The 72089-nt window shown below is 39.3% G+C and overlaps 1 protein-coding gene across 6 annotated transcripts; it reads left to right on the top strand.

Moving 5' to 3' along the window:
* The first annotated feature begins 22391 nt into the window (after positions 1–22391).
* Positions 22392–62444, top strand: TIMD4 (T cell immunoglobulin and mucin domain containing 4). 6 transcript variants are annotated; one of them, XM_058721258.1, is made up of 9 exons: positions 22392–22563; positions 22927–23020; positions 34441–34779; positions 37337–37564; positions 38925–39008; positions 40349–40432; positions 57318–57364; positions 58804–58897; positions 61128–62444. In XM_058721258.1, the coding sequence occupies exons 3-9, from the start codon at positions 34533–34535 to the stop codon at positions 61268–61270; spliced, it is 927 nt and encodes a 308-aa protein (XP_058577241.1). In that variant the 5' UTR covers positions 22392–22563; positions 22927–23020; positions 34441–34532; the 3' UTR covers positions 61271–62444. The 6 variants fall into 6 exon arrangements, with proteins under 6 accessions (XP_058577241.1, XP_058577250.1, XP_058577224.1 ...); XM_058721241.1 differs by lacking the exons at positions 22392–22563; positions 22927–23020 and adding exons at positions 30135–30240; positions 60178–60217; XM_058721267.1 differs by lacking the exon at positions 22927–23020.
* The last annotated feature ends 9645 nt before the right edge of the window (positions 62445–72089 follow it).

Below are 72089 nucleotides of genomic sequence, written 5' to 3'. Positions count from 1 at the left end.
TCCCCTTTGGCCTGTGAGGAAATGCTCTAAGGTAAACTTCTCTGTTTTTGTACTGTGGATTGCTGAGATGGGGTTTGCTCTATCTAGCAGTTCCTGCACCTGCTTGAACCTAAAAAATACTTGGATAAGGACTGATTCACACATTTCTCAATAGACTTTATTTTTTTTTAGAGCAGTTTTAGGCTTACAGAAAAGCTGAGCAGAAAGTATGGAGAGTTCCCATATAATCACCCTCCTCTCTCCTAAACAATGCATTCTCCTCCACCATTAACAGCTCTCCCAAACGTGGTACGTTTGGTGTCACTGGTGAACCACCACTGACATATCACTATCAACTGAAGTCCATAGTTTACATTAGGGTTCATACTTTGCATCGTGAATCCTAAGGATTTGGGAAAATGTATAAGGATGTGTATCCACCATTATAGTATCATACAGAATAGTTTTACTGCCCTAAAAATCCCTTATGCTCCACCTTATTCTTCCCTCACTCCCCCCAGACCTGGGATAACCACTATCCTTTTTATTGTCTCCATAGTCTCACCTTTTCCGGTATGTTATCTGATCAGAATTATATAGTATGTGGCCTTTTCAGATTGACTTCTTTCACTAAGCAGTATGAGTTTAGGGTCCCTCTATTTCTTTTTGTGGAATGATAGCTCACTGTTTTGATGTACTACAGTTTGTTTACTCATTGACTAATTGAAGGACATCTTGGTTGCTTCCAAGTTTGGGCAATTATGAATAAAGCTGCTATAAATACCCAAGGGCAGGTTAAGGACAATGTTTGCTTGGTAAAGAGTAGGTTTAATTTTGTAAGAAACTGTTAAACTGTCTCCCAAAGTGGCTATAGCATTTTGTATTCCCATCAGCGATGAATGAGAGTTCCTGTTGTTCCACACCCTTTCCAGCGGTGGGTGTTGAACTTCAGCCATTCTAGTAGGTGTGTATGCCGTTGTTGTTTTCATCAGCATTCTCTAATAACATATGCTGTTGAACATGTTTTTATGTTTATTTGCTATCTAGATAGCTTCTTTGGTGAAGTATCTATTCAGATATTTTGACCATTTTTAAATCAGGTTGTTCATTTTCTTACGGTTGAGTTTTAAGAGTTATTTGCATATTTTGCACTTTGGTCTTTCATCAGATATGTCTTTTGCAAATGTTTTTTTCACAATCTATGGCTTGTCTTCTCATTCTCTTGACAGTATCTTTTGCAGAGCAGAAACACTTAATTTTAATGAAGTCCAGCTCATCATGGTTTTTCTTTCATGGATCATGTCTTTGGTCTTGTTTCTAAAAAGTTCATTGCCATACCTAAGGTCAGCCAGATTTTTTCCTATGTTATCTTCTAGGAGTTTTATAGTTTGGCACTTTATGTTTTGGGGTATGATCAATTTTGAGTTAATTTTTGTGAAGGGCATAAGGTCTGAACCTAGGTTTGGATTTTTGCATGTGGATATCTAGTTGTTCTAGCAACATGTGTTGAAAAAACAATTCTTCCTCCATTGAATTGTCTTTGCTCCTTTGTCAAAGAGCTGGTGACTATATCAGTGTTGTTCCCTTTCTTGGCTCTCTATTTTGCCCATTTATTTATTTTTCTATCCTCTGGTTAATAGAACACTGTCTTGAATACTGTAGCTTTATAATAAAACTTGAGATTGGGTAGTGTCAATCCTCTGACTTTGTTCTTCAGTATTATGTTGACTATTCTGGATCTTTTGCCTCTCTCTAGACACTTTAGAATCAGTTTGTCAATCTCCACACAATAACTTTCTGGGATTTTGATTGGGATTGCATTGAGCCTATGGATCAGGTTGGGAGGAACTGACATTTTAACAATATTGAGTCTTCAGATCCATGAACATGAAATATCTGTTCATTTATTTAATTCTTTGATTTTTTTCATTAATTTTGTAGATTTCCTCATATATATCTTACACAAATTTTGTTATATTTATACCTAAGTATTTCAGTTTTGAGTACTAATATAGATGGTTTTACATAGAAAAGCAATAGACTTTGGATATTAACCTTGTATCTTGCAACCTTGCTGTAATGGATTATTCTAGGATTTTTTTTAGTCAATTCTTTTGGATTTCCAATGTAGACAATCTTGTCACATGTGAACAAAAGAGTTTTACTTCTTCCTTCCCCATCGATATATCTTTTATTTCTTTTTCTTGTCTTTTGCATTGGCTAGGACTTCCAGTATCATGTTGAAAGGGCATACCTTTTTTGTTCCTGATCTTAGTGGAAAAGCATCTTGTTTGGGCTTTGGACAAGGACCAGGATCATGAGACCTTTTAAAGATGTCTTGGTATATGTTCATTCCAAACTCATCTATATCTTCAATCTTCTGCTTTCTACTGGAATCTTCCCCTCTGCCTGTGAGTATGACAAACAAAAGCCAGTAACAATTTTCCCTTGACCCTTTAAACTCTGGCTGCTCTCCTTTCTCTTTCCTTAACTTCTGAGCCAAACGTCTCTGTTCCAAATATCCATTTCCCTGACTCTTATTTACTCCTTAAACTAATGCAATCTGGTTTCCAGCTCCACTCCTCCAATGAAGCCATTAAGCAATAATAGTTCGATGCAAATGTGGTGACTATTTCTTAATCTTTATCATACTTGACCTTTTTGTAGCATTTGACCCCACTAACTAAACCATACTTTTTACAAACTTTCTCTTCCTTTTGCTCTCAGGGAGTGGTGCAGTTTATCCTGATTTTCTCCCTATTCTGCGTTTGTTCTTAGAATCTGTGGCTGGATCCTCTTTATCTCTCTCCTTGAGTGTTAATGTGTCCCAGGACTCCATCTACCACTTGCTCCTTTTTTGACATCTTCTCCGCTTTCACTGGAGATCCCCAAGTTTCTGTTATAGTCAGATCTCTCTCTTTAGCTTCAGACAGAGTTGTGATAATTACATTATCAATGTTTATTGAAGTGTAGTGTTGAGCAGATTACACACAATTTAGTAGTAGAAAATCCCATTCCATAGATGGAGAAATTGAGTTCAGAGACTGACAATTGGAAAGTTCTAGAAACAGATGTGATTCCATCCATTTTGATTCTAGAGTTGTGCTGTTAAGTTAGCTACTAACCATATATGGTTGTTTTAAATTTACATTAATTAAAATTAAATTGAAAATTCAGCTTCTTGGGGCACCTGGCTGGCTCAGTTGGTAGAATATGTGACTCTTGATCTTGGGGTCATGAGTTCAAGCCCCACAATGGGTGTAGAGCCTACCTAAAAAAATTCAGTTTCTTAGTCACACTAGCCACATTTCAATTGCTCAATTGCCACACATGGCTAGTGGCTTCCCTACTGGAAAGCACAGTATAAAACATTCCATCATCACTGAATGTTCTATTGAATATTGCTGCTCTAGAGACTTCCTCTAATCACATCTGGAAAAGTATTTGCCTCAGTCCCCTTTCTCATTCTGCAATGACGGGGTAATCATTATTCACAGCTACCTGTGTAACCTTCCACAACTTTCTCTAAACAAATTCATATAAAAACACCCATATAATACACATTTTGTTTTATGTTATTTTTTTTAATGAGATCAAATTATACTTATTGTTCTGTAACTTGCTTTGTTACCTAGCAATAGATCTTGAACCTACTTCCACATCAGACTTTTAAGAAACTGCCAAACTATTTTCCAGAGCAGATATGCCATTTAAATTCTCATAGGTTATGGTGGTATCTCATTATGGTTTTAATTTGCATTTTACTATTGACTAATGAGATGTCTATAGTATCTCATTTAGTATTGACTAAAGATGTCGAACATCTTTTCATGGCTTATTTGCCACCTGTATATCCTCTTTTTAAAAGAATATTTATTTATTTTTGAGAGAGAGAGAAAGAGCATGAATGAGGGAGGGAAAGAGAGAGAGGAACAAAGGATCTGAAGTGGGATCTGGATTGACAGCAGCCAGCTGGATCCAGGGCTTGAACTCACTAACTGTGAGATCATGACCTGAGCCAAAGTCAAAGTTCAAAAGACTGAGCCACCCAGATGCCCCAACCTGTATATTCTCTTAAGTGAAATTTTCATTCATGTCTTTTGCTCATTTTGTGATTGGAATTTTTTATTTTGTTTACTGTTGAGGTTTAAGAATTTTTCACATATTCTACATACTAGTCCTTGTGGTTTGCAATATATGTGGTTTGCAAATATATTCTTCCAGTCTGTAATTAACTTCTTTTCCTCTTAACAGGTTCTTTCATGGAGAAAATGTTTAAAAATTTGATGTGGTCCAATTTATCAGTTCTCCTTATGTGAAGCACGTTTTAGTGTCTAGTCTGAAAATGCTTTGCTGACCGTAGATCCAGAAGAGTTTCTCCTATAATTTTTCCTGAACACTTAATAGTTATATGTTTTACATTTAAATTCATAATCCGTTTTAAGGGTTAATTTTTATATAAAGTTTGAGGTTAGGTCGAGGTTTGTTTGTTTGTTTATTTATTTATTTATTTATTTTGCCCATGGATGTTCAATTGTTCCAACACCATTGTTGAAAAGGGCATCTTTTGGGGTGCCTGGATGGCTCAGTTGGTTAAGCGGCCGACTTCGGCGCAGGTTGTGATCTCGCGCTCCGTGAGTTCAAGCCCTGCGTCGGGCTCTGTGCTGACAGCTCAGAGCCTGGAGCCTGTTTCAGATTCTGTGCCTCCCTCTCTCTGACCCTCCCCTGTTCATGCTCTGTCTCTCTCTGTCTCAAAAATAAATAAATGTTAAAAAAAATTTTTTAAAAAAAGAAAAGGGCATCTTTTCTCCATTGAATTACATTTGTACCCCTGTCAAAAAAATTATTGGTCATATTTGTGTGAGTTTGTTTCTGGGTTTTCTCTTTTTTTTAACTGAGGTATAATTGATATATATTAATGACATTATATTAGTTTCAAGTATATACCATAATGGGTTGATGTATGCATATATTGCAAAATGATCATCACAATAAATCTAGTTAACATCTGTCATCATACATAGTTACAAAACTTTCAAGGTTCTTTTAGCAGCTTTCAAATATGCAACATAGTATTATTGAGCCACACCAACAATTGATGTGGTCATATGAGTTTTCAGTGGATTACATTGATCAATTTTTTTAATGTTGAATCAGTCCTGTGCCCTTGAAATAAACCCCATTTGGTCATAGTGCATAATTCTATTTATATGTTGCTGATTTCTATTTTCTAATATTTTGTTAAAGATTTGTGTATTGTATTCTTGAGGGATATTGGTGTGTATTTTTCTTTTTTGTATGTCTTTGTCTGGTTTTGGTATCAGGTTAATACTAGCTTCATGAAATGAATTGGAAATGTTTCCTCCTCTTCCATTTTTTTTTTTTTTTTTTGTTGTTGTTGAGAATATTGTGTAGAATTGATATTAATTCTTCTTTAAATATTTGGTAAAATTTTCCAATGAAACTATTGGGCCTGGAGATTTCTTTTGGGGAAACTTCTTTAAGTTATGAATTAAATTTGCTTTAATATTTATTTATAGGGCTATTCAAATGATCTGTTTGGTATTGGGTGACTTGTAAAATTTGTGTTTCTTGAGGAATTGGTTCATTTTATCTAAGTTGTCAGATTTATCTGGGTAGACTTGTTCTTAGTAGTTCCTTACACTAAGGTAGGGCCATCAGTTGTATCCCCAGTTTCATTTGTGATATTGGTAATTTGTGTCTTCTTACTGTTTTTTCCTTCCTTCCTTCCTCCCTTCCTCCCTTCCTTCCTTTCTTCCTTCCTCCCTTCCTTGATCTGTATTGCTTGAAGTTTGTCAGTGTCATTGTTCTTTCAAAGAACCAGATTTTTGTTTCACTAATTTCCATTAATGTTTTTCTGTTTTAGATTTAATCAATTTTTGCTTCTATATTTGTTATTTTCTCCCTTCTTTTGGCTTGAGTTTATTTTTCTCATCTTTGTGCATGTTCTGGGGTAGGAGCTTAGATTACTGATTTGAAATTTTCCCCCTTTCCTAATGTATGCTTTAGTACTATAAAATTTCCTCTCCCCATTGATTTAGCTGTGTCCCACAAGTTCCAACATGATTTTTATTCGGCTCAATGTATGTATGTATGTATGTATGTATGTATGTATGTATTTTTACTTCTTTGAGAGATCCTCTTTGATACATTGTTTGTTTGCTTTTTAATATAATTTATTGTCAAATTGGCTAATTTATACAGTGTGTAAAGTGTGCTCTTGGTTTTTGGGGTAGATACCTGTGGTTTATCACTTACATGGTTTATTTAGAAGTGTGTTGTTTAGTTCCCAAGTATTTAGAGATTTTCCTGGTATCTTTCTGTTACTGATTTCTAGTTTGATTTCACAGTAGACAGAGAACTTACTCTATATGATTTCTTTTTTTATTTTTTATTTTTATTTATTTATTTTTTTAATATGAAATTTATTGTCAAATTGGTTTCCGTACAACACCCAGTGCTCATCCCAAAAGGTGCCCTCCTCAATACCCATCACCCACCCTCCCTTCCCTCCCACCCCCCATCAACCCTCAGAATGTTCTCAGTTTTTAAGAGTCTCTTATGGTTTGGCTCCCTCCCTAACTTTTTTTTTTTCCTTTCCCCTCCCCCATGGTCTTCTGTTAAGTTTTTCAGGATCCACGTAAGAGTAGAAACATATGGTATCTGTCTTTCTCTATATGACTTATTTCACTTAGCATAACACTCTCCAGTTCCATCCACATTGCTACAAAAGGCCATATTTCATTCTTTCTCATTGCCACGTAGTATTCCATTGTGTATATAAACCACAATTTCTTTTTATTTATTTATTTATTTATTTATTTATTTATTTTTTAATATATGAAATTTACTGTCAAATTGGTTTCCATACAACACCCAGTGCTCATCCCAAAAGGTGCCCTCCTCAATACCCATCACCCACCCTGCCCTCCCTCCCACCCCCCATCAACCCTCAGTTTGTTCTCAGTTTTTAACAGTCTCTTATGCTTTGGCTCTCTCCCACTCTAACCTCTTTTTTTTTTTTTTTCCCTTCCCCTCCCCCATGGGTTTCTGTTACGTTTCTCAGGATCCACATAAGAGTGAAACCATATGGTATCTGTCTTTCTCTGTATGGCTTATTTCACTTAGCATCACACTCTCCAGTTCCATCCACGTTGCTACAAAAGGCCATATTTCATTTTTTCTCATTGCCACGTAGTATTCCATTGTAAACCACAATTTCTTTATCCATTCCTCAGTTGATGGACATTTAGGCTCTTTCCATAATTTGGCTATTGTTGAGAGTGCTGCTATAAACATTGGGGTACAAGTGCCCCTATGCATCAGTACTCCTGTATCCCTTGGGTAAAATCCTAGCAGTGCTCTTGCTGGGTCATAGGCTAGATCTATTTTTAATTTTTTGAGGAACCTCCACACTGTCTTCCAGAGCGGGTGCATCAGTTTGCATTCCCACCAACAGTACAAGAGGGTTCCCATTTCTCCACATCCTCGCCAGCATCTATAGATGGCGGCGTAGGAAGACGCTGGGCTTACCATGTCCTGCTGATCACTTAGATTCCACCCACATCTGCCTATATGATTTCAACTTTTAAAAATTTGTTGAAGTTTGTTTAATGACCCAGGATGTTGCCTATCTTTGTATATTTTCTGTGATAACTTGAAGAGAATGTATATTCCACTATTGATGGGTATTTGTAAATGTTGATTAGATCTTGTTGGCTATTGTGTTATGAAGTTCTATATCCTTGCTGATTTTATGCCCAGTTATTCTTTCAGTTATTCAGAGAGGGGTCTTAAAGTATCCAGCTATAATTGTGAATTTTTCTATTTCTTTTAGCTCTGTCAGTTTTTGCTTCACATATTTTACAGCTGTTTGGTGCATATACATTTAGGATTGCTATGTCTTGCTGGATGGTCGTCCTTTCCTGCTTCTGGTAATATGTTTTGGTCTGAAGTATACTTTACATGATGGTATTATAACTGTTCATGCTTTGTTGGATTAATGTTCAGATTAGTGTTTGCCTCGTAGTATCTATATTAGTTTGCCAGAACTGCCATGACAAAATACTACAGATTGTGTGGCTTAAATATATATATATATAATATATATATATAATATAATATATTATGAATATAATATGCTATATTATAATATATATATAATATATATTATAATATATATTATATATAATAATATTATTATAATATAATATATTCATATATTCATAATATATATATTATATTATATATATATTATATAAATATATAATATATTATGAATATAATATGCTATATTATAATATATATTATATATTATATTATATTATATATATTGTCAAATATTGTCAAATAAATATATTGTATGTATGTATGTATTTTTACTTCTTTGAGAGATCCTCTTTGATACATGGTTTGTTAGTTTGCTTTTTAATATAGTTTATTGTCAAATTGGCTAATTTATACAGTGTGTAAAGTGTGCTCTTTAAATTATATTAATTTATTAATATTAAATTTATTAAAAAATATATTGTCAAATAAATATAAAGTATTTATATATATTATATATTATTATATATAACATATATAATATATATATTATAATATATATAATATATAATATATATAATATATATTATAATATATAATATTATATATATATTATATATTATAGATATATAATATTATATATATAATGTTTATATAATATATATATATAATATATATAATATATATATATTCTCTCACAATTCTAGAGGGAGGAATCTGAGATCAAGGTGCCAGCAGGCTTGGTTTTCTCTGATGTATCTTTGGCTTGCAGATGGCTGCTAAGTCTCATTATGTCTTCACTTTGTAATCCCTTTAAGTATTTTTGTGTCCTGTTTCCTCTTCTTATAGGGACACTAGTCATATTGGATTAGGGTCAACCCCTACTTTAAACTTAATTACCCCTTTAAAAGACGAAATACTGTTACAGTCTGCAGTGCTGGAAGTTAGGGCTTCAACATGAATTTGGGGGCAATACAATTCAGCCCATAGCAGTATATTTTTCTATCCTTTTATTTTCAACTTGCTTATTGGTGTATATTTGAAGAATAAATAGCATATAAACTGACAATGCCTTTTAATCCACTCTTCTAATCTCTCCTTTTTTAACTGAGGTATTTAGACCATTTTCACTTAATGTAACTCTTGATACATTTTAAGACCTAGGTTTCCCATTTATAGATTTTTTTATATACTTTTATTTTATATACTTTATTTATATACTTTTTTTTTCTTGCCTTCTTGTGGGTTACTTGGCTGTTTTTTAGGATTCCACTTTGATTTATCTGTCATGTTTTTGAACGTGTCTCTTTGTATAGATTTTTAGTGGTTTCTCTATTTATTGCATAATACATGCATAACTTGCCACAGTCTACTAGTGTCAATATATTATCAGTTTGGATGAAGTATAGAAACTTAATCTCCCTTTACCTCCTCCCACTTATAATTGTGTTAAATATTTCCTCTACGTTAATTAAGAACTTCCTTCATCTGAGAACATCTTGAACGTCTTTTTGCCAGATATAGAATTCATGTTTGACAGTTCGTGTCTTTATCACTTGAAAATGTGTCACTTCCTTTGACCTCCATGGTGTCAGATGAGAAATCCACTGTTACTCAAATGAGTGTTTCCCCCAAAAACAATGAGTCATTCCCTCTTGCTGCTTTTAAGACTTTTTTCTTTGTCTTTAACTTCAGAAATTTGACTTGTGTGTGTGTGTGTGTGTGTGTGTGTGTGTGTAATTATTTTCTGATTTTTCTTGTTTGAGGTCTTCTCAGCTCCTTGCATCTATAAGTGTCTTTCTTCCCCAACTGAAAATTTTCTAGCCATTATTTACTACCATTGTTTCAATTCCACTCTTTCCATCCTCTCCTTCTGGAACTCCAGTGATATGAATGTTAACTCTTTTGTTTTAGTTGTTCAGGTTGCTAAGACTCTGGATTTGTTTGTTTGTTGTTGTTGTTTTTTCTCTCTGTCACTCAGATTGGGTAAATTCTGTTAATCTGTTCTCAAACTCTCTGTGTCTCTCCTTCATTATCTCTATTCTAGTATTGAACACATCTGTCAAGCTCTTATTTCAGTTATTTTATTTATAGTATTTTTCAATTCCATGATTGCAATTTGGTTCATCTTTGTAACTTTTATTTCTTTGTTCACAGTCCTAGACATTTTTAGGAACAAGCATACTTTTTCTCTAAGTATTTCACTATACATCTCTAAACTGTGAAATAAAATTTGTATGTAATCACCATTATTACACCTATAAAACCAATGATAATTCTTTTTGTTTTTAAAGTTTATTTATCTTGAGAGCGAGAGAGGGAAAGAGAGCATGAGCAGAAGGAGGGACAGAGAGAGAGAGGGAGAGAGAGAATTCCAAGCCAGTTCTACGCTGTCAGTGCAGAGGCTGGTGTGGGGCTCGATCCTACCACCCTGGGATCATGACCTGCGCCAAAATCAAGAGTCAGATGCTTAACTGACTGAGCCACCCAGGCCCCCCAAACCAGTGATAATTCTTTATTACTAGTCTAAATTTGAATTTCACTGATTTCCCCCAAATGTCTGTTTATAATTGATTCATCCAAATTAGTATCCATACAAGACCAATAGACTGCATTTTGTTGCTTTGTCTTTTAACTTTCTTCTCATCTAGAATAGTGACTCCTCACTTTTTTCCATGCCATTGACTTGTTGAAATACTAGATAGTAATTCTTTAAAATGTCCCACCTTGTGGGCTTTTCAGATTGTTTCATTCCCTGTAAACTGGAAGTTTAAGATAAATGCTTGATTAGGTCCGATTTCAATATTTTTGTGAAAAATACTTCATAAGAGGTGTTATTAAAGTGCTATTTCTAGTAAAAAATTGAGGTATAGAACCTAACTATCTAGTAAAGGGGACTTACTTAAATAAATTATGACAGGGGCACCTGGGTGACTTAGTTGGTCGAGCATCCCACTCTTGATTTAGGCAGAGGTCATGATCTCAGGGTCATTGGAGTGAGCCCCATGTTGGGCTCTGAGCTGAGTGTGGAGCCTGCTTAAGATTCTCTCTTTCTCTCTGCCCTTCTTCCCTGCTTGTGCTCTCCATCTCTAAAATTAAAAAAAAAACAATAATTAATAAATAATGACATATCCATAATGTGCAACCAGTACTGAAGGCATGAAGAAATATTCAGTAAGAAGAGTGCTTGAATACAAATTTGAGAATGTGACCCATGTTCATATTGTGGTAAATGAGAAAAGCTGGTTGCCAAAACTAAGATACGCCCTGCATGAATATGGGTAGTAGGATCTACATCACAACCTGTTGATTAGTGCTGGGGTCAGTAAGCTATTTGTCTTGTTTTTCCTTTGTAGGAAATAAAGAAAAGAAAGATCTATAACGATCTTTCATTACTTTGTAATAACACTAACATAAAAGCAATGAAGTCATCTTCCAATAGATAATCAAAAGAAAAATAAAAATAATAAAATTAAAAAAATTTAAAAATGTAAATAAATAGCTTAAATGTACACCCCAGAAATAAGATGGTGTAAAGAGGATGTGAACCTGTGTGGTTTCCTGTAGGTTCCTCAATGCCTTTAAACCACATTCTTTAAAGAGGGAATGCAGAGTGAAGCAAAGCAGCACATGACTGGCTTTAGGAGTCACTTACACTTGAAGCCCAGAACGTGGGAAAGGAGGCAGACAAGACACATGAGAAACGAAATGTAAGGCGCATGGGTGGCTCAGTCTGTTAAGCATCCGACTTGGTTTTGGCTCAGGTCATGGTCTCTTTGGGGGTTAAAGCCCCACATCAGGTTCTGCGCTACTAACACGGAGCCTGCTTGGGGTTCTCTCTCCCCCTCTCTTTCTCTCTCTCTCTCTCAAAATAAATAAAGAAACTTTAACAAAAGAAACAAAATGGAAACATCCCCCTACTTTAATAAGTAGGGCTGGTAGCTGCTCCTTCTCAACCCAGAGCTTCAGCGAGCCCTCAGCATGTGAATGCCCCACCCTATGACTGGCACACACTGGGCAGTCACCCTAGGCACAGTCCAGGCCATGTCATGTGGACAGCCCTCCCTCATGCCCGTGGTAAGGGGCACTAGAGGCCAGCCAGGCCACAGCTGTGAAAGGAAGGCCTGACTTCTGAGGCCTCACCGTTTCCTCTCTGGGGTCCTTCTTGTATGCCGCCCCACCTTTCTCACTTCCTAGTGCCAAAGAGTCCTCCTCCGGGACCCCATCACCACACCCACATTGGTTCTTACAGTGTATTTATTTTGCAGGAAGCATCTCTGTGAGGCAGGGTGGGGTGGTGCCCTTGTGTTCAGGCTCTAATCCCCTGGAAGAGTCTGGCTCTACCTCTTGCTAACCTGAATCCTCAAGCAAGTAATTTACAAGTCCGTTTCTTTACAGTGTCCTTAGAAACACAGCATGTGAGCTTGAAGGATTTCCAAATATTTAACATCCAATGGTTGTTTTGTTAGGTTCCCAATGGCATGTTTTGGGGTTGAAGCTCAGGAACTTTTTTCTCTACTTTCTCCTCTCTTCTTTCCAACTAAGTATTTAGCAGAGAAAAGAATTAAAATAACTTAAAGGATATGTATTTTTTCCCTGAATTGTTATGTAAAATTTAACACAGCTAAAAAAAAAAAAAAAGGAGCAGATAACAATTACTCTTTTTTCTCTTTGCTTACACCCACTCCCCCATTTATCAAAGGGAAATCTTCGTTAGCTGAATCTATTCCAAGGTTGTTTCTTTGTCCTCTGTTTAGTTTTACAAGTGCTTAAGAAAAATTCCTTACATTTCTATAGAGCTTTACATTTTACAATGTGTTTGTACATACTTTGTGTAATTTTCTCCCCTAGCACTTTTAAAAGCAGCTATATTGAGGTACATTTTACCTATAAAAAAATTCACTCATTTTCAGTGTACATCGTATTGGCAAATGAGTACAATTATCTAAGCACCACCACATTCAAGATGCAGACATTTCTATCACTCCAGCAAGTTCCCATGTGTCTCTTCTCAAGCAATGCCCTTCCTTCCCGCCCCAGCCTCCAGCAACTACTGATCTGTTTCCTTATCTCTACAGTTTTGCCTTGTTTTAGAATTTCCTTTGGATGACACGTAGAGTATGCAATCTTTTGTGTCTAGATTTTTCACCTGGCCTAATGTTTTTGAGATGCATCAGTGTTGTTGCACGTATCGATAGTTTGTTCCTTTTTATTGACGACTAGCATTTTGGTGCGTGAACGTTCCAGTTTTTGACTACTGGGAATAATGTTACAGACATTGATGTACTTGTATCGACATAGTTTTATTTCTCTTGGGTAAATATCTAAGAGTGAAATTGCTGCGTCTATGGCAAGTGTCCATTTAACTTACTCCTAATTGTTTATGGGAGGATGTTTTGACTCATCACAAAAACTCTAGACCAGCAGAAGGCAGCTCTTCCTACTTTACAGATAAGGAAACTAAGGCACTAGGAAAGTTTTGTGCTTTACTCAAACTTCTTCTGTGAAACTTTGGACATGCTAAGATTAGGACATAGACACCTACTATTCACTTGCCTTTTCATTTTTTGTTTTCTTTCTCTTTAGATCTTTTGTTTTAATGTGAGAATGCAAGTTAATTGTACACAAAATTTAAAAATGTAGATATGTAAAGAAAAGGAGCCAACAATTGCCTGTTTCCTCCACTCAGAGGGGACCATTGTTAATGCTTTTTGTATCATTGCAGGCTCGTGTGTGTGTGTGTGTGTGTGTGTGTGTGTGTTTGTGTGTGTGTGTGTGTGTGTGTGTGTTTCTTCCTGCAAAGACAGTTAAGATTGTGTGTAATCTTTTGTGTCCTGATTGCCACATTCAGTCATGAAGATCATTCTCCCCACTTCTATCCTGAAGATCTTTTCACATTAATAAATACACACCTACAACATCCTTTTAAGAGGTTGCTGAATCTTTGTATTGATGATTCAGTATGAATTTTTATATTGATGGCGCATGACAGTTGGTTATTTTAGATTTTGTGCTATTATTAGCAATAATCTGATACTCAGTTTTAAGAACTTATTTGTATCTCCACCTATTTGTAAAGCATACTTATGCATTTTGAGATGAATCATTTGATTTTAGATTTGCTGTTCTTTAAAAGTGTAACTTTGATTTCTTTCCAAGTATACCCTAGAGATGTGGGTGAGGGGATTGGTCTCGCTGTGGAAATGAGAAATGGAACTCATCTGAGTGAAGAAATAGGTCTGTTATGTAAGACGCTTAGGTGGTGAGTTTTGTACTTTGTCTCAAATATTTTTTTGATATGAAAAAAATCCCTCCTACCTCACAAAAGAGGAACATGGAGTAAAAATTTGGCAGCAGAGAGTCTGCAAGGAACAAGCTGCCTTTAGCAATGCAACTCCAGAAGTTTCACTTCTGTCTCTTCCTCTTCTCTGCCCAAAAGGGAAAACTCTTAAAATGCATGGAGCCAGTTGAAAAGAGCTTCAGTGTTAGAGTGGGGACAGAGCTGATGTCAGAGAAAGAGCCAATTCAGTAACCGGCCAAAATGACAGTGGTAAAAATAATCCAGTTCTTCTCTAAAAGTGTCCATTCCCAAATGGTCTCTGTGCAGTTATATGAACTAAACTTATTCCCCTTGAGTTCCCATAAAGAATTACTCTTCTCAAATCCTCTTTGCCAAAGAAAACAGTGGAATAAAAAAGTCAACAGAGAGATTAATTCACACTTAAAATTGTTTTCCACTTCTGTTGCTTCATTTTCTAAAAAAAGCATTTTCAGAGACCTGAGGTAGAAGGAAGTTTAGATATCATTGAGTTCGGTCTCCTCATTTTATAGATGAGGAAGTAGGTGGAGAATATAATGTTTAGATTTCACTTTGATCTTTGTTTTCTTTTCCTCTAAAGATCGAGTTCTTCAGTTCTGGGCTTCTGTAATGCTTTTTGAAAAGAGTTGTTTCCCTACTCACTCCTTGATTTCCTTGACTGGACTGGTTTTTCTAGGAGAAAAGTATTTTCTGTCTTTATGGAGTACAGTGTAAACTTCTCAGGACTAGTTCCATTCAAGAAATGACCTGTTCAACTTCCTTCCCTCAACCCGCTCCCCTTTTCTCTCTCTTTAACCTTTCTTGTTTCTTTCTTTCCTGTTTTAGAGAAAGAAATAGTCTTGTTCCTACAAAGAAAAAGTTTTCACATGTAGTCTGTTACCCCCTTTTGTTTCATAAAGTTTTTTTTTTGAAAGGTAATCTATGTTAACTGAATACAAAATAGAAAGTAGTCTCTATTTCAGCAAAAATTGTCTGAAAAATATAAAAGTAAGGTATAAATCACATTAGCAAGAAAGTATGTAGTAGTTAATAAAAAATGCATGAAACCTTTATGAAAAAAAAATTGAAACTCTATTAAGGAACACAGGACAACCTGATGTGCCGAGCTAATGAATGGAATGATTTAACATTTGTAAATATATCCATTCTTTTTTAATAAATCAGGTCATTTAGGCCAGTTACAATAAAAATCCAACACGATATTTTTTCCTGATTTTATTGAGATATAATTGCAATGTCAGATTGTATTAATTTTAGGTGTACAACATACCTTAGTATGTGTGTATATTTCAAAATTATTACCATAATAAGTTTTGTCAACATCCATCACCTCACAGTTATAAATCTCTTTCTTGTGATAAGAAGTTTTAGGATTTACCCTTTTAGCAATTTTCAAACATACAATATAGCATTATTAGCTTCAGTGGCCATGTTGTAAATTACGTCCCAGAACTTATTTATCTTATAACTGTAAGTTTGCACCTTCTGACTACCTTCACCTATTTCACCGCTCCCCCCATCCTCCTTATGGACACTATTTAAGCACTCAACAATTGATTCTAGAGTTTTCATGGAAGTATAAAATATAAAATAGCAAATCTAATAAATAAAATAAACGCCAAAGGTAGCAGATGTTCAGAACCATTCTTCTTAATAGCAGAGCCTGCTGCCCAGCCATCATATTAAATAATGTAATAAGAGCACAAGGACAAGAACACCAACAAAAAGCCCAGTAAAACAGAATAAATAACACAGAACACACACACATCCACGTACATTTATCTACCTGCCTAATATTCTACATAACATACAATACAGATGGCATCACCGACCAATGAAGAAAGGATGGATTTTTAGGGGAAAGTAATGAGAAAACTAGCTTATTATATAGAAAAAATAAAGTTAGGTTTCTATCTCATACCATAAATAATAGTGACCTCCAGAGGGATTAGAGACCAATTGCAAAACCAAACTATAAAGCTAGTGAAAGAACTATAGACAAATATCATAGTGATCTCGGAGTGGCAAAAAGGAAAACCTCTTAAACAAGACCCTCCCAAGTAGACGTCACAGTGATAAAGCTTGATAGGTTTTAATAAATCATTATTAAGACTTTCAGTTCAGTGAAGTATTCGATGGACAAAGTTGGTAGAGAGTTGATGGAGCGGAAGACATTACCTGTAATGTTTAGAGATGATACTGAACATACCCATAAACACACACAGACACAAAATAGAAAAATGGGCAAAGATAAGAGAAGTCCATTCACTGAAGGAGAAGAAACGTTAACAGTTAACCAGATGTGAAGAGGAGACTAAGCTCATAGTAGTAAAAGAAATCTAAAGGGAACAAAGTAACACATTACATTCATCAGCTTGGCAAAAATTATAAAGAAGGATATAGTTACTCACCCCTCCCTGAAGCTAGCTGTTCCTGAGCAGAGCCCAGAGCCGCCCAGATATTTATTCTGATTTGCAAATTTTGATTCTTTGGTCCAGGTTACAAGAGATTCAGAAGTTGTTTATTTACTGGACGAGAAAAGGGCTCCCTTTGTGGGTGGTACCTTCGTTTTTCTCCAGATTTCCATTTGGTTTCTTCTGGTTGGATCATTACAAATGGTTCCCTAGTATGGATTTGTAATCTGCTTGAAAAAAAGGGGGGTGGATATCATTAGGAAGGATGTGGGGAACAGAATTCTCATGCAGAGCTGGTAAGAGCAAAACTGGTCAGTTGATTGGGAGAAAGACTTGGTAGCACTTACAAAAATTAAGTGTGTGACTAGCCTATGATTTAACAATTCTTTTCCTGGGTACCTATCCCTAAGAAACCCTTTCTCAGGTCCATGTAGAGATAGGTGTGAGATTGTTCATTGAAATATTTGTTTGTGTTAGTGAGAAGTTGGAGGCAAACAGATATTCATCATTAAGAGACTGTATGGGTGTAATAAGGGATATGCCTACAATGGTATAGTCAGAAATTAGAAGCTATAAGATAAATGTACATACAGTAATACAGATCTTAAGAACATGGGGTTAAATGAAAATAGAAGCAGAATGAAATCATGGGGCGCCTGGGTGGCGCAGTCGGTTAAGCGTCCGACTTCAGCCAGGTCACGATCTCGCGGTCCGTGAGTTCGAGCCCCGCGTCAGGCTCTGGGCCGATGGCTCGGAGCCTGGAGCCTGTTTCCGATTCTGTGTCTCCCTCTCTCTCTGCCCCTCCCCCGTTCATGCTCTGTCTCTCTCTGTCCCAAAAATAAATAAAAAATGTTGAAAAAAAAATTAAAAAAAAAAAAAAAAAGAAATCTATAGCAAAATGTTTTATAAATTAAAAAATAACATTCGAATCAATACTATGCATCTTTCAAGGATACTTACATATCTAGGATACTTATATATACTCAATACATTAGAGAAAAAGTTAGGATAGGTATGTAGATAACAGAGAAAATAGGAGGATGTGTAACAGACCATGTTGATGTTAAGCTGTATGATGGACTTAACTCTGTACCTGTGAAAAAGTGCACATGTTTACTCACACAAAGAAAATTTATTCATTGAACAAATACTTATTGAGCATGTGCTAGAAGTGAAAGAAAACATATCACCCGGATCACACCATTTAGAAGAGCCACTCAACATTCTGTACACCAGTGCTTTTCCCCTACCCCCTTCTTCTATTTCTGAATCTTTGACTCACAAAAATTAAACTTTTCTGCGGAAACACATTTCCCCTTTTGAATGATGCTACAAAACTGCTTTTTGGCCATCCTAAAAATAACCCATTCTACAAAACTGCTTTTGTACAATGCTACAAACGCTACAAAAACTGCTTTTTGGCCATCCTAAAAATAACCCGTTCTCTTGACCGTCATCATCTTGTCTATTTCTTGTGTCAAGACAACATCTTCAAATAGATAACCAAACTTTTTTTTTTTTGGTATGTATGTATGTATGTTACATATGTATGTATTTTTCCTTTTTTAATTTTGTTTCATTTGATTATATGTATATGCCACATATTCTTTATCCATTCATCAGTCAATGGACATTTGGGCTCTCTGCATAGTCTGCCTATTGTTGATAATGCTGCTGCTATAAACATTGGGGTGCATGTACCCTTTTAAATCTGTATTTTTGTATCCTTTAGGCAAATACCTAATAGTGCAATTGCTGGATCATGGGGTAGTTTTATTTTCAGTTTTCTGAGGAACCTCCATACTGTTCTCCAGAATGGCATTCCTACCAGCAGTGCAAGAGGGTTCCCCTTTCTCCACATCCTCGCTAACACCTGTTGTTTCTTGTGTTGTTAATTTTAGCCATTCTGACAGGCATGAGGTAGTATTTTATTGTGGTTTTTATTTGTATTTCCCTGATGATAAGTGATGTTGAGCATCTTTTCACGCATCTGGATGTCTTTTGAAAATTGTTTATTCGTGTCTTCTGCCCATTTATTTATTTTATTTTCTGAGAGAGAGAGAGTGCAAACAGGGTAGAGGCAGAGAGGGAGAGAAATCTAAAGCAGGTTCTAAGCTGTCAGCACAGAACCTGAGGCAGGGCTCAAACTCATGAACTGTGAGATCATGATCTGAGCTGAAACCAAGAGTTGGATGCTCAACCATCTGAACCACCCAGGCTCCCCATCTTCTGCCTATTTCTTAACTGGTTATTTGGTTTTTGGGTGTTGAACCTGATAAATTCTTTATAAATTTTGGATACCAACTGTTTATCAGATATATCGTTTGCTAATATCTTCTCCCATTCTGCAGGCTCCCTTTGAGTTTTCTTGGTTGTTTCCTTCACTGTGCCGAAGCTTTTTATCTTGATGAAGTCCCAGTAGTTCATGTTTTCTTTTGTTTTCCTTGTCTTTGGTAATGTGTCTAGTAAGAAGTTGCTCCAGCTGAGGTCAAAGAGGTTGCTGCCTGTGTTCTCCTCTAGGATTTTGTCTGTCTCACACTTAGGTCTTTCATCCATTTTGAATTTATTTTTGTGTATGGTGTAAGAAAAGGCCCAATTTCATTCTTCTACATTTCGTTGTCTGTTTTCCCAACATCATTTGTTGAAGACTTTTTTCCATTGGATATTCTTTCCTGCTTTGTTGAAGATGAGTTGACCATATAGCTGTGGGTCAATTTCTGGGTTTTCCATTCTGCTCCATTGATCTATGTGTCTGTTTTTGTGCCAGAATCATACTGTCTTGAGGACTACCGCTTTGTAGTATAGCTTGAAACCTGGGATCATGATACCTCCAGTTTTGTTTTCACAAATGGATAACCAAATTTACCTTCACTTCTCAGTGTAGAATTATTACAATTTATTCTATCCTTCTCTTACAGATGATTTCTCAAAGATTACCAATGGTTTCTTAGTTTTAATCAAGTGGTCTTGTTTTCTGTTTAAATAAATAAGCATTTATTGGGTATATACTTTGATATATAGTATGATAGGAGGTAGTGGCATAAGAAGATTCTAGTACAGTCCCTGTGTTCTAGGAGATTTAATACCCAGTTAGAAAGTAAATATGGACATGGATAATCTTACTATGATGTTCTAATTACAGAGATAAGATGTACCCAGCTTACTACTGAAACTCAAGTGGGACCTTTGAATTCAGGAAGACTTTTTATAGACTATTCAGTCTGAATGCTGAGAGATGAATGAGGTAAGTAAAATTAAAGACAAGTGGTTCTCAATCCCGGCTGCACATTTGATGTTCAATATTAATGCCTCAGTCCCACCCAAGATCAATGAAATCAAAATGTCTGGGGGTAGAACCTGGGAATATTATTTAGAAGTTTCTCTTTTGATTTTAAGATGCAGCCAGATCTGAGTGCCACAGATCTAGACTGCTACAGGAACAAGAGCAAGGCTACAGCGGGGTAAATGGTAGCCATATGGCTAGTAAGCATCAGAGCCTCCTATCGTGGATTGCCTCACCTGAATGTTCTTACCCACTTCTCATTGCTGTTTCCACAGGACTGAGGTGATATTAGGATATGGTGCATTATTCTATGATTAAGCAAATAAACAATTTAGTGGATTAGAACAGTGAAATTTTGTTTTTGTTTTTGCTTGCTTTTATTGGGTGTCCTTGGGGGAGGGGTTCCTGCTTGATGTCATTCTCACTCAGGGACCCCCACTTGTGGAGCTTTCACTATTTGGAGCCAGTTTCTCTGTCAGGGGAAGGGAAAATAGTGAATTGTATGCCAATTCATAGAGACTTCCACCTATAAGTGACCCATGACACTCCTGCCCACAGGCACTGGCCAAATCAAGTCCTGTGGCCATATCTAACATCATGGGGGTGGGTGTGCTACTTCACCGTATGCCTGGAAGATAACTGGAATATCTATAAAAATATCACTAAGCTATATGAAATTAAATTGAACTCAACTGCCAAAGGCAGCCAGTTATATTTATCTGAGCTTCTACAATATAATGTGACCTGGAAATAGTTATTTCTTTATATTTGAGCCAACTAGGATATCCCCAGCGAAGTTGAATGATGTCCTTTTTTCATTCTTATATCTAATTCTTCCACTTTCAATTTCTTAACCTGTGTTTTGGCCTTACCAGAAAAAACAAGAGTTGGGTTTCCAAGATTTCAGCACTCTCCATATTATTCAGATGGAAACTTTCTTTCATCTTTAGAGGATAAAATCCATGTAACAATGACTTTTTGAACCAGTCAGAACATGTATCCACCCAGGCATCATTTCTCCTTTTCTATTTGTGAGGATGACTTTATAAGGCCAATTGACTCATGCCAGCTTCCTCCTATCTTTGTTTCCATAGCTTATAAATCAAAACAGTATATTCCTAATTCTTCATGATTTCAAAGAACTTGCCCATAAGTAGTCTCATTTAATCCCTAAACCAACTCTGTGGTGAAGAGATTATTCAATCCTATTTTAAAGATGAAGAAATTGAGGTTCAGAGAGGTGAGACAAGGTCTCATGGAGATTTCTGAAATATTTTCGTCTCCTGACAGCCTCTCTCGTCTTTTTTCTACTTTGTCATCAGTTTAGCCCTTTAATAAGTCAAAATATTCATTCATTCACTCAACAAGAACTAGTTATCTACTGGAAGCCTGGCATGGGGCCAGTTGCAGGGGATGTATATACATAGTCCCTTGTCCTAGAGGAGCGCTCTGTTGAAGAAGATGCTATCTGCTGTTCAACCAACAGCCTTTCCTTCTTTTAATTTCCTTCTTTAATTTTTTTCGCAGGAAACCAGTATATTCAATTTCTTGATTTCAGAGACCTTAGGTCCCTACCAAAAGCTTAGCAGATGGCCCTAATTGGTTGAAACCAGTCATAAATATGTAATAGGATAGATTTGAGTGTTGACTGGTGGTCTCGTTCTGGATAATAAGTTATAAGGGGAATTTGCTTAGAAGAGCATTCCTTTCCAAATAAAAGTCAAGGAATGATGATTTGAAAGCTACTATGACTCTCCTTTCCGTTTCCCAAAGATGAATTCGATGTTTGGAAGTATATTAACCCTTCCATGTCCTTGTTGTGACAAACAACATGGGCCTAAGTCCTTGAGATATTTTTGAATTCTTGGGTTGCCTACATCCAGACTTCTTGTTATGAGAGGAAAAACAAACACCTTAAATATTTAGGCTTCTGTTGATTGGAATTTCTGTTATGCACAGTTGAATGGATTCCCAGGTGATTCAATGGACTATTTTGGTGACCAACTAATACACAAATTCTTATTTGTATTACAGTTCTTAGTCTTTGCCTGTCTACCCCAGCCACTTCTGAGGGACTGTACCCCATCCATAGCTCCAATTTCCTAAATTACAAATGGAATGACTGAGTTCTGCACAGTGGACCCTTTCTCCTCATGGACAAGGATAATCCTAGGATAGCCAACTACCAATCTGCCTTTGAACTATAGCCTGGGCCTACCATAGAAAATGAGAACTTAAGGGACTGGAGTTCTCTTTCAAGAATTTGGAATTTAGAATTGAGATAATAAGTCAGTGAGCTCAGAGAGCTGAGTTGAGAGTTGAGCTGAAAGGATTTGGGGCTGGGTTGTATAATACATACCATGAGCAAGCTGAAATCATGAGGAAGTTGGTCATGGGGAGAGTTTCAGAGAGAGGCAGAGATACCTAAAAGAAGAGCAGAGAAAGTGATGCCTTGGAGATTCCTAACGGGGTATTGATTCCAGACCATGTGTGCTCTTGTCGTGAGTTACTTCTTCCTTGGGGCAATATTAGTGAACCTCTGTTCTTGTCCTCAAATAAGTTCTAACTAACATACTAGACAAGAAGAGCTGTATTTTAATCCCTTTTTCCTTGTAGTTCAAAAGATATATTTTTTATATTTGTTGGGATTATGTGTGAACAACACCCAGCACAGTGCTTAGCACATAGCCACAATTTAGTGAATATTAATTCCTTTTTATTTCTCTAACAACTAGGGCTGTACAGAAGTAGAACTGACTACTTGGAAGGAAGTATGAAAGCTGAGGTGTGACCACACATATCAAGCTTTAGAATGATGAGTAAATTAGTGATCTTTTCTTTACTTGCCTTTTTTCCCCCCCAAGATTTCAAGATTCCATAGATCTGCATGTCTCTGACTGAATCAGCTTTGACAAGCAAACCAGTCTATTTTCTTTGCCTTATATCAGTCCCCACAAGGTAATGGGTTAAAATGAATGGCTATACCTAAGGCATATGCCCACCCTAATCATATGCCAGACTGGATCCATATAGATTAAAAAAGGGTTGGTTCCACAAAGGAAGGGATGTTGAACAGGCAACAACAAGATATATCCACTACAATAGGTCATTCTGTCTTTTGTGTTCTTCTAACTCTACCTGCATAATAACTACTTGAATAATAACTAATATTTTGGGGGGTTCACTATCTGCATGGTACTCTGCTAAATGCTTTCCATAGGCCATCTCATTTAGTGCTCATAGCAATCCAAGATATAGGTACTACCATCTCTATTTTATAGAAGGTTAATTGAGCACAGAGACATTGAGTAAATTGTTCATAGCCATACAGCTAGTATGTGGTCAAGATGGAACCCAGGCAGTTCGATTTCCCATCCCATAGAAAATAAAGAAGTTGATGCAGGGGTCATAGAGTGAGAGGGAGCTTGCTAAATAGGCTCCCATGGTTGACAATGAGCAAGAGATGCTGTCCTTCTACCTCAATAAAAGAACTCAGAAAATATCCTTTCCCAGGTTGAAGTCATTTCCTGACCTAACAGAATATGTAGTCATAAACTGCCAAAGCTGGAGGAGATTTAGAGATGTGACAACTTAGTTCTAGGCACATTTTAATGAAAATGCTCCCGTTTGTGGAATTCTTTCTTTTATAGGTTTTACTAACAGGCTCAGTAATCACCACAAAAGATGGATTCCTCTTGGCCCTCAGACAGTGCCCTCCTTCATGTGGCTGATCAGGTCTTTTATGATCTGCCCTTGGCCTGTGTCCCCGTCCCCTCATTTGCACTTCTTCCCTCCTGATTTGAGGTCCATCCATAGAGAAATTTACACACACACACCAATCATAATCCTCAGATCACTACATTGCCTCAGTGTTAGTCTACACATAGCCCTGTTTTATTTTATCTGTTCATTTACTTTTTTTTTTTTTTTTTTGGTCAGAGCATTTAAGTTTTACATTTACTTTTAAATACTATGATAAAGATCTGTGAAGCTTAAATTCTTCAGTTAGTCTAAAATGCTTTGCTGTTATAGTCACTGAGCTTTTACATGTTCTTTGTCCTGCTGGAAATTCTTTTCTATGCTGCCCCAATCCTCTCCAATATCCTTGAGGTCTATATTTAAAAAGTGTTCTTGACTCTCTTTTTCCATCTTCAAGACTGGGCTAGGAATCTTTTCTCAACATTCCCTTGCTATTCTGTCCTTTCCTTATCACACCGTGCTATATTGTCTATTAACTTGCTTGTCTGCCAGTAGGAGGCACAAGCTTGTGAACTTATTGAGGATAAGAGTGGCTGGTCTCATACTGCTGTCTCAGTGTTTAGCACAGTACATGGCACATAGCATGAATTCCATATATAGTCCAAAGGTTGGTGAACTCTTTCTGTTAAGACCAGATGGTAAATATTTTTAGCTTTGTGGGCAATACAGTATCTGTTGCATTTACTCAACTCTGCCATTGTAGCATGAAAACAGCCATAAACAATATGTAAACATATGGGCATGGCAGTGTTGCAATATAACTTTATTTACAAAGATGGGTGGTGGGTGGGATCTGGTCAATGGACAATAGTTTTCTGACCTCTTCTATAACTGATGAAGAAATGAACAAATAAAAATGAATGAGTGGGATTACATTTAACTTCATTTACCATAAAGGAAGTATTGTTTATCACAAAGAACTCTTTATTAGAAAACATGGATTCTATTTTCTTCATATCACTTAACAGTCTTTTATCTTTTGGCTTCCAACAGCCTTATCTTTAAATAGTAATTTAAATAATACCTCCTCTGCTTAAAATTTGAAACTGTCATATTCTTAAGAGTAGGATCTATGCCTTATTTGTCTTTATCCCCAGAACCTAGCAGAATTCCACATGCCAAAAGTAAATAGATTGACAAGCCACTTGCTGAATGATTGAAAGGTCAGGGTGAAAGCAGGTATTTGGTGAAGCACGTAGTTGAGCCAGATAATTGTGTAAACTCTTATGATTGGAAAAACCTTAGCCATCCATCTGAATTACCATGATATAGAAGTTCTTCTAGATTTAAGAACATAGGTCTTTTGATTCCAAATGACTGAAGACCCCACACAAACGGGCTTTATTTCAAAAGGACATTTGTTGGCACATTGACATGTCTTGTTTCAGAGGTTCAAACCTTGTCAAGGACCTAGGATTCTCTATTTCTCTACTTGCCTTCTGCCTAATTGGTTCTCTCATCAGGCAGGCTTCACCCATTAGTGGCATAATGGATAACTTTGGATCCAGGCCCATATCCTTATAGCTGAAAAATCAGTGGAAAATAGGGAACTAGAACTCAAAAATTCTAGTAAATGTGTCAAGGTTGTGTATCCTTGGCTTTATTCAGATCAATTGTTCATCCTTGATCCAAACACCATGGCCATGAATGAAATCAGTACCATCTAAACTGCACTGACTAAAAATGAGGGAGGACCGGCTCTCCAGGTGCAAACCTCCATATGTAGAGGAAGGTGGTAAAGACATGAATTACCTAAAACTGCTATGGCCCTCTCTGAAGAATAATATACTTTAATACAGTAATACAAATTGAGCATCCAATATTAGGATGAAGACCGTCTAGGGACCCTAACTTAGGAAGAGAGGATAACCAAGCTTAGCCTCTCGTTCCAGTGTGTGACCCCTTACAGATACTAAATTATTATTAAAATTCGCATTTCTAAAATAAAAGCATATGTGCATTCAAAATGCTTTATTTTAGAATAGCCTTAGGTTTACAGAAAAATGATGAAGATTGTACAGATAGTTCCCATACACCCCACACTTAGTTTCCCCTATTATTAACATTTTATATTATGGTAATGGTATACTTGTAACAGTTAATAAGCCAATATTAATACTATTAATACTATTGACCAAAGTCCAAAATTTTCTTAATTTTCACCTAAAGGCCTTTTTCTCTTCCAGGAGCCTATTTAGGATACCACATTACATTTAGTTGTCATGTCTCCTGAGGTTCCTATTGGCTGTAACATTTTTTCAGATTTTCCCTTGGTTTTTTAATGACCTTGGCAGGTTTTTTAAGATTTTTAAAATTTATTTTGAAAGAGAAAGAGAGAGAAAGAGAGAGAGCATGCACTGGAAAGAGTAGGGAAGGGATGGAGAAAGAGGGGGAGTAACAGAATCCCAAGCAGGCTCTGTGCTATCAACTCAGAGCCCAACACGTGGCTCAGTCTCACAAACTGTGAGATCATGATCTGAGCTGAAATCAAGAGTTGGATGCTTAAATGACTGAGCCACCCAGGAGCCCCATGACATTGGACATTTTGACAAGTATTTGTCAAATATTTTGTAGAATCTGCCTCAGTTTGGCTGTGTTTGATGGTTTTTCTCATAATTGTACTGGGATGATGTTTCTTGGGAAGAAGAATTTACCACATGGGTAAAGTACCATTTATACCACATCATGTCAAGGGTGCAAACCATCAACATGACTTGTCTCTGTTGATGCTGGCCTTGATCACCTGCAAGAGGTAGTGTTTGCCAGATCTCTCCACTGTAAAGTTAGTTGTTCTTACTGTCTTTACTGGAAGTTTGGGAAGGAAGTCACTGTGTTCAGCCTACAATTAAGGATAGGAGTTATGTTCTACCTTTCCTTTGAGGAAGAAGTAACTACATAAATTATTTGGAATGTTTTTGGACAGAAGATTTGTCTCTCCTTCCGCGCTTATTTATTGATTTGATCACTGTATCAGTATCAACATTTATTTTATACTTTGGGCTATAATCCAGTTCTAGTTTATTTTGTTGCTTGGGTTGTTCCTGCTTTGGTCATTGGTAGCTTTTTTGGTTGCCTCCTGTGTCCATTTAACAATCACATCATTGTGGATTTTACTTTTTATTTACTTTTTGAGCACTTTCAGACTTTCTAGCACAAGATGCTCCAGACTCATTTTAAGTATTTCCTGCCCCAGTCCTAGAACCAGAAATTTCTCCAAGGAGCCTGGTTCCTTTTATTGGCGAGTGGTATTTAGAAACTAAGATCTAGATGTGAGATGTGCTCAATATACACATTTTTTAAAGTAAAATTATTATAAAAGGCTTATAACTAAAAAAACAGCCAATACCTTTCCTATTCCTTCCCATAAAATGTAAACTCTTTTGAGTTTTTTTCTTCTGTTTTTTTTCCTTCCATATTACTAATAATGTGCTTTTACTGTTACTGTTTGATTGACCATTTTGATTACTGTCTATTGACCTCCTGAAGGGTGAGTACCCCCATTCCCCTTCCTCTCTACCCATCTTCCCAATGTACTCCTATCACAATTTTGTGTTAAACTAGTAGCTAGAGTTTACATTATCATGACTGTACAACTATCTTTCCAATTGAGCAAATGTACTGTAATTTCATATTCTTTCATGTACAATATTTAGTGTTTCCTGATTGTAATAATTGTCTATTGTTTTCCTTTTCTTAATTTCCCAAGTGTTTATCAAAATTCATCTTAAATGATTCAAGCCCTTTCTATCAAAGACCAACTTGATCTATTTTCAAAATACCTAAATGCATGAGATAATCTATCAGTTACGCTCACCACTACCACCGCTAGCCTTACTCCTCTGTCCTTCCGCTCCAGCCTGGTTTGCTTGTTGTGGTAACAAGTCTGCAAAGATGCTTCCCCTTCACCTCCAATGAACTTCCTGCTATTCGCACCCTTGTATTGTTCCTTCTACTTGAATCCAGGATGGCCTTCTATTTTTTTTAAATGTTTATTTATTTGATAGAGAGTGCATGTGAGTGGAGGAGCAGGGGAGGGGTAGGGATAGAGAGAGAGAATCCCAACCAGATTCTGCACTTTCAGCACAGGGCCCTACGCAGGGCTCAATCTCACATTATGACCTGAGCTGAAATCAAGAGTTGGATGCCTAACCAACCAAGCCACCCAGGTGCCCCTGGGATGGCCTTCTTCTTGACCAATAGAATGCAGTGGAAATAATACTGAATCACATGTCAGTTTAGGTCATAACCTTTGCCCGTTCTTCCTGAGTCTGTTGGAATGCTCACTTTTTTTTTTAAATGTTTTTATTTATTTTTGAGACAGAGAGAGACAGAGCATGAATGGGGGAGGGTCAGAGAGAGGGAAACACAGAATCTGAAGCAAGCTCCAGGCTCTGAGCTGTCAGCACAGAGCCTGACATGGGGCTCGAACTCACGGAGTGTGAGATCATGACCTGAGCTGAAGTCAAACACTCAACCGACTGAGCCACCCAGGAGCCCTGAGGAATGCTCACTTTTGAGAAAACCATATACTATGTAAGAAACTCATTTACTTTGAGACTGCTATACTGAAGGAAGCCCAAGATGCCTTGTGGAAAGGCCATGTGGAGGCACAGGGGTACCTGTCCAGCCACTAGGTATTCTAGTCATCCCATCAATTTCCTAGACATGTGAGTACAAAGTCATCTTGGGTGTTGTCTTTGAATCTTTTTCATATTGAATATTTTCCCCAAATGTCTCTGATCCTTAGTTGCCTATTCATATTTAAAAGACACACTAAAAACTAATTAGGAATGCTGCATACATGAGTGAGGCTCATGAACTGGTAGCTTTATTGAAGGGGAATTGTGTTGGTATTAACGGGGAGCACCTAAATATGAATATCTGTAAGTGTTTTATTAGGGCTATCCAATTTGTCTGGAGACTAACTCTCCCAGCTTCCTAGGAAGAGGACCCCACAGTTCAGTGGGTAGTCAGTGGGAACATTTTCTCTGAATCCTTCTATTTTCATCCCTTCCCCCTGTTTTACTAGATTCTCTGAGTGCAGAGACTCATCCAGTATTGTATTTTCACCAATACTTTTACTATGAGCAATGTTGAAGGTCTGAGACTCATTTGGCTGGTTACAATCAAATGAGGATTTTTTTCTTAAATCTAGAGCATTTGTGCTTCCTTAAATTCCCTCTCTGGAGCTGGGTATAATTTGGCCGGCCACTGGTATGGTGTGTCTCATAGCTGTGGTTCCCTAAGGACCACAGGTTGAAGGAGGGTGTCATGATCAAGAGCATGGATTTGGGATCAGGGACACTTGGGCTTGAGTCATGTTTTCACCTTCTTGACTGTCAATGTCATTTATGTAGCTCCCTTAAGCCTCCATTCCCTCACCTGTTAAATGGGAAAAAATACCTATTTCTTAGTGTTGTGAGAATTAAATAATACATCTGTATCATGTAGTAGAGTGCCTGGAATATAACTAAACATTCATTAACCAATGATGATGACCTAAATCTATGTTAGAAAACATATCTGTTTGATTTGATTCCTCCTCTAACTGGTTCTGTGGTCTTGGATAGATCACTGAAGCTATAGAGTCCAGAGGGCTATCATCTCACCCAAGCCTTATAGTCTGGTTCATGAGCTATCTTTTATGCTCTTCATCATTAGGTGATGAAGACATCACTAAAAACTCATAGAATTGGGTCTTGACCTTGGGGTTGTTTGTTACCTGAGCATGTCCTGTAATGGCCACGGTATGCTTCCTCTATTGAATTCTTCTTTCCTTGTCTAGTAAATTCTAATAGTGATTTTGTCTTATGTGATGGTTGATTGCTTTTGTTTGTCAGTTATCAGAGTAAAGGGGCCAAAGTTCCAGGTGATGGAGAACCAGGTGAACCAGGTAAAGGGAGCAGAGCCCATTTCCAGTCTAACTTTCCTTTGGCCCCTATGAGGAGTCCATGTTTAAATAGCAGCCAATGAGGTGAGTTCATTGCATTTTACTGCAAGCTGCGCAGGAGTGGGAAGGACTGTAGCTCATTCACAGCTTACACATGCACATACACACAAGCACATGCATGGATGCTACCACACAGGGTAGGAAATCCTTTGATACGTATGGACAAAGGAATACAGGTGCAACCTCACTATCAGTCCACACATTTCCACATACACTGGTGGTCAGGAGAAAGAGCTCAGCACATTTTATCATACATCTCTTGAGGGAGACTATTCAGGAGGGAGGAAAGGGAAGGTTATGAGGCAGAAAGAGAAATGAAACTAAAAGGTCCTGCCCTGTCAGCACTAACCAGAGTATAAGAAATGGGCTTTGGACAGACAGACTGACTCCTGGGGCCTGCCAACAGTCAAAATGTCCAAAGGGCCTCTTATTCTCTGGCTGCTGATTGAACTTGGGCGGCTTTCTCTGAGTAAGTGTTCTGAATCCTTCCATGCAGGAGTCCCTGGAGAGCTTGGCATCCTGTGATAGATTTCCACAGCCGATCAGGCCTCAGTAGAGCAGAAGCCTGCTTCATTCTTGATTCCTTCCAGATTTTTTTCTTTGGAGGGTCTCTGCCTTTCTAGTTACATAGGGTTTTATTCTGAGACTGGTTTTAGAGTTTTACAGTGGGCTAATTTGTATTCAAATCAGAAATGACAACTTAAGAAGAAACACAAAATAAAGGGTCAGATGAAATGGGGAAAAGAAATTTCCTCTGCAGGTGTTATTAGCATAGTTGGAGCCACGGGAATTCTTCTGCAGAGCTCTTATTATAATTTGTATTTTTCTCTTTATTTTCAGGAGTTTTGGTTTGCTTTTTGTTTGTCTTCTTTTGCTGGGTATGACGCTTCATCCCTCACCAGAAGGTGAGGTTTGTTGTGTCCAAGTTTTGGGTGATGCAAGTGTACACACTCATTCTGGGCCAGTTTAGACTTCTGTGTCCTGGCAGCCTTGGGCAAAATGCTCCTCACTGAGCTGCAGTGGTCTCAGTCACTAGTCATTAACAATGGAAACATGTCTAAATTGCTCTGGCTCTTCTATGTATGAAATGAGGCAGCCAGATAAGACCAGTTTGAACAATGCATGATTCTAGAACTAGACAGTATCTAATATCCCTAGCAGTTTTCAAAGTTAGTAGCTATTTGCAAATGATCTCTCAAATGTGCTGCCCGCAAAAGCACTTCCATTCCAAGGAAAACAGATGTGTTCTCTCTACCCTTCAAACCTTTGCCATGCTGTTTTTCATCCTGCCTTTCTTTTCTCGGTAACTACATGCATTATCAGGTCTCCACCCAAGTCAGGCTTTTCCTGAGCACTCTGAGCCTCTGGACGGGGTGAGGTGTTTCTGCTATGAATTCCTATCTTCCATGAAGTCATCCATCAGAGAACTTGTCACCCTGTAGTAATTGATCATTTAACTGCCTCTCTTCCTAGATACTCTGTAGGAATTAATGGAATGAAGGCAATCCCTGTCACTTTCTTTATCAGTGTTTTCAGTGGTCTCTATCTTGTCCTGAGTAGTTGAGGTGTGGAGGTTTACGTTGTGTTGAAGGTTGCTGGAGTCTATGTTCCTGCTCCTGGCTGGACACTGATGGGGTAGGCTTCTCCAATCCTATGTGAAGGAAGCAGCACCTAGAGAACTGTCTTTTGTTCATTTTTCATTTGTACCTTTTCTAAAATGACCAATTTAGAAGAGAGTGATTGCTCAGAATCAGCAAGGATCAATCAGGACTGGATATGCTCTTAAAAGATGCAGAATGAAACCCTTTCCTCAGTAAATAGTGAAAATGAGACCCTGACTGGGGAAGGGGCCTTTCCTGAGGTCACCACCTGGAGAAGGAACAAAGCTGGCAACAGAACCTAGGTTGTACCTATCGTCCTAGGTAATTCCCAAAAAGGGAATTTGATTATCAGTGATTCTTCTGCTCCAAGATACTTTCGTACCAGCAGGGAATAGCTTCTTGTCCTATTTCTAAATTCTGAAATGCTTGGTTACTTGTACTAATACTTTATTAATTTCATGTGGCATTTGATACTTCATTGCATATAAACCTCCGAAATACTTCTGAAGCAAGTATTATATATCCCCTTTGCTTTCAATGATAATGAGGTCAGGATTATTGTGGCTTTCCCCCAAGAACACAAAAGCAGTAACTAGCAGAATGAAGTTTACACTGTAGCCTAATGGGTGTTTTTCTGCCACACCAAATTACCTGCTTTCTTTTTTTAAATATTAATTTTTAATCCAGTCAGTAATACAGAAACACCCCAGGTGAAAAAAATAACAGCATCATAAAGCTAAAATCCCTTTGAATACTCCCTCCTTCTCCAGTTCCTTTCCTCTGATGGCAAAGGTGACTGGAACAGTGAGTTGGGTGTATATCCCACCAGACACTTTTCTATGCATATACCTTCATATGTCTGTGCCCACAGACAAAAAAAAAAAAAATACAAACTGTTTTATTTGTTTTATAAGATGTTTTTGTATTTTATGTGTTGTTTTGAATTTGTCCTTTTCATACATTAATAAGGCTTGGAGTTTTCATGTCAACTGATAAAGATTTACTTCTAATAACCTTGGAATGATTGCATGGAATGAATGATTCATTATGTTTCCAGGGAATGCATATGCCATAGTTTTGCTGTTCCCCACATACAATGTTCACTTCATTCACATATATATGAAAGCTGCACCAAACTTTTGCAAACAAATTTCCCTGTGCACATGTCTTTTTGTAGGGTAAATAACAAAGCACGGAATTGCTAAGGCTTAGCTAGGATACATGCATGCTCAATATTAATGGAAACTGCCAAATTGCCTCACAGTGTGACTATACCAATTAAACTCCCATTTCATTCCAGTGTACTCCAATAGTCTATGTCATTTCCTGAGTCCCTGTCTGGCCAACTTTGATATTATTGGCATTCTAAATTTTTGCCAGTCTTACAGATGAAATTTACTGGCTTCTTGTATTTCTTTATCTATGCCTGTTATGTCTTCTGTCAATTTTTATATTGGGTGTTTTCTTACTGAGTAGTAGGATGCCTCTTTCTATAGTATGATACTGGAAAAACAAACTGTTTAATCTCCAGCAGAAATAATTCCTGCATATATTTTGAATTAATTTTCCAAACATTCATAGGAATAAGCTCATATTGAGAAAGTTACTAGTTTTAGGTGCATATGTTCTGTTAGTAATAGAGCTGAAGGTGATGACAATGAATTTCTTATGTATTTATTTTTCCTTGTTTCATGGTAGGCTAAATGGACTTCTAGAGCATTTATGGTCACTGAAACATTCCTACTACAATGAAATGAATAAACTGTGATTTCAGGGTCTGAAATTTCAGGGCGTGTCTGAATTTGGTTTGTGCTTACCTTATTTTAGAGAGGGTTATGGGGATATTCCTGATACCTGGGTCAGAGAGGAACCTGGTACTCTTGGCCATGTGCTATACAACTTAGTCCAATGGGCCAAAAAAGTCAGTGAATGTAGAGTCTCACAGGAAGGTACCTTGGAGAAAACAAAGCAGGACCTAGGTACCCTAGAGAAAGCAGGTGGAGTCCTGATGATCTGGAGCTTCAGCCTGTCTTAAGTAGCATTTTTTGGGAGTGGAGGGTTAGAACCAGCAATCATTAGAACAATTGCTGATGCTCAATTAACCCAGTGGGCTTAACATTTGCAGCAGTGAAAATGTTTCCCAGATTCTTAGAGATGGAAGTAATCTTAGAAGAGCTTGTCCACTGGTCCTCAAATCCTGGGTGACTAGCAAGTGATATCAGAATGACCTGGAGAATTTCCATGGGCCTTGGCCTCAAACATTCTGATTCAGGGTTGGACAATAAAATTTGCACTCTCAATACCTTCCCCAGGTCATGCTGATGAGCAGGCAAAGCTAGGAAATAGGACTGCTTCATTTCAGAAATAGCGATACCTTCCATCTCACACAACTAATATGGTAAAACTAACCCTTGGCATTTTTGTATGTCATAGGTGCCATTCTTTCTAATTCTTGTGGTTCTTTCCAGTTTTAACATTAAAAAAGTGTTCAAACTCCACCTAACTTCATGTTCTCTAACAACAAATAAATGGTCCAAGCAATCAATTTCTAGATCCAGTACTGAAAGGAGAGAAGGACAATGGAACGTAGTTCAACAGCCTATCTTACTGCCACAGCATTCTTTGGGTTTGAAAATGGAGGGAGTCCCAAGCAGTCAGGTCAGCAGTACATGGCCACTGCTTATTGAGGATACACTGGGTAGAGTGCTAGTTCTGGCTGTGTTTACATGAGTTAGTGGAATTAGATTAAAGAGTTGGATTTTTCATTGGAAAAGTTTTTGGCTTATTGGAATGGTACTCAAGAACAGAGTTTTTAAATCAGCAAAAAGGGCTTGTTATGGAGATGAGTTCAGACCATGAGGTGGGTCAGCTATCTGCAACTGGGGGACAAAAGGGTGTGGAGTTAGGGACTCAGCAGTGGCTAAGGGCACATCAGAATTTAGGCTAAAAAAATATACATAATGACTCTTCTCATCTTCCTGGAAGCATCTAGCTGCACAAACATCATGCAGTATATTTGAGAGATTTTAGTACTGCACAGCCTTAATTTTTCTCATTTTTGCTCACAGTTCCAGCTGCACCAGAGACTGTGAGAGGGTTTTTGGGTCAGTCAGTGACCTTGCCCTGTAAGTACTCATCCTGGTCTGAAAACAGCAACAGCATGTGCTGGGGCAAGGGCCCGTGTCCCAAATCCAAGTGCAACAATGAGCTTCTCCACACTGATGGGATGACGGTGTTGTCCAGGAAGTCATCAAAATATGAACTTCAGGGCAATATCCGACAAGGCAATGTCTCCTTGACCATCTTGAACACCAACGAAGGTGACAACAGTGTATACTGCTGCCGCATAGAGGTCCCTGGCTGGTTCAATGACGTGAAAAAGAACATTCGCCTGCAGCTGAGGAGAGGTGTGTACATGAAGGGGCTTGTGTCTGTGGAAGGATAGATTCAACAGTTAATGGGGAATGGATGTACTGGGTGGTGTTGGGGAGGCTATAGGTGCTTAAGCACGAGTGGGCAGATTAATTTTAAGATGTGTTGCTATGACTAGAGGAGGCACAGTATGGAGCAAATACCCATAGGGGCCAAGAAGACCACAGAAATAAATGGGTGGGGGGTGCATGGGAAGGGAACCAGTGAATTGGAGGGTCAGTCTGCAAAAGACATCTGCTTCTTATTACGAGATTGTTGCTTTGTGCACAGTGTTTTCAGATTTTGCAATTTTTACGTGTATGACATTGATTTTTATATGTTGGCAAAGTTTTTAAAAAAATACCATATAAATTAAATAAAATGTGTCCATGGGTCAGCTTCAGCCCATAAGCCAAAGTTTGCAACTTCCAGCAAAGGGGAAAGGGCATGAGACTTGGAGACAATCACAGCAGTTTTCAGGTGGCCTTTCCGTCTGTTACTGTCAGTTGCTTTTGATGAAACTGGAATATGGTGGGATTCTTAAAGATTTGAGCTGCATAGAAGGCAGCCTCTGGTTGAATTATGCTAACAGTAATCACCTTTCCTGCTTGTTGGGAATGGTGTCTCTCAGAGTAAGCTCTATGTTCAAACTGCATCAAAGATGGAGGGTTATCGGGGCACCTCAGTGGCTCAGTCAGCTGAAAGTCCAACTCTTGGTTTTGGCTCAGGTCATGATCTCATGGTTTTGTGAGTTCAAACCCTACATCAGCTCTGCACTGCCAGGATGGAGCCTGCTTGGGATTCTCTCTCTCTCTCTCTCTGCCCCTCCCCCACTCACGCTCTCTCCGTCTCTCTCAAAATAAATAAATAAACTTAAAAAAAAAAGATGGGGGATTCTTGTGCTTTGTTCCTGACTGGGTAGGCATCTTGGAAGGCAGGATCATATGCTTATAGCCACATGTCTAACAGAATTCTCAAGTGACACCAACGTACTCTAAAATTTGGGAACGACTTATGTGGATGCTTCTTATTTCAGAACTTTCATATACTTTAGTATATTTTTCTTTAAAAGCGACTTTGTGGGGCGCCTGGGTGGCGCAGTCGGTTAAGCGTCCGACTTCAGCCAGGTCACGATCTCGTGGTCCGTGAGTTCGAGCCCCGCGTCAGGCTCTGGGCTGATGGCTCGGAGCCTGGAGCCTGTTTCCGATTCTGTGTCTCCCTCTCTCTCTGCCCCTCCCCCGTTCATGCTCTGTCTCTCTCTGTCCCCAAAATAAATAAAAAACGTTGAAAAAAAATTTAAAAAAAAAATAAAAGAGACTTTGTGATAGAAAAGGTATTTTTCTGATTTACTGAAGTTTTATTAAAGTTAAATGAGGCTAATCCAAGTCTTCTATTTTCAAGCCTGATATAGCCAGCTATTATTTTATAAAATACTTGTTGAACTCAATATCTATGGGTCATTTCTAAGCTCACTGAAATCTGTTAGAGTTAATCAAAATTTGGCATATTTAAGAGATGGTAGCATATGTAGAATAACTGTGGCTGATGAACCCAAACTCAAATGTTAGGGGGTGAGTGGTGTCGGCATGAACTTGTCGTTAATATATGAAAGAGACTACATTCTCATCCCATGTTGAACACCTTGGATTCATTTTTATTACAGATTTTAATTTTATTTCATTGTGGAAAGAACACCTATGGTGAGTTCTGCTCACTTAACAAATTTTCAAGTATACAACTTATTGTTAACTTTAGGTATGAGTTATACAACAGAACTTGAGCTTCTTCATCTTGCTTGACTAAAATTTCATGTTTGGGCTCACTTTTGATGCAATTGTTCATTTGCTCACTTATGCAATCTTTTTGGAATATCTACCATGTGCCCAACATTGTGGTAGGTATTAGATTTGTAGCAGAGAACAAAATAAATAGCAGATTTTCCCTTATGGAGCTTACAGTCTGGTGGGAGAAGCAGGTGTTAAACCATAATCATAAAATAAAAGTGAAGGTAAAGTATAGAGTGCAAAACCCAGAAACCTAATTGTTTGCAGAATATGTGTGACCTCGTTACAACAGTGTCCTTTTAGCTGAGACATGAGGGTTCAGTAGGAGTCAGCCTAATGAAGAGAGAGGCTCGGAAGCAACAGGTACAAAGTCCCCCCAGTGTGAGGTCACTGTTTAGAGAGGTGAAGAAAAGCCAGTGGGCTGGAGACAAGTGAGAAGAGTAAAGTGGAGACCTGAGATTGTAAAGAAAGAGCCAGATCAAGTGGAATTTTTGTGGGCCAACTTTGGGGTTGGGTCCTTTATCTCAAGGGCAAGGAGGACCCAGTAAAATCTTTTAAGCAGGGGACCAACATAATTATTTGTCATTTTAAAAGATTGTTCTAGCCAATGTGTAAAAAGCATATCAGAAAGGTCAAGAGTAGGGGCAAGAAACCCAACTTTCATGGGCATTCCAGTGGTCCAGGTCAGTGGACCAGGTGAGGGCAGCAGAAACAGAGAAATGGACAGATCCCACATATATTTGTACAATGTATCTTATATCGGTTACAGCTCCAACCACCAAGCGCCCAACAACCACTACTGCCATGACGACAACCATAGCTGTGCTTCCAACAACAGTTGTGACTACACCTGAACTCACAACCAGAACACCACTTCAGACTACCCTCACAGCTGTGGCAACCACATGCCCCCCAACAATATCAACCTTTCTTCCTGAAGCAACCCTAGTTCTTGAGACCACTGAGCCTTCAATGGGAGCACCCACCTTCACTACAGGTACATGGTACATTTGGCCATTCTTTCCCTTCTGCTGGTCAGATGTATCTTGGGTCCCTTGCAACAGGGTTCTTTTACTGAATGGGGCAGTTCAGAGACTTGCCCTTGTGTGTGTGCATTCTGGTTTGCTAGGGTTGTCATAACAAATGCCACAGAGTGGGGGGCTTAAACAACAGAAATTTATTTTCTCATAATTCTGGAGGCTAGAAGTATGAGACAAAGGTGTCAGTATGACTGATTTCTTGGCTTATAAATGGCTACCTTCTTTCTGTGTCTTCACATGGTCTTCCCTCTGTGTCTCTGTCCTAATCTTATCTTCTCATAAGGACACCAGTCATATTGAATTAGGGTCCATCCATATAACTTCATTTTACTTAATTATTTCTTTCTCCAAATAAGGGCACAATTTCCTGTATTGGGGGTTAGAATTTCAACATATGAATTTTTGGGAATATAGTTCAGTTTATAACTGTATGTATGTGTGTGTGTGTGAGTGAGGATGTGGTTTCATCAATCTGTTCCTTTTCTTTGTTTTATGGTTTCCTTTTTTGCCCCCTATTTTTTCTGTTTTTTGAAAGTCAGATTTTTTGTTCTCCAGTTGACCTTCCAGGAATCTTAGAGATATTTATGCAACAGCTAGGATATGTCACCTGGGGTCAGACCCCAGTTTTATTCTTCCAGGGGTTAAGTCTCTGCCTTGGCATTAGAGATTGGTTGAGGAAAGGCCTCCAGATGCCTTAAAATATCCCTTGATGATGAACTAGTTCTACCTTTGTTTCTTCCTTCCTCTTTCCTTTCCTTCTTCTCTCAATCCCTTCCTCCCTCCCTTCCATTCTTTTCTTTTTCTTTCCTTCCTTCCCCCCCCCCCCAAGTCGTTTTTGATCCTCCATCTTGGACCCTCACTGACTTACTAGCTTCATTACTTACAGGGCTTATCAAAGTGCCCACCATGTTTCAACCTCTGATACCAAGGTAATGCTATTGGAAACTCATTAAGAGATAGTGTGAAGGCTTTCTTAGCTGTCTCAGCTGCCTCAGTAAGGCCTGGATAATTTAAATAGCTTTATAATATTGAATCAGATAATTCTGTTATACTCTGGGTTGTCACCTAAAGTTCATGAACCATAAACCAGCCAATTTTTGTATGTATTTTTAATGGTTTTTGGTGTTTAAAATAATCACCTTAAACTATGACATTTGTAGTTTTCTTGATCCTAAAAAATTACTTGCAATCCTTGAAGAAAACCTGAAATATATAAAAAGGCTCAAAGACAAGTATAAAAATAGCCCTGGATCCCACCACTCGGCACAAACACTTATTTTTGCAGCTCTCTTTTATCAAACTTTTTTTATATTCCAGAATCAGAAAGTTTCTTTCTCTCCAGTGACTCTGAGAGAAGAACCGAGGTGACCTCTGGAAACATTGCCTTGCTTACATCCAGAGGTATGAGGACACTTTCTTTCTCTTTCTTTTCCTCATTTCTTAGGTTGAGGAGAGTAAAATGCTATTGAATGAGATAACTGAAGATGAATTTTGGGTCCTGTGTGCCATGAACCCTATCTAGGACAAATTCGACCACATTTGTGGTTCATTCATTCTTGTGGCTTTGAGAGAGAAAGGGGGGTGGGGAGAGAGACTGACCTTGATTTGTTTAAGCAATTCCTCATGGTAGCACATTTCTGGAATATTTGCCTTTACATTCCAGGTGAGGCAGTGCTTAGCCATCTCATCCTAATTCCCAGTACAATGATCTTTGTTGACTTCCTTGAGGGACGTCCTCACTTGATCATTGGCTTTCTGTAGTAGAGAGAGAAATTCATTCATGTGATCTTTCATCCATCAAGACTTCTTTAGGTATTTAATAGGGGTCCAAGGGCAGAGAATACCCTAAAATAAGGCATGGTTTACATCCATGGAGGGTGCTAGAGAGAAGTGCCCAGGCTGGGCTCTCTGTTTTATTCCTTTTTGCCAGGGGTTTCTGGTCTCGGCTGATTTCCCAGGTGAGTTGGAGAGTTGAATAACTTCATGGATATAATGGCCTTAGGTGAGTGCCTGGCATGTTAGTAAGTGCTCAAATGGCAGATTTTACTTAATGGGGCTTATAGTCAAGTAGAAGAAAACAGATATCTATGGGGTAAATAAATGATTCAGTTCTTGTGTTAGTACAATATAGGGAGGCAGTATGGCACAGGGTGTGTGCTCTCGTGTTACACTGCCTGGGTACAAGACCCACTTCTTAACTGTTGTATGACTCTGGGAAAGTTATTTAATCTCTTTGGGTCTTGGCTTCCTCATTGATAAAATGGGAATAATAATAACACCTATCCTGTGTCTCTTTCTGAAGATTAAATGAGAGGATACTTGTAGATCACTTAGAACAGCATGAACTGAATGCTCTGTAAACATTAGCTCTTCTTCTTCTTCTTCTTCTTCTTCTTCTTCTTCTTCTTCTTCTTTTATTATTATTATTTTTTATTTAAAAAAGATATTTTTTAATGTTTATTTATTTTTGACAGAGAGAGAGAGACAGAACATGAGCAGGGGAGGGGCAGAGAGAGAGGGAGACACAGAATCTGAAGTAGGCTCCAAGCTCTGAGCTGTCAGATGCTCAACCAACTGAGCCACCCAAGCGCCCCATTCTTCTTTCATTTTTTTTTATGACAGAAGTTAGTTTAGGGGACAGTGGGGCACCAAAAATAAAAAAGACAAGTTTTTACCTAAGTTTGTTTTCTCTTTTCCTTTGTTTTTGTTTTGTTCTGTTTTGTTGTTTTTTTTTTTTTCAGAATCTGAAGGTTGGGGTCTCCAGTCAACGTCCCAGACATCAATGTGGGAAATGAGTGAGTCAGTGACTTTTCTTCAGCCAAGAGGTAAGGGGCTGTGCTTGTGAGGGTGATTTTGTCTTTGACCGTGGGAACAATCTGTCATCTGCCATCTGCCTGTTTGTCTTGGGATTTGGCTATTTTGGTTCCACTGTGGTCACATCCTACATCTTCCCACAAGCTGGGAAAGTGAAACCAGCTAATAGCAGCCATGTTTGCTTCTTCCCTCTTCTGCCTCTTTTCTGAAACCCCTGTGTTGGGATTCCCCTTCTTCTTTAGTTGTTTCTGTCTTGAAGCTAGAATTGCCAGAAAATCATCCATTCATTTAAAAAAATTAGTAATTTATTGTAAATTACACAAATATTACACTAATGTATTTTTGTTAGGGATACATAAAAAGTAGGAAAAAAAATCTCTTTGACTCCCTGTCTTTAATCCCAGCCCTTCCTGTGATATAATCACTGCTATTAGTTAAAGAGGACCATTCCTAGATCTTTTTCTATTTCCTTATGTGTGTGTATAGAAATATGCAGTTTTGTTCTGTTGTGTGAATTAAAAAAAATCTATTATACTGTATGCAGCCTTCTGTATTTTGTTTATTTACCTAGCATTATATACTGGACTACTTTCCTTTCCAATCCATGTAGATATATATCATTATGTTAAATTGCTGTATAGAATTTTATACTGTGGATACTTATAATATCCAATGCCCACAAAGGGACATTGAGGTGTTCTAATATTTCATTACCATAGGTAGTTTGCAGGGGCATCCTTGTATGTGAGAGCCTCCTTAAGTGTCTATGTCTAACGGTCTAGGGTGGTGACTAAGAAGGAGAAATCCTAGGCTGAAAGAAATGTACACTTTAAGTTTACTAACCATTACAAAATTGTCTTCTGGAAAGGCTTTGCCAATTTATTTTCCCACCCACAGTGTCTGCTTTCCTACATCTCCCCTATACTTGATATGACCATTTATTTAATTTTTTTTCAATCTCCTGAGAAGAAAATTCTGTCCCATTTTTTTGTTGTTCATTTTTTTTTGTCTCATTTTTTGTTGATTAACAAGGCGTTTGAGTGTCTTTCCATATGTTTATTAGCCAAACAATGGTCCTGTAACTCTGTGAAGGAGGCAGTGTAACATCACTCACAAAGGCTCAGCAGATAGAATTGGAGAGGATGGGCAAGAGTAAGTGGAAAGAGGATACATTTTGAAGGAAGACTATAAATCAAGGTGAAATGCAAGGGTGACCTAATGTTAAAAAGTTTTGGCTTTTTTTTTTTTTTTTTTTTTGGCGCTATCTCATTCAGCAGGAAGACGGGAAATTTGGACTAGTTGTTGTTAACTTAGGTGAAACTAGATGCCAAAGATCCAAACCTTCTTTGTCTGTGGCATGGGGTAAAAGTGGGGGCTGTTTCCTGGCAGAAGAGAAGGTAGCAACGAGAAAAATGATGGAGAGTGGGCAAGGAGTTCTCAAAATGTTATCATTCATTCCATTTAAATCTCAGGCTATTTTACATTCAACTGCAAGGAAACAAGAGGTCATCTTGATGTTTCACCCTCTTCTGTAATACCCCAGATAATTGTTATTTCACTCCTCCTTGATAAATCCTGGAGGAGAGAGAATATTTGCAGCAACATCTAGAGGCTGCATTGCTGAGAAGGAGCTTGCTGTAAGAAGGTCTATCTCTGTGTAACCTTTACTCATTATGGAAGAAACCAGGACTTATTGAACGCATATTATATGTGGTGCAGTGCGAAGCTGTTCTCATGGGCCACTTCATTCAATTCCTTTTTAGCAGATGCTCATACCCCTATTTTGTGCAACTTTTCCAAGGCCACACTGCTCTCAGGTTCCTGATGCAGGAAGTCTAGCTCTGAGTCCAAGCTCTTAGATATTATTTTATTTTGTCTTGTCTTCCTGTCTGAAATAAATGGTGGTGTTCTTTCCATTTACTGTCCTCTCATCCCACTGGTTGTAATGAAACATTTGTAACAATAATTGCACTTTCTATTGCCGAAGACTTAATTATGTGTTAGGTGCTGTACTAAGGGTATTTAATGTGTATTTTCTTATTTAAATCTCATAGTGACCTCCTGATCGGGTACAGATATTATACCTATTTTAGAGATAAAGAAATGGAGGGTCAGAGAGTTTATTAGAGTAGCTGACATCTACTGAAATCTCTCTTTGTTTCAATACTGCTCACGTTAAGCGCATTATTTCATCTGGCTTCTCCCAAAATCCTATGAGATAGATACCATTATCACCTCCATTTTAGAGTTCATGAAGGTTATATAACTTATCTGGTAAATGATGACCCGGGTTTAACCCATGTCGGTTCAACTCTGCTCCCATTCTGACATCATACTGTGCTGCTTCTCCCCACCCCTCACTCCCCAGTCTGGAGCCATTTTACAGAATAAGTCAGGATAAGTGCTACTTCTTCATTCACATGAAAGTGTTTTCAACTCCTTTCAGAGAGCTCACGTGACTCTGTGGGGTTTCTTTCCCTGGCCAAATATCCCTGATTCCTTCCTCATTTCTTCATATAATTTTGGATGGCAAGCCTTCCATGGATGACAGCTGGTTTCAATTCTTCAAGAAGATCTGGTCAAAATTATTATTCCCTAAAGTCAGCATTACCCAGAGTGATAGTTCTTTGCCCCCACTCCATGGCTCCCTAGAATGGAGTTTGGAGACATGGAGTGACTTACCCAAGATCATAGAGCTGGGCAGAAGGAGAGCTGGGACTCACACCAGGCCTCGGAGATTTTAAATTTTAAATGTCTGTGGTCTCCTGGGTGGAGTTGTCTGTGGACGGGCTGGGGTGGTATGAACCCCCTGAAATTACATATATAATTATGTGTGCATATGTGCACATGCATTTTTCTGAGGGAAAAGTCTAGGACATATCTTTAGATTCTCCAAGAATTCTGCAAAGCTCCAAGTAGTTTGGAACCATCATTCAAACACAAACAAACAAACAAACAAACAAACAACAACAAAAACTTGCATAGGTTTCTCCCCTCCCCCCACCCCGGATCTAAAGAGTCTGAAGAATGCAAACTCTGACCCCTTCAGGTACCTAGGAACTCAAAGCATTCCATCCAGCCTGAGGGTTCATTTCATTTCTTGCATGGCAGCAGGAATTTGTGAAATGGTTCCAATTTGTTCCCTCAAGACAAATTTGTTCCCTCCCTCAAATTTGTTCCAATTTGTTCCCTCTATGGGGAGGGACTCTGAAGTCATAATCCGATGGCCTGGGATTAAGTCTGCCATTGATTATGCCTTCCGTTCTTTTACTGCCTCAGTAACATCTCAGATCCTTTCTTTCTAGTCTTCTATCCTCACAGCCTCCAGGGTAGCTCTGGGTGGGGGTTGAAAAAGCTCACTGGGGAGTCTGAAGGCTCAGGCTTATATCCCAGCTCTGCCATTTTTGTGTTTCTGTTTTCTTTTAGATCCTCAGGTGAGTTATTTGTTCTGTTCTTCTCTAAATCTCAGTTTCCCCAAAACGTACAGTGATGATGATATTAGTACTTATTTCATAGGACTGTTAAGTGAGGAAACGCATAAGAAACATACCTGGTACCTAATTACTGGCTAGTAAACGATAGTCCTTATGCCCTATCCCCATTTCCTTTCTTCTTCACACATCTATTATTCCTACTCACACACCTTCATTTTTACGTCTCTCTGGCAGGGTAACAAGAGGCCACTTTCACCAGCTCCCAACTGACTTGCTGTTCCTTATAAGCACACAGACACTTTTGGTTTTATGATTTTTTTAAATCTGTTAATTGCACCAGGGAAACAGCCAATGAGTGACAAAATTACAAACCTGGGAAAGTTACAAGAGCTTTTAAAATCTCACGGTAGTAATTCTCTACTTGTTACTGGAGTAAATCTGAGATTCTGAAAGCTCTTCACTGACTCCCTTTTAGATGGCTCTACAGAATTCTTAATCATTGGTTTTATTCCTGCTTATGGACAGATTTCATCTCCTGCTGACTCTGAATTGTTTTGTCCTTCTCATACTGTTCAGTCTGTAGAGGCTCCACTCTACAATGTAGGCATGGAATTCAAGTCATGCCTGAAAAAGAGCTGTGGTTGAGTGTGCCAAGCAAGAACTTCCAGATTCATGTTATTCATTTCATAGGACAACTCCAAGTAGGTTATCTCCTGCTTCAGTGCTTCTTCTACTTTTAAGGCAGTTGCTGTAGACATCATGTGAAAAGGCCTACCTAGGGTGGCAAATCCTTGCCTCCACTCTAAGGCTGCCTAGAAATGGAGCTCAGAGATGTGAAGTGACTTGCCTGAGATTGCACAGCTAGACAGAGAGAGAGATCTGAGACTCACACCCAGGTTTCAGGGGGTTTAAACTTGTGTTCATTAACTCCCAGGGAGGAGTATTATCTATGGAAATCTGGGAAACTGAGAAGATTAGAAACTGGGGCCCAGAAAATGGGAGGGAATGCTTTTAGAAACAGCTGCTCTATTACCGTGTCTTTCTGTTTGACAAAGTCATCCAAAGCTTCATGGTCCAAAGCAAGCTGGCCTTTCCAAGGAGCCAAAGGATTCTCAGAGGACAAAGTGGTTGGAGATGAGACTTTTCTCTTTATCTTGGAATTTGTTTTGGGTACTTGGAAATAGGTAATATGATTTTTTGGTAAAGGCATTTCAAATCCATCATTACTTAAACATGGCTTATTGAATTGATTTTCTATACATGGCATGGGAATAAATAAGTCATGACATCTGTCCTAAAAGGGGTCACACTTTAGTAAGATAGACAGGCTATGTATAGCAAACAATCATCCAGTGGGTTTAGTTTTGGGATAGAAGTATGGAAAGTTTTCCTGGGGGCCCAAAGAAGGGAAAGATGGATTCTATCCTGGAAAGGATGGCTAGCATAATTTAACTTAATAATCTTTGAATTGGTTCTTCAAGGATGAGAACATTTCATTGTGCAGGGAAGGGTGAACAGGCAGGAAGAAGAGCATGAACAAAAAGAAGGGAACTTGATAAGAGTATGAAATCTTTGGAGCTTGTCTAATAGTCTAGTTTAATCTAATAGAGACAAGAAGCTGGGAATGGTCTAGGTTCTTAAGGGACTTGATTGATAGGCTGAAGAATTTAGATTTTATTCCAGGGTCATGAGAAACCATTCATGTTTTCTGGGTAGGGAATGATATTTCCAGTTCTGTTTTAGGAAACATTGCTCTGGTAAGAGTGTGGGAGATGTATGAGAAGGAGCAAGCCTGGGGGCAGAGAGGCTACCCAGGAACCTTTTGTAATAATTCATACCAGAGATGAATGTCTAGAGTAGAATAATGGCAGCAGTAACTACAGAGAGGGGACAGAGTCAAAGCCACTTAGGAGTTAGGATTGGGAGGACAGTGACCAGAGTAAGAATGAAGGATGACTCATTCTCTGTACTTGGGAGGTTAGATTGATGTGACAGGTTAACTAGTAAGGAACCCCAGGAAAAAGGGTGAATTTGTTTGGGAGAGCTGGAGTTTGAAGGGCCCCTGAGGAATGTCTAATGGGCAGTTGGGAATATGGGGCTGGGTTGACTTATGGATGCCTGGGTGAGAATGGGTGTCTTTGATGATTGGCACCTACCTCTGATCAAATAATAATTACCATGATTCAGGTTACAATTGCTGAACAGAGACTTAAAAATACACCAATAATTTAATACATGTTATCTCATAAGGGACAGTTCAGGGCTCTAGATACGATTTGGGGAATCACTGATAATAAATGATACTTACCAAATGCTTTTTATATACCAGGCTTGGGCACAGTGTCTCATTGTGAGGCATTGTCTGCATCTGTGCGAAAGATGCTATCATTACTTCCATTATAAAGGAAAAGAAACTGAGATTTGGAGAAGTTAAATTTGCCAGAGTTTGAACCCTGGGTCTCTTGGCTCTTGAAACTCAGCTCTTAAGCACTTTATTATATTTTCTCATTAGGAGAGGGATAATGGAAAGCTCCTGTGAAATCACCTAAAGATATTGTGTGAGATGGAGGGAGAAATGAAAAGGTACAACCCCATAAAGGGACAACTACATTGGAAGAGGAGGCAGGGATGAAGACAGAAAAAGTAGGAAGGGATCCAGCAGAGCATGAGTGCAGAGAGGGCTGAGCTGACAAAAGTTATGGAGGGTATAGTCAAATACTGGGAAATTCAGAACGCTGGTCAAGAAGGATGAGGCCCTTAGGTGGCTGTGAACCATTAGGTGAACAGTGTTAGCTCTCTGGGTGGATGCTCTGAAGTCCAAGACAAGCAATTGTTAGAGAGTGAATATTAGGTGTTCTTTCAAGAAGTTTGAGGATGGATATTTAGAGAAGGAGATAGTGAATGGAGCAAGGTTGGTCCTGGTGTAGCAGAAGGGGATCAGTCAAAAATGAGAGAGGTAGGGTTTGGTCTAGAAATGGAGGTAAGAGAAAAGGGAGTGAGGATAGAATAAATGAAAGTGTGGAGCAATCTGATCTCATGTTGACCTCCCAGGGGATGGAACCAAGACCTTGAACTTCAAGGTCATCCAGTTCATGTATATACCAGACCTGGCCATGGGTTGAAAACACAGGGTGCTTAGTAAAAATATAGATTGCTTTACTCTACCCAAGGCTTGAAGAATTAGAACCTACCCTGGGGGTGGGTCTAAGAAATTGTATGCTTAGCAAACTTCCTCAGGAGATTCTTTTGAAGCCATCCCATCCCTGGCCCCAAGAAGACATTTAGGAGTTGCTGGTGTAGTGTGCACTCTTCGTTCTACATAGAAAGAAACTGAGGCACACAGGCATAAAAAAGTTCAAAGAGAAGTGGGAACGAGGCCCCAGATTGGACTCTCTTCTGGCTCTCAAATCAGAGCTCTTTCCCCTACATTGCACTATTTTATTAAAGACAAAGCTGAGCCATGTTAGAACTTAACATTTTTTCTGGGTCCTCAGTTGATCAAGGACATAAAGAAGTTGTAGGGGGAATTGTTGTTTTCAGTACAAGTTCAGCAGAAGGAACAGAGGAAGGCAGGGGAATGAAGCAAAGCTCATTTTCACTCACAAATGCCGTTGTTAGGAGGAAAGAAATTGGATGCAGTTGATTTCAAAGTCAACATCTTTCGTGAGGCATTAGCCGATTTGTTTTATCTCTCATGCCCACGCTGTTCACAGGCTCGAATCAGTTGTAGGCTGGCAGTCTGGGGATAAAGGCAAAGGATAAAAAATGGATTTTCATGATTCTTCTCACAATAACATTATATTCTACCAACCGTACAAATGATATTTTTTCATTAATAAAGCTGGGATTGAATCTGTGTAATTCTAGCATCTAACAGCTCACCTTCAGAAAGGTCAACCAAATAAAAACAAAGGGAGTTGCCAAGCTTTAAGAGAAGTATGTTTGTGGTAAAGCAAACAAAGGGAAAAAGAAGTAAGGTGTCTATTTCAGCCACTGAAATAGACCATGGGGCCAGTCTTAAGATGGGGCCTCATTGACGGATAACCCAGTGAGCTGGGTGACCACTCTGCACACCAAAATGTTCCTCCGACACTGATCTAGGCCCTGGAGAGATCTTTGGTGTCACAGGGGGAAGGGTAATGACATACCTCAGCAGGTTCTGTGATGAGGCAAGGTATCGGTTCTCCCACTGTGAACAAGTCATTGACTGAAGCCACCAACGCCCTTTGGCATGGCCGCCTGTTGAACTCTGGGGTGCTCAGCAGCCCAGCAGAGGGGGGCAGACATGGAAGGTGGCATCAGATAACATTGCTCTAACATTGTGAAGAGTTTTCAATCAATAAGAATCATGCCTCAGATAAATCTCACTGGCTCTGATACTGCCACTGCTTGACTAGTGACCATTACTAGCTGTGCAGTCCTGGGCAAGAGATGGGACCTCCCTAAGTTTCAGTTGCCTCCTCTTTCAAGCACTCTGCTGAAGTTTACTTCCCTCGGTAGATTTATTTTGAAGTTCAAGAGTGATAATGTGAAAGTGTTTTGTGCACTTTCAGCTGCTTACATCGTGCTCATTATCATCATCATCAATAATAATAGTTAGAAATATATAGTTATTTATATATTAATATTATTATAATAAATTATAAAAATTATATTATTAATATTAAAATATTAAAGTAATAGTTAGAAAGATCTCCTTTCCAAAAACTGCACCCATCAAAGCAGCAAAAAGGTTAGGGTTCCATTCCAAATGGATTTCTTCCTGTTTTGCCGCAAAATAGCAAGATCATTCACTCTCCACCACTGAACTTTCTATGGCAACTGTATGTGAGCATTTGCCATATTTTCCAAAGACTGTAGAGCTCAGAGGATAAGAGTTTGGCCTCTGCAGGTAGATAATCCTGGCTCTGAGATTTGCTCTTTCCTTTCCTAGCTACATGACTTGGGCAAGTCACCTGACATCTCTAGGCCACAGGATTCTCACTGGGCAGTGAGAAAACCAGCGGTGTCTATTGCAAAGCATTTTCTTTAAAAAAAAATTTTTTTTTAAGGTTTGCTTATTTTTGAGAGAGAAAGAGAGAAAGGGAGACAGAGACTCTGAAGCAGGCTCCACACAGTCAGTGCAGAGTCCAGTGCAGGGCTCGAACTCACAAGCCGTGAGATCATGACCTGAGCTGAAATCAAGAGTTGGGTGCTTAACCGACTGAGCCACCAGGTGCCTGACTGCAGAGCATTTTCTGAGCTCAAACATGGAAGTGCTTTGACATGGAAGTACTTTGCATTGTGTCTGGCATGCAATATAGTTAAGTGCTTGGTATATGGTATCCACTTATTATTGTTGTTGTTAACATTTCTGAGGTTCCTTGGTAAAGTGAGGACTTTGCCACCTCCCTCAACCAAAATCAATCAGCTGGTGTAGGAAGAGCATTGCCCTGCAGAGAGGAGTCTGGGGTTGGGGGGGGCGGGGATGGTGGATTAGGGATGAGGTCTTAACTCTGCTTCACTTCATATTGGCACGTGAGAGTAGTGACTTGAGGTGACAACTCTGGGCTCTCATAATGATGACGACATTTTTGTTGGTGGGGCATCCTTGGAGGCAGTGGAAGTTTGACGCAAAGTTTGGAACTCAGTGACTTAAAAAAAAATATATATATATGATATAAAATTCATATCACATATATATAAATATATAAATATGTGATATTAATATATAAAAATATATAGATATATATGTGATATAAAATTTATATCATATATACAATATATATATACTTTTTTGAGAGAGAGAGAGTGAGCAGGGAGAGAGAGGGTGGGGGCAGTAGAGGATCTGAAGCTGGCTCCATGCTGACAGCAACGAGCCCAATGTGGGGCTGGAACTCAAAAATTGTGAGGTCATGACCTGAGCTGAAGTCAGATGTTCAACCAACTGAGCCACCCAGATGCCCCGGAACTCAGTGACTCTTAAATAATGGTGTTCTAGAGTTTCCTTCTGTTAACTCATCTGCGTGAAATGTGAAGTCATCTTACCGTTCCTTCTTCTTTATGAACCACATTGGGTGCCAACCCAATTTGCTGTCTGTTCCCTTTCAAAATTAAAAAAAAAAAAAAAAAAAAAAAGGTCCTTACCCAATTTTGCCCTTGGTGCTAAGGAACACCTGACTCACATATGGAATGATTGATTTATTTCAGCGTATGGTGCTCTTTTGATCATTGCACATATTGAAAACACTCAGAGGTCTCCAAAATTTTAAAGCAAGTATGTGAATTGAAGAAAGTTGTGTTTCTGTTTTCAAAAGCCGTTTTGAAATTCCAGATCTGCATTAGTGCTGCCAGGCAAGTACAAAAAATATGGGTCCTAGTCACTTCCTTCGTTACTCATTACTATGAAACCCTGAATGAGTGAAACTGTCTCTAGAATTTAGTTTTTCCTTAAAAAGGGGGGGATCAGAGGAGATAATTTCGAATTCTTTTCAAATCTAAAATACTCTCAGAAGGATCTTTTTTATCTTGCCTTTGAATTTTTAAGGCCATACCACCAGTGGTCCAGAAGGGGGCAGCATAAGCCAGATGCTACCTATGGAAGAACACCTGAAGGCTTGAAGTTGTCACTTTTAAAGTCCTAGGATTGTGCTAAGATTGTATTATTGAGTTGACTTATATCAGAACTAAATTTGCTTTAAAAGTACTTACAGATGAGTCCTGTGTCTATGAATTTAATGAGTCAAATTACTTAGTTATCAGTTTTTAAACAGACCCACTGAGAATATAGAGTGCTTTTATTTCCAGTTGATTTCTGGCACGTAGCCCACTGGCTAGAGTTTGTATTTTCAAATAGGATGCTAATATGCTCTTTTTCTTTCCTCTCAGAGTGGTTATAATCATGATTTTTTTGAGTCATTCAGAGTTGAGTTCAAATTTCCTTTTATTATCTGTGCTACCGTGAAAGAGTGATTTAAACTTATTCAGCCTCAGTTTATGTCTGTAGAATGGATGGTATAAGCATTAAGTGAGATAATTTATATGAAGTGCTTATCGCTCTGCCAGGCATACTGTAGTGCTCAATAAGTTGACTTTTACAGGGAGTTCCAAGTAATTTTGAAGCAAATTTCCACCAGTGGGATGGCAAAAGGGGTGATGTTCAAAATGGATTTTAAAAGATTTTCTCAACTCAAAATTCAATGCCATTCCAGATCTGCACATAGCATGTAGTTTTATTTCAGTGAGTAAATTCAAATCCACTACCTTAGGCATAACCATCTTGAGGGGAAGTCTCATCACTCTAGGGTCTGAAGGTCTGAAGGTTTTAGCATTAAAATTGTGCTCTAACACATTTAATTCCCTGACTCCATGGGTGTTGTTTTTGCATCCGGGGACTAACTATACCAGAAGTCAGCAAACTCTTCTGTAAAGGGCCAGACTGTACATATTTTCGGTCCTACCAGCCATGCTGGTGGTCTCAACTACTCCGCTCTGCCCTTGTAGTACGAAAGCAGCCCCAGATAACACATGAACAAATGGGCACTTCAATAAAACTTTACTGATGGGCATTCAATATGAATTGCCTGTAGTTTGCATGTGTTATGAGTTATTCTTCTTTTGATTTTTCCCCAATAAAAAAATATTAAAATGATTCCTAGCTCTCAGGCTGTACAAAAACAGGCAGCAGGTTGGATTCAACCTCATCCAGATACAGGACACATTCTTTAGAAAGGGCAGATGTGAGTCTCCTTCAACAGAGCTCTTCCAGCATACGCACTGAATACTGCTTCCTATCCTACTAGATGATAAAAGAAAAGGCAATATTTTTATGTTGTGGTTTTAACATTTACACTTTATATTTTTATGTTATAAAATAAATACATGCTCTTGTAAAAGAAAACAGCAAAACACTGTAAAGTGAAATGTCCTTGTATTCTAAAAATTCTTCCCAAGCCCTCACCCCAAATGACCAAGATGAAGAAATAATTACCATAACAGTTTGGGCTATATCTTTTCAGATCATTTTTTTTTTCTCACGACAGAGTAACATCTATCATTTTTTTTCACACAAAAAATTTTACAAAATCATTTTTAAACGTACTTTAAAATGTATTCAACATTTTTTTCAATAAATCTTTATTACAAAGCCACTATGCATCTATTAGTTTGAACCATATGAAATGCTGATATTTAAACCACTTTTTAAAAGCTTTTTATTTTGAAACAGTTTTAGACTCAACACAAACTTGCAAAAATAGTACAGAGAAATCTATATGTTCCTCCAGTTTCCCGCTCCCCCCCCACAAACATCTTACATAACTGTAGCATGTGGTCAAAGTAGGAAATGGACATTGGCATGATGCAATTAACAAGTCTACAAACTTTACTTGGATTTCACCAGTTTTTACATGCATTCATTATCTAAAAGCAAACAAACAAACCATTTTTGATATAGAAAAGTCTCTCTGCCTATTTATAAGTCCATATTCTTGCTCTAGAGACTTATATGTATTACATATATATGTATATTATGCACATATTACATACACACATATAATATGTAATATACATATATATAACATGTAATATACATACATACATATTACACACATAAATATGCCATACATTTATAATATGTAATATACACACATGATATATAATATGTAATATACACATATATATGATATATAATATATAATATACATACATATATATGTGTGTGTGTGTGTGTGTGTATCTCCTGAACATCTTTGTACACCAGTACTCGTATCTAGGGGGGTGTCTTTTACTAAGAGCATCACTGAGTTCTTTTTCAGCTGTGAGTTGATGTGTTTCTAACAGTGATCTTCAAAGTTTCACTTAGAAGGTCACTGTGGCAGTGCTTCAGCGAAACCTTGAGAGTTTGCTCTTGACTCAGGCATCTTGGAGAGTTTTCAGGAATTAACATATGATATATATTTTACAGTTAAAATTTTCTCATTTGAGAAAATCTAGAAATTATAAAAAAGTACTAATTAAAAAATTTTTAATTGCCTATAATATTTCCATTCAATGTCAGATGTATCTAGTCTTTCAGTATTTCTTTTCAGTTTTCCTTGTGAAGCAAGAGGTATGCATGTGTTTGTTGTATGTTCTTAAGTATTTACATACTGATTTTCTATACTAAGCATAGCTTTACATCCTTTTTAAAAAATTACCATGAAAAATAATCATTTTCTCAGGTCATTCAAATTCTTTTTTACAAAGGCATCCAGAAATTTAAAGGTTGAAAAGGACATAGGAGATTGGTTGGGGCAATATCAGCATTTTGGGATGAGTAAACTGTGGCTCAGAGAGAGCAAATATCATGCCCAAGGTCACACAGCCAGGAAACCTGGGGTAGATACATATTCAGAGACGGCAATGCAGCGTTGGGGAGACCCAGGTGTGTTCTCACAGTGCTCCAAGGTCTGGGGTGGAATCCCACAGGAATTCCACTTTGCCAGAGTACCCATAAGCCAATTTACTGATTTACAATGACAACTCTGCCAAGACTGTCCATATTTTCATATTTTTTTAATATAAATGCATTCTCACCCTGTAGGGAAGTCTAATATTAATCAGAAGTGTCAGCGAGTCCATAGACCTGGGAAAAGTGTGGTTAAGTTGAAGATTCTTTTATCGTTGTTATTACCTGGTGATGAATTTCTTTTAGGTAGATAACCATACATATATGGTGAAAGTACAAAGCGTGCAAAAACATTTTAAATGAGAGTCAGTCTTCCTGTCATCCCTTGTGCCCGTCCCCAGAGCCGCTGTGGAAGACCTTAGTGATCACTGTGTCTCTTTTGAATTCCCAAGGATGCTGTAAAAATTTACCAGAAATGTAGTGGCATAGACCAAAACAAATTTATTGTCTTATTGTGCAGGAGGTCAGAAGTCCTAAAATTGAGGTGTCAGCAGGGCCATGTTCTCTCTGAAGGCTCTAAGGGAAGATCCCTTCTCGTCTCTTCCAGCTTCTGGCGCCTCAGAGATTCCTTGGCTTGAAGCCACATGCCTTCAATCTCTGCCCATCTTTTTTTTTTTTTTTTAATTTTTTAAATTTATTTTTGAGACAGAGAGAGACAGAGCATGAATGGGGGAGGGTCAGAGAGAGAGGGAGACACAGAATCTGAAACAGGCTCCAGGCTCTGAGCTGTCAGCACAGAACCCGACGCGGGGCTCAAACTCACGGACCGTGAGATCATGACCTGAGCCGAAGTCGGCCGCTTAACTGACTGAGCCACCCAGGCGCCCCTCTCTGCCCATCTTTACATGGCCTTCCCTGTGTGTCCCTCTGTGTCTTCTTCTCTCCTTACGAGGACGCCTGCCATTGGATTTAAGACCTATCCTAAATCTAGGATGGTTTCATCTCAATATCTTTAATTACATCTGCAAAGATGCCCTATTTCTAAAAGGTCACAGTCTGAGGTTCTGAGTACACATGATTTTGAGGAAGACCATACTTAATCTACCACAGTTCCCCTCTCACAGAATTGCTTTTCTTGCAAGTTCTGGGGGGCTCCTGCCTTTGCCTGAATGTGCTTGTGTAAGAGGTCAGGGTCTTGAGAGTGGAAGGACCAAGGTAGCACAGAAAACACAGAAGTGAGTAGTCTTCACTTGCCTACCCCATCCCCTAGCTGTTAGCGTCACTGCGTTTCATGGGGAACAAATGTCGCCAGCCATTTATTCGGTGTCTAACTCTAACACTGGGTTTGGAGTGCCTCCATTGGGCCTTTTGGCAATTTCTAAAGAAGAGAAGGAAGATGAGGAGGAGGAGGGGAAGGAGAAGGAGGAGAAGGAGTATTGTTTGGTATCACTCAGCAGTGTTTGTGTTTACAAAACGTCTCTCCCATTAGACAATTCCAATGTAAAATACAGATTAGCTGTGACAAAACTGACCTGGGATGGCTTTTCTCTTTGATGGTTTCAATTTCCAGCTTATCCATCACAAATGATTGTAATACTATAGGATTTTGACAAAACAGGGGTAGGAGATTTGAATTCTTACCTGCAATTTCCAGCTCTAGGGGATAATAGCAGAGAGAAAAACAACAATAACTGAGTTGTAGGATATGAAAACATGCTGAATTTTCTCCTCAGAGTTTATGCTCCTAGGCATTCAACAGGTCACTTTCCCTGTCGAAGAAATAAACTCTTGTACCAAATTATGAGCCTTAGAAAACCCATCATGTTTTTTCTTATGCCTTGAGTGCAAGGAAGGCTGGGAGAAACAATGATCAATTTCAGTAATTATCGGCCTAGATTTTTATTATATTCAGGCCTCGTCTATGTGTGGCTTTATGTTCTGTTTCTATCAGCAGGTTTTGTTGCACATGTGATTTTGCATTCTTCCTTGGCATTTTCTCCTGGCCTGGATTCCTTGACACAGTTCTCACTTTCTACTCTCTGCCATTTGTTTCTTCTGCTTCCTTCTCCCTCACCTTCTCTGCCCACCTTTTAAGTGCTGGGGTTTCTTAGGATTCCTGCTCTTCTCTCTCTGGACACACAGACCTTGGATTTCTTATATGCTCTGAGGATTTTAACTCTCCTTGGAGACTGATGACTCCCAAATCAGTATCTGCAACTCCAACTTTTCCTGAGTTTGATTCAGATTTCAATCTGCCAACTGCACGTTAGGCCAGTGTTGTGTGTGTGTGTCCCTCAGGTGCCTTCCTCACCGACTATAAATTTGAACTCCTCATCCTTTTCACCGAGATGGGCACTTCTGCTCTGCTTCTTCTGCGCCCAGTCTTAGCAGACAGCTGGGCAATGGCCCAGAGTCTCAAGAAGGAATCTGCAAATTATCTAAGACTTGTTTCTTTCTCACCCTCACGTTCAACGTCCACGTCCTCTTGATCTCCCTGCTAAGCATTTGTGGAATCTGTCTCTCTCCCTTTGTTTCTACTGGCTCTGAATTTCGGACCTGGGACCAGATGATAACTGATCATCTCATCTGGTTATTTCCTTATCCTCTTAACTAGACCATAACAAGCTTAAGATGTTTCCATAGTTTCCCACTGCCTACAGCATTAAACGGAGACTTACCAGCATGACTGGTTCCTGCCCATCTCTGTGTCATCCTCTGCCACTCCACATTCCTCATTTTCTACCTTCACAGCCTCTTGCCACCCCACTTGGAACCACACTGTTCCATGCTTCATGGCTTTGCTGATGCTGCTCTACCTAAAAGGCCCTTACTATCTTTCATTGCTAATTCTTACCCAACCTTAACTCAGTTCAGGTGTTACCCATTCAACAAACACTTACTGAGCAACGAGTGTGTGCCAGGCAGTGTTGGGGTCCCATTGTTGAGCAGGCAGAGGGACACTGTCCTCATGGAGCTTAATTCTAGAAGTTCTCACTGAACTATGATGGTAGGCTACATGCCTCTCCCTGTGCCTGCCCTCATCAGCAACCTTCCATGGTCCATCATTACCTCGGCCCGTGGGGCCACTGGTCTTCCTTCTGTAATGTACTGTAAATTTCATGATGGTGGGGCCATGGCATGTTCATCTTAGCATTCTTAGTGCCTGGAATAGTACTTAGCGTTTGGTAGATTCTCAGTATGTTTTCCTTGATGAACTCAACTATTGCTTATAACATAAAAACATCCATGTCTCATGAGACCTTCACCTTCTGGAGAACACTTACCCTTGGTCCTCCAGAACAGGTCAGCCATCCTTGTGATATGCCCCTACATCTTGCATTATTTATTCCCAGAATTTTGCACAATTAGGACATTATTTTTTCAACCACTCACTTTTTTTTTTGTTTGTTTGTTTCAATTTGATTTCCTGAGGGCGCCTGGGTGGCTCAGTCGGCTAAGCATTTAAATTCAGCTCAGGGCATGATCTCACAGTTTGTGAGTTCGAGCCCCGTATCAGACTCAGTGCTGACAGTTCAGAGCTTGGAGCCTGCTTCAGATTCTGCATCTGCCTCTCTTTCTCCCCCCCACCCCACCTCAAGCTCTGTCTCTCTCAACAATAAAACAAAAAATTAGAAAAAAATTGTTTAAAAAAATTTGGTTTTCCACCTTAAGTTGTAAATTTCATCAGCCAGGTTGATGGTCAGGCTAGCACAGTACATGGCCTATAATAAATGCATAATAGATATTTGTTAACTAATGGATTGGCACATTTTTTGGCTGGATAAAAATCCTGAATGTGTTGCTGGGACCTACAGAAAATGTAGACCCAATTGCCTGCTGACCTAATGCCCCACTCTACCCATCTATAAAATGGAGATGTTCCTGTGGCATAATGTTGGATAGCAGCTGAGTATCAGATAAAACCATCTCAAAACAAATGTGTTGTAAATAAATTATACAAAAAGAAAAGATGGGATTGAAAGATTAAACACATCAACTAAAATTCCAGATGGGGTTTGAAATGCCTATTTCAGGATGTGGTATTTTATTCCTCCACAGAAAATATAAACATTTCCCCCCACTTTTCCTCCCCAGAATCTGAGACAGCAATGGTTGTGCAGAATGAAGCTCAATCAGAAGAGGTAAAATTTTTGTGAAGTATTTGAAGCATGTGACTTCCATTTTTAAAATCCACAATAGAGGTTTGCAGAAATGAACTGGGGAGGACAGATCTATCTAAGCAGCAACGGTTGTGAGTTAGCTGAGGAATCTGTAGACTTGTGCTCTTGGCAGAACTAACTTTCATATTGTTACTTCTATATGTGCAGATGCTTTGGAAACCAATAAGAAAAAAAACCATACAAAAACATGGAAAGGTCAATATGTGTTCCTTCTGCATGGCCCAGGGTTAGTGACGTCCTGCAGAATCAACCCTTGCCACCGGCATATTTCTTATTTGCTGACCGTGCCTTTCATTAATTTTTATCATCACAAAAGTGGTTCAAGCTGCATCAAGTAAAAACTGTCAGCAGCATAGACACCTATAAGGGAAAAGGGAAAAGCGTCCCCATCCCTTCTTTCTTCCTTCCCTTCTCCCTCTGCAGAGAGAGATTGTTGTCCCTCCTTGCTGCTGTGTTGGAGAAAGGGACAGGAAGGTGAGGCAATGGAGCATGACCTGGGCAGCAGAGGTGGCATTGAGCCCCTACCAGAACTAGGTGCTGCCTGCAGAGCAAAACTCCTCAAATGATTTGGTGTCAGAAGTCCTGTACACTCATAAAAATTAAAACAAATTTAAAGTGATGTTAATTAATTCATTTAAAAGCAAAGAAAGCAAATCCATTACTTGTTGACCTAAATAACGTTTTATGAAAAATAACTCTATTTTCCCCGAACGAAAATATATTAGCGAGAGAAGTGGCATTAGTGGCATTGTTTGACATTTCTGCAAATCTCATTAATGTCTGGCTTGCTAGGAGACAGAAAGATACTCTTATCTGCTTGCATATTCTATCATCGGAATGGTGACAGTAGTCCATTACTTGTCACGTAACCTCTGGGAAACCCTACCTTCCATCTTGTGAGAGAGTGACAGTGAAAAGGGCAAATAATGTCTCATGAAAATCGTTTTGATCTCATGGGTCCCCTGGCTACACTTTGAGAACCACTGCTGTCAAAAAGTTGAAATTGAGTTCCATTTTCCTCTTCTATCTTGTTGCCTCTGGAGGTCTAAGTCAGCTGAGGTCCTGAGCTGCACAGAACTGGGAAGAACTCAAAGGATTTAGGTGGTAGCCAATGAAGAGACTTGACCATGGAGAACACAGGGCTCACAGCACAGTTCTTTCCTATCTTCAGACCCCTGAGCCCCACAGCTCATATGCCTGATGTCGGAGATTTTCGGAGATTATTTTTAAAAACTTCTGATTTGTAAGGCTGCCTTGTCTTGATCTTGAGACATGTCAGGCAAAATGGGGTGAGAAGCAGTGAGGCTGCTGATGGAGGGAAGATATGATTGGGACTGGAAGCTGTGTGAGTATGAAGTTCAGAAACGAGTGGCCCCATCACCTTCCCTGTGTCTCACCAGGTAAAAATTGTCATCAACCCTGACCTGCTAATGATCATTGCTCCCTCCTTGGGATTTGTGCTGTTGGTGTTGCTTGTGGCGTTTTTCCTTCGAGGTAAGGAGGGCAGGCCCAGGTGGGACGGAGCCCTCAGAGCTGTGGAGGCTCCAGGAGGGCCTGAAAGAGAACAGATTCTGCTTTCTGCCCCTGTCTCCACCCCCCAGAGTCCTCTTTCCATCCGGTCCCTATCCTGGTCAAGGGAAACTCATTCTCCCTAAGATGCTAAAGCCTTCATGTATCATCTTCCTGATGGAGTTTATATTTTGGAAAAGAAAAAAAAAAGAGTACTTTCATTTACTGGATGCATAACCTGTGACAGTTCTGATGCTATGCTCTTGATGTGCCTCTTTTCTCCCTCATTACTGCCTTAAGTGGAAAGTGCTATTATTATCATTGTCTGGGGTGGAGGAAGTAGTGGCCTGGCCTCCTCCTCTGACTAGGACTGCCCCAGGAAGAAAGCCATGAAGGATCTTGGCCTTATTATCTCCTTAAAGCAAGTTTTCCTTACAAGGGTTCCACAGAGAGACCTCGGGGGAAAGTGAATCCCTTGAAATCATGTGGAAAGGTACTTGCATGTTGATATCTGCATTTTTCAAGGGGCAGCGTCCATAATTGTTATTAGATTCTCCAGCCAGTCTGTGACCTTGCACCCCTCCTTCCCACCACCACTCCTCACTTTCAAAACAATAGTTTTGAAACACAGCAAAAAGGAGTCATGAAACAGGGTTTTAAGTTGTCATGCAAAGTATAGGCATGTGGCATCTCGTCCTGTTGTAAAATGGGGGAAAACTGTTCTGTAGTCATCAACAGAAACTGTTTCGAGGTGGTAGATAAGGAGATAAGACTGGTAACCATCTCAACTGGTTTGAGCAGCAGTAGCGAAACTTGTACATTTCAGCACCTGTCCCTAGTGAACACCGCCAAAGGGAATTGGAAACTCAGTGGAAGCCTGTCTTTAGCCTTCATGCAAAGCCCTCGTAAAGGCAGAGGCCATTGGTCCTCATACAGTTTTGGAAATTCTGAGTATGTCTCATAAGGAAGTGTTTTAAAACTTGAGTGAGTGCTTGAATTATGAGTGGGCAGTGACTTAAAAATGAAGCGGCTTAACACTGTTGCCCACACATGGGAACAACTGTGTAAGTGATGGGCACTGCCTCAGGACCCATAGAGGCAGTCAGTAGATCTGGGAAAAGGAATGCATTTCCCTGCCTAAACCAGTCCCTAAATTCTCACCTTTGGTCCACCTCTGCTCTTGGGAAGGCAGCTCCTGGCTTAACCCAGCATTTCACATGTCCTAACACAGCTACTCTGCTTATACCATGGCCTTGTCTTTTCAGGGAAAGTCATGAAAACCAATTGTTTCCAGAAACACACAAGGTAATTCGTCTTGCATGACTGATTGTCGTAATGATTGTACAAGCTGTTACAAATGATTAGATACTACTCAGTGGTTTAATGACTTGTTCTTGTGTTCTGATGAAATACAGGGTTGGAGAAATGTGGCATTAGAGGTGAAAAAGATGTGGGATTTAGCTCACCTTAACCTCTGTCCTGGTTAACACTGTGTTATGTTTGTCCGAAATATAAATACAAAGGCAGGTTGCATTAATAGAAGCATGGCATGCAAAAGAGAGAAGGTGATATGTCACTATCCTCTGTGTTCAGAATTTTTTGTTCAACTCTGGGCAATTCATTTTAAAAGGACGTTGTTAAACAGGAGTTTCCAGAGAAGAGAGCTGGCAGTGGGAAAAATGAAAATATGTAGAATATCATTCCTGGGATTTGGTGCCTCTGCCCAATTAGATCATTGTAACAGTTTTGTTTTTTTTTTAATAGTCTGAAGAGTCTCTGGAAAGAGATTTTGAATATCTGTCCTGTTTTATAGCTTTTTGGGAAAGAAATGAAAAGATCTGGTGTCAACTGATGAAGACTGTGCTTTCATTAACAATTACGTCAATACCAAAGTATCAATTAACAAATAAATATTAACAAGTGGGGAAACTGGGGCTTAGCAAGGTGACTTTCCAAGGTCATAAACACATTTAGATCACAATTTTATATTTTGCCAATATAGAAACTTTTAATTCCCTTATTAGAATAGATTTGCAAAAGCCCTTTATCTCCTGAAGCCTCAGTTTTCCCATATGTGAATGGAGAGGCTTGGACCGGATGGAGTTTGAGCTCTTTTAACTGTAACAGCCATGGTTAGTGGCCTTGTGATTTAGCAGCATCCATTTATTCCTGGTCCTGGTGTTTCCCATTTTCAGCCTCTCTTCTCTCTTTACAGGCTTGACAATGTTGGAGAGTGTAAAAACACCTCTGAAGATATGCAGCATGGAGGGGAAGTTGAAGATGGTCTTTTCACACTCTAACGGGCCACCTTTTCTTAGGATTGAGGATGGGGGCATCATGTGGGAATTGTCAAAATAAGTCCTAGAATGTTTTGTTTTTAAAGCCCCATCTATTCCATTGGTGTCATCATTCAGTCTTGCATTAATTTCACAAGTGCAAGGTATTTTAGAGACTGAACCTTCCCTGCCAGGTGCTTTAATCTCCTCTGTAGCATCAGGCTAAGGGATCTTCCAGACTACGCTTGAATAATTTCAGTGATGGTGAGCTCACTACCACACCTAAAGGAGATCATTCAATCTCAGGGCAGTTCTGAGACAGAAATATTTAAAACAAAGCTGTCTCCAGAAAGCACCTGCCTGGCGGTCCTAGTTGAATTTACTGTGTTTACCCAGAACATGTATAATCTCTCTCCTCTCTGGCAGCGCTCCAGATATTGGAAGGAGAGCTTCATGTCTCTCCAAAGTACCTTGCTCCTGGGACATGATTTCTGGTCCCTTCTCTACTCTAGTTGCCTTTGCCTTGTATGCATTTGTATCTCTCTCTTTATGCCCAGCTTACGGAGTTCAGTGCCCCACTCCAGGTATGGTATGAGCAGCCCTGGGTCTCATCAATAATTCAGGAAGTAATGTGGAACCAAACCATAATTTCGGCTCACCCCCTGTTTTGTTTTGTTTTTTTAAAGAGAAGATTCTCCCTTAAGGAGTGCTCTGCAGTGGTGGGTGTGTGGTCGCACAGAGTCAGGAGTTTCCTGCAACAGGAGGCAAAGGTCCAGGTGGAGGTGGTTGTCAGAGACCTCATTTAAGCTGGAATTTCCCTGGACTCATACAGCAACTTCCAAGCTGCCTCCCAATCATACCCCTTCCCTTCTCGATTGGTTCTCCATGCTGTGGCAGAGATATCCTTTTCTAAATACAGATCGTAGATTCCTGTCTCCTGACTTCTACTTTTGGCATAGAGAAAGCATGTGGGCTCTGCCTGAGGCTGGGTGGCTGGGTGGCTGGGACTTCAGAGGCTAGGCAGCCGACATAGATGAGTGAGGCAAGGGGAAGTGCTGGGCCATTACAAAGTGGAATGTGTCTGTGTCCACTTGAAGGCATTAACACTCCAACTTAGAATAATGGCCTGGCCAAGCAACACATGGCCATGGGCTAGAGGAAGGCAACCGGCTTGAGACTCCAAAGTCCAGGAGGTAGGGTGGGGTTTTGCCAAATGATGACTTAATAAATATACAATTCTTATGCTGAGACTTCCTGATCAGAAGAGATTGTTGATCTAGTTTTTCCTCTCTCTCCCTCTCTGTGCAATCAGGATGAATTGGTAGCCACCTACAAATAACTTCCTGGTATCTTGAGCCCAGGAGAGAGAATCACTTCCCTTACAGAGCTTAAAAATCTAAATGAGACAAAACACGTATGGGAAATGCAACAGAATGGAATCAGTGTTGATTTTCCATTTGCACAAGGAAGGGCTTTGATGGAGACATCCTTCTTACAGCTGATGTTTACATAGTGGGTCCACCATCAAACCTTGAGGATTTAGAACAACCTAATTCTGCAACCTGGACCTTCGTCTTTCTAGGCTAAATGAGATAACATCCAGTCCTTAAAAAGCATTCGCTATGGTCTAGGTACTCTACCAAGTGTTTCAAGGCAATTTCTCATTGGATTATCACGGCAGCCCAGTGAAACAGGTAAATTACTCCTGCTTTTGGAGCTGAGAAAACAGAAGCAGGGAGAGGTGAAGAAACTTGTCCAAGGTCACATGGACCAACATCCCTATGACAGAGCAGGGCTTTGAACCAGGCTGGAAGGACTCTACACTCTTAACCACTACCCTGTGCTTCACAGCGAGGGCCTTAATTTAACACTTTGTGCATACAGAATTGCGATATTGGCCTGTGTTGGTCCCAGATGGATTTTAGTTTGCTCAAATCCATGGCAACCTGGGTGTTTTGATGGTTCTCCAACCCCCAATCCTTTATAGCTCAATCTTCCCTGGTCCCCATATTATTTACTCAGAATCTTATTTGCATTTGCAGAGGAAGCTGCAAGTGGAGAACCTGGCAGGAACCTTAATGAAGCCAGGTGGGACACATTTAAATGGGAATGTGTTGAACTAACTCATGAAGAGTTGGAGCCAAGCTGTCAGCAGACTTAATGAAAGGTTAACAGGAATCCAGCAATGGGTGGCTGGGGAGACTCTTTGTCTCTCTAAAGAAAACAAAAAGTTGAGAAGTGAGCTCCCTGGGTGGAGGCAGAATCAGAAGGAGGAAGCCACTTGTAACCAAAAGCCTGGGTCTCAAAATAGAATTTCATTGGATTTGTAAACATGTTATAGTCGTTAAAAAAAAAAAAAAGGCTCTGTGAGTTCTCAGCTCTCTGAACATCAAAGGACAGCGAAGAGAAATGTACTAGATGGAGTATGATTAATGCTGATGTTTTTATGAGGGTCTTGGAATGTGCTGGAGGTGACTGCTCACAAAATGGAAGGTGGGTTTACTTTCCAACTGAGCTGGAAAGGTGCTGTTCTGCAGTTGTATGCTTTATGAGGTGCTGCACGTGGAGTGGGGGGTGGGTGCAGGGAAGACACCCACGTATCCAACAATTCAACTCCCATGTTTTAGCTGATGAAACCGAGGCCCTGACAGGGGGCCTTAGTTACCCCAGGCTACACAGTAAACCAGTGCTAGAGCACAGACCTAAACCATCTCGCCTGGACTTACCTCTGTGGCCATGTCACAAACCTGTCGTTGGATTTTTCTAGGTCCACCTGGATCTGCCTGATTATTTACCCTTCTGAAGTAACATTACATTCTTGGTGCATGCATTTCTTTCCCTTGACCCATCTTTCCCAGCAAACCCTTGACCCTAGGGTGACTGACACTCCCAGAAAGAGGCATCAGAATGTAGAAGTGTAAAACTTGGCTGTTCTGTTGCTCTTTGAAGAACACTACCATAACTAGGGCGACTTGTCCTTGTCCTTCATGCTGGGAATCCCCTCAGTCCTGGGCAAACTGGGATGATTGGTCCACCTGAGTCCATAACTAAACTAGAGCTGAAAACAACCACCCTTGGAGTTCTTTCAATCACCTGCTCTTGGCTTTCTTGCAGCGATGATGTTTTCACCACAGTGGGACCCAAGTGGAGTTTAATTTGTTTAGATCCCGTCTTAAAATGGACTACTAACTCTAGATTCTAGACCTTTGTTATTCAGAATGTGGGGCTCAGACCATGCTGCTGTCATCACATGGGAGCTTGTTAGAAATGCGGAATGTCATTCCCCCACCTCTAGCGGAGCCAGAGAATCAGAATCTGCATTTTAACAAGGTCTCCATGTTATTCATACAAACATTAGGTTGAGAAGTACTGGCCTAAAGCATTGATTTTCAAAGTCGACAGCGCGTTGAAATCATATGGGGATTTCAGTATTAAAAACTACTGATGTCCAACTCCCCTCTGAAATCCTGATTTTAATGGGCATGGGGAGCGGGGAGAGACCTGGCTATCAAGAGTTTTTATGCCACCTCGGATAACGCTAATACTCAGCAATGACTATGAGCCACGATTCTAAAGACAGGGCAGCTTTGCGCCAGAAGGTAATGTTGCTAATTAATCAGGACAGCTTTTGGCCTAAGTTACAAGTTTATGTGGGTCTAGTACCCCCACATGATTTTGCTCAAAGAAATGATCAATAAAATTGTCCAAGAAGATCTGAGGAGACAAGATAATGACCTAAATGTCCCAATTACTATGGATGAGGCCCATTAAAGTAATTAAAAATCAAGATATAATATTTGGTCTGTGGAAAGTGATAATGAGAAAACAGAAAAGATAAACGGAGAAAGAATGTCTAGGGGTCAAGGTGGTGCTATTAATCTTTCAGAGACATCAGGGGGATAATGAGGAGATGATGCTAAGATTATAAAAGAAACATGGGAGATTGGTTAAATGGAAACCTTTGTTGCAGAGTAAGGAACTTGGTAAAAAGGAACTATCTGCCCTCTTGTACCTAAAAATAATGGGAGACCCTCCTCAGGGCAGAGTTACTCATTATCTTAGTAAGAATGTATTCAGCTGCAAGTAAGAGAATACTTAAAAGTAGTGACCTAAAGCCTTTGAATTATTTCACATACCTAGAAATCCAGATTTATGTTGAGATAGTAGAGTCTCTGTGACTTCTTTTGGCTCATTCTTCATGGTTGCAAGATGGCTGTCATCGCTCTAATGTGTCTCCTATGTGCCAAAGAGCTATTTTAGGTGCTGGGGTATAGTAATGAATTAGACAGACCTAGTCTCTCTTCCCAGGTAGCTTACAGTCTCCAGAACCATTTCATCTGTGTTACACACTTCATGATTCCAAATATTTGGATTGTCTTTAATGTATCCGAGAGGCAAAAAGATTGAAGAGATTTAAAAAGGATAAAAGTTTAGAAATTCTGCAGACACACCTTCTTGAAGCTGGGGAACTGTGCCTTTCATGTGAGTATTGGAAGTCAATAGAGGAATGAGGCAGAAACATTCACCCTAGTAGGTGAAAGAAAATTATAGCAAAAATTCTTAGCTGCAGTGAAGCTTCATAAACATGGCAGAGAGTAGGCAATTTGGTATAAGAGCAATGGTGCAGTAAGGGAAATAACCTCTTGTGTATTTCTGTGCCGTTTTCCCATTTTTGTTTCTAAGCATCTCCAAACCTATGGTATTCTGTGTCAGAAGAGGAGGATATCTCCATTTGATGGGGGAGAAAAATGCAAGAACAGAGAGACAAAGTCACTGCCTGTGTTCCCACAAGAGTGGGAATCAAATGTCCTGATTCCTCCTCAATCCAATGGATAAGTATTTTCATGTGTGCACCTGGCTTTGTGCTTGAACCTAATAACAGGGCTGGCAGTCATCACTAATATTATTTGAGCACTTTCTGTATGTCAGGCACTACCCTAAGCAATTTACATGCATTATTTAATCTCTCTATGAGGGGGGTTGCCAGTTTTACCCTGTTGGACAGATGAGGAAATGAAAGTTCAGATCATAAAGTAGCTAATCTGCAGTTGAGCTTGGATTCAAACTCTGGAGCAGCTTCAGAGCTCATGTCCTCAACCCCTGTGCTCTGGCTCTTCCAGGTATATAAAGTGCCTTAGTGATCTCTTCATGACTGTAATCCTGTGTAAGGTGGATGGGGTTGGACTGGGGGTCTTAGGGTTTCCCCTGATCACCTTAGTGAGGTTCAATGTCTTCCCTCTCTAAGTTTGTCTAATTAGACCAACCTGGAAATGGATGGGACAGTGTGGAGGGCATGAAGCCCAAAGAGTCTCCCATTCTTGAAGGGACTCAAGTTTAGCTTTACTTTCAATGGGGCTATCTCTTCAGGCTCAAAGATTGACTAATCAGAATCTGGCACTTAAAATATTCTATGAATCTGGCTCCCTTCCCCTTTAAAAACATACCTGGGTAAAAGAGAAAGCAAAGGGCCTGGGTCCTACTCTCCTGCAGAGCCTCTGGTCCTGCCTTCCTCTTCTCTGCCTGGCCCTCAGTCTTCATGATGCCTCTTATCTCCTCTCTCTACCTTGTTTATCTCTGTTCCCTCCTCAGCTTCTTTCCTTCTCTTCCCTGGTCCCTCTGAGATGCGTCTTATCTCCCTTCAGCAGTTCCATCAACAAAGTCCTATCATTTTTTCCTCCTGCTTCAGGATGCCTGGAATCATTTTAATCTGTTCCTCCGAGCTTTGGTTTTCAATCTCCTCCCAAACTTAATCTCAGACCCTTCTTCACTTAGATGAAAAAAAAGGCCAGAACGAGATTACATTACCTGACAAAACCTTCTGGCTCGGGGATCAAGATGATTAGAAAAGACAGCAGAATCTTTCTTACTTTACTACCATGCCTTTGGTATGTTGTGCTGAGAAAAGTTTTTTAATTAACCAAAGTCTCACCATCAATTAATGCTATAACCTCCACGACCAGCCCCCTGCTTTTTTTTTTTTTTTAATTTAAACTATTGTTGAAAATTTTGTAACATGTTGGTGTATGGAAAGAACCCAGCTCTCTGGGTCAAACTGGCCTAGAACCTGAAGCTGTTCTTGCCCACCTGGGTGGCCCAGGACAAGTTGCTTTGGCTTCTCTTAGTCTCATCTTTATCATTTATAAACATGGAATAGTAACAGGACCCTCATAAGTAAGCATTCAATGTAGCAATGCCAGTAAAGCAGTTGGTACAGTGCTTGGCACAGGGTAGGTGCTCTAAGACTAGCAGGCACTGTTGTTAGTGCACTCTGCAGCCCCGGCAAGTTTAGAGTTACCTGTCTATGTTAGTTGAGAGTTGCTGGCAGGACCTGCAGAGTCCCCCAGGAAGGTACCTACAGCGCACTTGGAGAACAGGCATGTCGAACCTGTGGGCTTCTGGTCTATCTCAGAAGCTGCACATATGTCCCCTGATCTGGGGTTCTCATACTTTAGACACCCTAAGACCCATCTGAGAACATGTTAAAATGCATATACCTGGGTTCAACCCCCAGAGATGCAGATTCAGTGACTTGGAATTGGGCCCTACTACCTGAATTTTTTATGACTGTGGTAGAGTTCTGAAGCAGTTCTGAAGCAGGGAGCAGTGGACCCTCTGAGAGTGTGGTTCAGAGGCTCACATTCAAACAGTGCTCATGGCAGCTAGCCTGATTGCTAATCACTCTGCCCTGCCACCTTCCTCGATTCTGATCCTGCTTTACCTTTGTCTTTGGACCCTGGTCTCAGCTCCAGTTTTGCTCTGATTTTGTTCTTTCTTGGTTCACCGTGGTCAACCCCAGGGCATTCTTACCCTCTGGTTCTTAGCCTCAGCTTCCCCCACCTGCCCGAGGTCTGGCTCTGGCTGAATCCTGCATTACATGCTAAATTGTTCCTGAGTGATGCCATCACTCACTCCTACAGCTTCTGTGCGCCAGTTACGGTTATCATTCGCCATCCTCCCCTGCCTTTCATTCATGCCTTTGGTACCAGACACCCTTTTGGACTTCCAATGTGATGAAGAATCTAGGAAGATGGCAAGGGCACCATTTTGAATTTGAATTATGATTTTAAAACACCGGGAATGTGGAGAGTGGACCATGTACTGAATTTTTATTGCCCTTAAAATATATGCTGGGCTATTTTTTATTTCAATTTTAAATCCATCTCATATATCTTGGTTCATGTGGGGGTTTTCCACCCCTGCGAAATGATGAAGAATATAAGAAGTATGCTCTGAAAAAAAAAAAAAAAAGAAAAATGCTCTGGTTTCTATCTGGATTTCTTCTCCTTTCTGAATTGTGGCTATATTAGATAGATAAATAGATAATTTTTAAAACTATGGATATATAAGAAAAAACATGAAATTCTCCATTTTAACCACTTTCAGTGTACGACTCAGTGGTATTAATTACATTTATAATGTTGTATAACCATCACCATGATCTATTTCCAAAATTTTTTCATCATCCCAAACAAAACCTCCGTAATTATTAAGCAATAACTCTCTATTCGCCCTTCCCTCAGCCCCTGGTAACTACCATTCTACTTTCTGTCTCTATGAATTTGCCTCTTCTAGATATTTCATGTAAGTGGAATTAAATCCTATTTGTCCATTTATGTATGGCTTATTTCACACAGCATAATGTTTCCAAGGTTTGTCTGCATCGTAGCATGTATCAGAACCCCATTCCTTTTTTAAGGATGAATAACATCCCCATTGTATGCATATACCACATTTTGTTTATCCATTTATCCGTTGATGGACAACTGGGTTGTTTCCATGTTTTGGTTGTTGCGAATAATGCTGCAGCAAACATTGGCATACAAGTACTTGTTCAAGTCTCTGCTTTTGAATTTTGTGGCATATATGCCCAAGAGTGGAATTACTGGGTCATATGGTAATGCTACATATTTAGTTTTTTGAAGAGCCACCACGCTGTTTTCCACAGTGGCTACCTTTTAAAATTCACACTAGCAGTGTATGAGGGTTACAATTTTTCCGTATCCTCACCAACACTTGTTATTCACCTGTTTAAAAAACCTTATAGCCATCCTAGTAGGTATGAAGTGGAATCTCCTGGTTTTGATTTATACTTCACTAATGACTAATAGTGTAGAACATCTTGTCATGTGCTTATTTGGTCATTTGTATATATTCTGTGAACATATGTCTATTCAAGCCCTTTGCTCATTTTTAAATTGGGTTGTTTGTCTTTTTGTTGTGAGTTGTGGGAGTTCTTTATATATTCTGGATATCGATTTCTTATCAGGTTTATGATAGGAAAATATCTCCCATTCTATAGGTTGTCTTTTGATTTCTTGATAATGTCCTTTGCACAAAAGTTTTTAATTCTAATGAAGTCCATTTTATGTATTTTTCCTTTTGTTGCTTATTACCTTAGTGTCATATCTAAGAATCTATTTCTAAATACAAAGTCGTGAAAATATACCTCTATGTTTTCTTCTTCTTTTTTTTTAACGTTTATTTTTTTATTATTGAGAGACAGAGACAGAGCATGAGCATGGGAGGGGCAGAGAGAGGAGGAGACACAGAATCTGAAGGAGACTCCAGGCTCTCAGCTGTTAGCACAGAGCCTGACGCAGGGCTCCAACTCACAAACACAGTGAGATCATGACCTGAGCTGAAGTCAGATGCTTAACCAACTGAGCCACCCAGGCGCCCCACCTCTATGTTTTTTTCTAAGAGTGTTTTGCTTTAGTCTTATAGGTCATTGATTCATTTTTTTCATGTTTATTTATTTATTTTGAGACAGAGGAAAAGAGAGAGAAAGAGAGCATGAACAGGGTGAGGGAAGGGCAAAGAGAGAGGGAGAGAGAGCATCCCAAGCAGGCTCCACACTGTCAGCACAGATCTTGATGTGGGGCTCGATCTCAGGAACCATGATACCATTACCTGAACTGAAATCAAGTGTCAGATGCTTAACCGACTGAGCCACCCAGGCACCCCAAGTCATTGGTTCATTTTGACTTGTTTATGATGTGAGGTAGGGAGTCCAACTTTATTCTTTTTGAATGTGAAAATCCAGTTTTGCTGGCACCATTTATTGAGATGCTCCTTTTCTCCATTGAATGGACCTGAAACTCAAGCTTAACTTTATTTCTTTGAAAATACGAAGCATGCTTGTCTGAAAATTCCACTCTTTTGGGTCTTTTGGGCTGTGTTTCTGTTGTCCTTTGTCTCTGCATGTTCTTGCTCATGGTGTCTTAATTTCTTGTGTGCCTGGCTACCTTGATTGTATAAAGGTTATTGCATTTGAAAATTATTTGCAGGAATAATTTGAGTCCCAGCATAATGTGATTTACTCCAGAAAGAACTTGCATTTGCTTCTGCCAGGTGCTTTTGTGTGTCATCAGTTTCGGACCACCAAAACTCTAGTTTACTGCTCACTGTTCCATGGTTTACTTAGATGACTTGAAGCCAGGTTGCAAGTTCATGAGAGACCAGAGTTACTACTGGTTCACCTTTAACCTGAGGGGACAGCCCTTTTTGACCTAGCTAATGCTAAGTAGTGGTTCATCAAAGTCCCTAACTTTGTGAGTTCCAAACTTTGACACTTTAAAAAAGATTTTTTTAAGCTTATTTATTTATTTTGAGAGACACAGAGACAGTGTAAATGGGGGAGGGGCATAGAGAGAGGGAAGGAGAGGATCACAAGCAGGCTTTGTGCTGCCAGCACAGAGCCTGATGTGGAGCTCGAACTCATGAAACTGGGAGGTCATGACCTGAGCCGAAATCAAGAGTCAGTTACTTAACCGACTGAGCCACCCAGATGCCCCTAAACCTTGACACTTTTCATCTAACTTCATGAAGTAGCCAAAACCACCATTCAACTTTGCAGATATTCCTTCCAGATTAGAAAACACTTTCAAAACAAAAGCAACTTTGAGTTCTAGACTTACCTTTCTGATTTAGCATTTTCTTTGGGTTGAATCCTAGTGATTTGTCATTATTTTGTTAGCTTTTTGACATATTAAAGAACACTGAAAAATATTTTGTTGAGGCTTCTGTGTCTTCAATGATTAGTCTAAATTACCTAATCAACATGGTCAGTACCAATTGTTCTTGAAAATGTCTATTTTTCCAATAGCCTTGCCAATGCTAATCATTATCAAATTATTAATAAAAACATTTTCTTTGAAACAAAGATGAATACAACAAAAAATATTTAGTTCCATGATACAATTAGTGTCTTGTAAGTGTCAATAAGATTAGTGTCTACTTAATAGCCTGCATTAAATTGTTTCCAATCCCAAAAGTATACTTCCTGGTATGTACATTTAACCTGGAGGAGAACAGACCAAGGGAGATTTGATGTCCGTGTACAAATGGTTGAGGAACTGCCACTGGAAAGAGGAAGTAGTCTTGTTCTATGTTACTCCAGAAGGCAAATTTAGGACTGGGAATTTTAAATTCTAAAAATCAGTTTCTAAGCAAAGGAATGCTTTGCCAGAATAATTTAGAATATTGCGGTGAGTAGGATTTTGGTTACCTAGCATTCATTTGTTCTGCCTTTCATTTTGGACTGATTTCTTTGATACTTCTCTTCTGCCCTTTATTTGTAGTTCCCTTGCACCTGACTCATCCCCTATCCAACCATGGCATGTAAACTGAGCCTGGAGAATCAGAGCACTACATCACCCTACTCCCCACAATAATGGGTCGGTCAGGGATGTGCACAAGGCCCAAGTGATGCCAACGGGAGCCAAAAAGACCCGATTCTAAGACTTTTGTTTCCATTATGCAGGATGTTGATCTTTTCCTGCTACGAGAGAATAGGTGGCCACTGTTGTGCCACCACAAAGGGAGACTATTCAAGAGGAAGTGGAACCCAGATAGGGGAATAAAAAACAAACCCTGGTGTTATTGGTTGAGTCCTGATCATG

The sequence above is a fragment of the Neofelis nebulosa genome, chromosome 1, assembly GCF_028018385.1.
Source record: "Neofelis nebulosa isolate mNeoNeb1 chromosome 1, mNeoNeb1.pri, whole genome shotgun sequence".
Lineage (NCBI taxonomy): Eukaryota > Metazoa > Chordata > Mammalia > Carnivora > Felidae > Neofelis > Neofelis nebulosa.
The sequence above is the reverse complement of the archived record's forward strand: the minus strand, read 5'-3'. Positions and strand labels throughout refer to the sequence as shown.

Coding starts and splice junctions, on each gene's coding strand:
- TIMD4 (XM_058721232.1), top strand. CDS start 30,183: ATGTCCAAAGGGCCTCTTATTCTCTGGCTGCTGATTGAACTTGGGCGG. Junction 34,780..37,336: donor TCGCCTGCAGCTGAGGAGAG/GTGTGTACATGA, acceptor TATCGGTTACAG/CTCCAACCACCAAGCGCCCA. Junction 57,365..58,803: donor ATGAAGCTCAATCAGAAGAG/GTAAAATTTTTG, acceptor GTGTCTCACCAG/GTAAAAATTGTCATCAACCC.